General features: G+C 37.6%; 6 protein-coding genes across 6 annotated transcripts in view; 1 reads left to right on the forward strand and 5 right to left on the reverse strand.

Annotated features, from left to right (window-relative positions):
- Positions 1-3,306: 3,306 nt before the first annotated feature.
- LOC137713942 (heavy metal-associated isoprenylated plant protein 30-like) lies at positions 3,307-5,048 on the reverse strand. The gene is made up of 3 exons (XM_068453304.1): positions 4,680-5,048; positions 4,013-4,088; positions 3,307-3,904 (listed from the first exon to the last, which is right to left on the reverse strand). Exons 1-3 carry the CDS (start codon positions 4,845-4,847, stop codon positions 3,582-3,584), a joined length of 567 nt encoding a protein of 188 aa, XP_068309405.1. The 5' UTR covers positions 4,848-5,048; the 3' UTR covers positions 3,307-3,581.
- A 20,070-nt stretch (positions 5,049-25,118) lies between these two features.
- LOC137712805 (NAC domain-containing protein 14-like) lies at positions 25,119-29,186 on the reverse strand. Its single transcript, XM_068451971.1, has 8 exons — positions 28,875-29,186; positions 28,130-28,431; positions 27,676-27,981; positions 27,181-27,561; positions 26,529-26,990; positions 26,134-26,448; positions 25,735-26,049; positions 25,119-25,640 (listed from the first exon to the last, which is right to left on the reverse strand). The coding sequence occupies exons 1-8, from the start codon at positions 29,038-29,040 to the stop codon at positions 25,308-25,310; spliced, it is 2,580 nt and encodes an 859-aa protein (XP_068308072.1). The 5' UTR covers positions 29,041-29,186; the 3' UTR covers positions 25,119-25,307.
- A 3,586-nt stretch (positions 29,187-32,772) lies between these two features.
- Positions 32,773-34,797, reverse strand: LOC137713997 (uncharacterized). Its single transcript, XM_068453358.1, has 5 exons — positions 34,651-34,797; positions 34,206-34,514; positions 33,975-34,105; positions 33,843-33,885; positions 32,773-33,055 (listed from the first exon to the last, which is right to left on the reverse strand). Exons 2-4 carry the CDS (start codon positions 34,481-34,483, stop codon positions 33,878-33,880), a joined length of 417 nt encoding a protein of 138 aa, XP_068309459.1. The 5' UTR covers positions 34,484-34,514; positions 34,651-34,797; the 3' UTR covers positions 32,773-33,055; positions 33,843-33,877.
- Positions 32,916-33,485, reverse strand: LOC137712304 (uncharacterized). The gene is made up of 4 exons (XM_068451406.1): positions 33,456-33,485; positions 33,345-33,401; positions 33,132-33,246; positions 32,916-33,055 (listed from the first exon to the last, which is right to left on the reverse strand). The coding sequence occupies exons 1-4, from the start codon at positions 33,483-33,485 to the stop codon at positions 32,916-32,918; spliced, it is 342 nt and encodes a 113-aa protein (XP_068307507.1).
- A 35,307-nt stretch (positions 34,798-70,104) lies between the features above and the next one.
- LOC137712305 (uncharacterized) lies at positions 70,105-70,632 on the forward strand. The gene has a single exon (XM_068451408.1). It carries the CDS (start codon positions 70,105-70,107, stop codon positions 70,630-70,632), a length of 528 nt encoding a protein of 175 aa, XP_068307509.1.
- Positions 70,633-72,013: 1,381 nt separating this feature from the next.
- LOC137714006 (WAT1-related protein At3g30340-like) overlaps positions 72,014-72,089 on the reverse strand; it is a 2,018-nt gene continuing 1,942 nt past the window's right edge. Inside the window, exon 6 of the mRNA XM_068453364.1 lies at positions 72,014-72,089. This exon is cut by the window's right edge and continues 325 nt beyond it. The gene's annotated coding sequence lies outside the window, so the exon portion shown is untranslated.

Below are 72,089 nucleotides of genomic sequence, written 5' to 3' on the forward strand. Positions count from 1 at the left end.
GGGCTGAAATCATCAGATATATTGGTTAAAATAACTAGTGGCTCAGATTTTGCCAATAGTAATGGACCTATACCCTCACTAGAAGGAGCTTTACCAGCCTTCATTTCCTATATCATTGGGACTTTCATCACGGTGAATCCCTTTGCCTTCACCAGAGAGCAGGTGATGAAGATCCACATAATCGTTCACAGAACAATTGCCTTTAAAATCCACATTCCTTGACAATACGGGATTCAAGGGAGAAACTGGAAAAGCATTATGTTTAGGTGAATGGAAAGCCAGAGATTTAGCTGTTTAAGGATCAAATTTTGTTAAGCCACTCTCGCAAAAAGCAAATTTGTAACTACAACCGCTCCAAGTCATTGCCAGTGCAGAATATGGTAGCTGAGTTTGAGAAATTTTTCAATCATTGGTGTAGATGAAGTACCTGAATTAACCCCTGAAAAAAAGAGAATAATTCAGCATCTGCTTGATTTTCTCTTCCTACTGTCAAATCGCCACACTTTCCTCTAACAATTTCAGAATTGTCAACATAGAGAGCTTCGATCCCTTAACAGCCGCATTTCCTGTGCAGAAGCATGTTATGTATGAGGCTCTTACAGTATTGATTTCACAACAACAGTGGCCTCAAAAAGAAACTTTCATTCGTTAATACACTCTATTGATCATTTTTTTTCTTCCATACGAGATGCAGAGGACCACACACCTTAATTAACTCGCGTAGGAAACATTCATAGTAATAGCTAAAAATTTCTGAGTTATTCGAGCCCAAAAAACAAAAGATGTCACCAAAAGCCATTGTTATCCTTGGTCAATCATAAACATTAAACAAGAACATTGCCGCCACAGGCACATACTAACCACGACTGTGTCCGGAAGGGTGTATTCGAGCGGTTCGACGAAAAGGGTTCAGCTAAAGGGGACAAACGGGATGGTTTTGCAGAAGATGAAGCTCCTCATCCATGATCACCCCCCTCCATTTATATGGAAATCAAGTTTTAGTCAAACCTGCTCAAAACCTCTTCCCAAACAAAAACCCAGAAATCCAATGGTCAGATCGAAGCAAGAATCCTTGGCCTACAATGGTGCTAATTGTTAAGCTAAAAGAAGTGATCTTTTGTGCTTTTTTTGTTCGTGGGAAGTGGAAATTTGAACACTTTTGAGCTACCCATTTGTTTGCACATTAATAAGCTAAAGAAATTTTAAGCTTGGAAAAGAGTGTAAATTCAGAACATAGCTACTTCAGAGAAGGCAGAGACTTGCAGAGCAGAGGAGGAGGAGGAGGAGGAGGAGGAAGGTCGGTCGATTTTTCTTTTTATCTTTGTATTTTGTACACTTTTGGCTCCTCAAAGACATGGACCTCAACTATGTCGAGAGTTCTTCGTGTTAATCGACTTTTTCTTTGGTCAAAGTGAAGTTCAATCCTACCACTGTACCGTACCACACGCATATTCCAAATGTATGTTCAATGAAACGTAATCTTTGAAAAAAAAAAAAAAAAAGGAATATTGGATGTCTTAGCGATTCTACAAAACTCAAGTGTTGAATAAACAATTTAAAAGGTGATGGGTAATATGAGGTGTCTACGTTTGATCGGTTTAAATCAAGGCTTAAATATCAAAATGATCCCTGTATTATAGGTACATGACTAATTTTGTCCTCGTGTTTTTAATTTGGCTAATTTAGTCATCGTGTTTTTCTCTATTAACTAATTAAGAACATTTCATCCAATCTCTTTTAAAAAAAATTCAAAAAAAAAAAAAAAGTCATATCAGATATAATTACTCTTTATCTTTACAGAAAAATGCAAATCAATGAGAAATAACACATAAGAGATAAAACTTCCAATCTGAAAAATAATTAAAGGTTGTGACATAGAAACATAGGGGGTAATGTTTGGGAGGAAGTCGGGGGGAGGGGGGGGGGCGCTGGGGTTTGGGAGGAGAATAATTTTTCTTTTAATTTTTAGTTTTATTTCATTTTTAATATTTTAAATCAAATCAATTATAATTTTATAGATAAGTTTATAATAATTTATAAAAAAAATTACAAAAATTAGATGGAAATGTTCTTAAATGGCTAAATGGAGATAAACACAAAGACCAAATTAGCCTAATTGAAGACACATATAATAAATTGACTCAATGACTAAAACACATGGACTATTATAACATTTAAGCCTTGAATCAAATTTAGGTTTCATTAATTTAGCCATCGTAATTTTTCAAGCACTCATTTTTTTTCTTCTTGTATTTTTTTTTTCCTGAACGGTTATATTGGAAAAAAAAAATTAAAGAACACTTGACAAAGAAAATCAATGCACGACTGCACAGTAAAAATATATAAGTTTAACTAATGAGCAATAAAAAAAAATTCTATTTGGTAGAAATTCATACAACATTTGATATTATTTTAATGGGTTCGATTTCTCTTCTCTCCTGATCTTTATTCTCTTTATTCACTTAATTTTTTAAATCTCATATTGGCATGTGTCAAATCATGCGGCTCCAAACGATTTTGAGTCCTTTTTTACTTCTTTACAATAAACGGGTTCACTTTTTAATAACATAACTAGTATATATAAATCATTGATAAACTAGTATGTATAGATGCGAATTAATCTAATTTTCTAAAGAATTAATCATAAAAAAAAAACATGAATTCAAAGATTTTATTATAGTAAAAATCTTGTAACTCAATTAATAAAAAGTATTCACCTATGTACACAAAGTCTTCTGTTCGGTTCCTCTATGTCAATAATTCAAAGATATTTCAAGAATAGCAAACATTGGAAAAGTTGTTTATTGTTGTCTTCCGTATTCCGTGAATAAAGTGGACATCTCTAATATTCTTTGCAGACCGAAAGAGTTCAGACCATTTCGACTCGACTTCACTTTGCCTTCTCAACTAAGGAACAACGACCTTGTAGGGTTGTTGGACGGTGACAAAAGTGGAAAATTCCTAGCAAGTGTATGTCTTTTTATGAGGGATCAATTTATGGGGTAGTGCATGAGATGCTGAGAAGCACCTTTATATAACGGGTATGTCATTGTGGTTGTATATTAAAATTATTTATATCTAAATAAATAGAAAAATTGTAGATTGGGAATTATACTAGCGGCTTACCTAATTTTATTATAGCATATACACATTATTTTGACTTTCAACATAACAATGACATATATACTCGTTGCATAAAAGTTCTTCTCATTGTCCCATCCCATAAACCATTGTATTTGTTCGATGGAAAATGCCATAATAATCTGCTGTCATAATCTAATCCAAATCATGAAATATGGAGGGAGAAAAGACATAAAAACAAAACAAAACATGATCATGGAACAAAAGCTGCATACAATCAAGTCCTGGAATTGTTCCATTGATAGTTTCCCCACCTACAAATATTCAGCATGAAACCAAACCTGCATATTGTACAACACTACGATGGAGATTGACAAATTCTTTATTTATTTTCTCTCTCCATCTAAACCATGCATATCTACTACATATGAATTACATATATATTTCTCTTAGTCACATATATTTCCGTCGCATAAGCTTTGTTTACTTGCGTAGCAGAGTTACATAAGGCAACAAGCATTGACATTATCATCATTGAACATGTTGCTAACTTTGTCATCTCCCCTCTGAGTCACTGGAATATTTCCATGTTTGTCCCCAACATTGTAGCCATGCTTATAGTAGTTGTAGCTCTCTTTGAATTCATTGGTTGTGTCCTTAAAATAGTCACTTGAAGATGTGAAGTACAATGGAGGGTTGGGGTAGGGCCAGAACTCAGCCCTTTTTCCAGCCCTCCTCACTGCCTTGAGGACTTTGTTGCGATCAACGTACCCGATTACAGTCACCTTTTCCATTGGTAGATCCACATCCACAGAATCAATCCCTGAATACACAACATATACAATTTGTACGCTGTAATTCCCCTATTCCCAGAGGAAAAATCAATAATAATTTCAAAAACAGAAAATGAATGATTATTTTGAGAGTGTACCTCTGAGCTTGAAAATGGCATTTTTCACAACTCTTTCACAGCCAGTGCAGCACATCCTGACTTTGAGCTCCACAGTCTGTAAAGCAAACACGATTTCAGAACCTGTTCTCATCTTGCAAAAAGCATGTTTTGGTTTTTCCTTCCTTTCTTTTTATTCCTTCATTCTTTTTGTTGTTTTCAAGAAGCTTTATACTTTAAGCAGTTATTAATTAGAAGCTAAAAAGGAATTAAGAAAAGCCATGTTGGGATGCAGATTAAACCTATATACCTCATGAATCATGATTATTCTTGTGTTACAATAAACGTGATCAATAAAGAGATTAGTACATACATGATTAACAAAACTGGATGGTTGGAGGTCTCCATCAGGGTTGGGAACTTAGTTTGCTCAAAACATGATGTTCATTACTCTTTGAACCACTTTGGAACGAGGTTTCTCAAATCGATTTCTCTCCACAATTGACGAGAAAGATTTTTGTTCTTTGTTTCTCATATGAATAAAACAAATAGTACTTTAAGGGCTTGTACAAATACATGTGTGTGTGTGTGTGTGTGTGTGCATGTTTGTATATACATAGGAAGAGAAGCCATGCATGATGAACTTTCAAGCTACACACATGAGAAACCTTGAAAGAACGAAAGCAAAACAACGGAGATGAAACCGAACCTCTAGTGAAAGCGGCCGACCCCTTGGCATGGTGTGTTTGATTTTCCTGTTGATGATGCTTTCGTAGTGGTGGTGACGGTGGTGGTGATGATCTTGGTTGTTAAAGTACGAGTAGTATGCAATGGAAGATATGAAAGAGCCAAATGTTCTCTTTAGTAGGGTTGCCATAACCACAATCTAGTGGTGTATATATATACATAAGAAGGAAAGATATAGATAGGGAAACTCTAAGACAAACCCAGGCCTAGAAGATATTCCTGTTTGGACTTGGCAATTGGCAACCCTTTCCCCTAGGTTTGATCTCCCTTTGGTAATATATTCCAAAGCTGTCTAAAAACAATTCCAACTTAGCGGCTTTCTTGGGGTTTAATCTTGTGGTTTTAGGGAATGGGACCCCAATATTATTAGAACTTTTAGAGAGGGAATGGTATCCAAATCCTCACATTAATGCTTGAGATGTGGGTCAAGCTAACATGACTGCAGTCACTGAGAAGAGAATATATCCTTTCTTATAAGGATATGGATGAACTTACAAACGAATTGGAAGCTTGGGTTTTTGATGCAAAGGGAAAAATATATTCTAAATATATGTTTTTTAACCATCATTGTGGAAAAAAACTTCTGCACAGTAAGCACCATCTATCTAGAAAGTCTAATAACAAGGTATATTCCCACGGAAAGACATCCTCTCATGATCTTTTCCACCAAATCTCATCAATCAATTAATTCAGGTCTTTAAAATTTGATCAAACGGTTAAAATTATTATCTTTTTAAGGGACCCCCCATTTGTAGCTATTAGATCAAATTTCAAGAGCTCAGATTAATTGATTGGTGGGTTTTGGTGGGAGAGATCCAGAGAGGATCTCTTCCCTACTCCCACATTAAGCTATATATGCCTATAGGGGTTTTACATTTTCACAAGCCTATTGTTACATCCCACATTGCCAATGGAGTAGATCATGTAAGCCTTATATATATATTCCTATCTCTACCTAGCACGATGCCTCTCACGTGAACTTGCTTAACTTCGGAGTTCCGATTACATCCCATATCGCCCAAGGGAGTGGATCCTGTAAGCTTTATATGTATATTCCCATCTCTACCTAGCACAAGGCCTTTTGGGAGCCCACTGGCTTTGGATTCCATCAGAACTCCGAAGTTAAGCGAGTTCCCATGAGAGCAATCCCGGATGGGTGACTCAGGGTGACCGACTAGGAAGTTCTAGTGTGAGTTTCTCAAAAACAATACCGTGAGGGCGTAGTTGAGGCTCAAGGCGAATAATATCGTGTTACAGTGGAATTGAGCCCAAGATGTGATGGGGGTCTGGACGGGGATGTGACACCTATTATAAATGGATTTTTTCGGAGAATATATGAGTTAGTCAATTAGACAGAGAAGTGTGTCCTGTCTCTTACACTGATCGAATCAGGTAGTTTAAAATATTATAAAAAAATAGAATCTTTAGGTTTTATGTACTTTTTAATTTAAAATATCAGCTCGAAGTTCTATCAATAAACTAAATAGCTACAAAATTATAAACAGTCACCAAAGTGCTAAACAAAATAGCTACAAAATTATAAACATGTTTACACTAAAAAGTTAATCCTGATTTATAAAAAGAGTTTGAAAATTTTAAGTTTTAACGATAAGGATAAAATAAAGGATAAAGTGAATAGTATCATGATTGACTTTTTAGTGTAAAAATGTGGTTTTTCGTTAAAATGAATAGGATCCGGAGCTTTTCGTTAAAGTTCCCAAAATTAAATTGCCATCATTTTGTTTAGCACTTTGGGGACTGTTTATAATTTTGTAGCTATTTAGTTTATTGATAGAACTTCGAGCCGATATTTTAAATTAAAAAGTACATAAAACCTAAAGATTCTATTTTATCCTTTAATTCTTAGAATTTAGAAAATAAATGGAAGAATGCTATCCACGTAATCCTGCGTATGCGTTCTTACCTCTTATTACAGGAATTTCGGAATAATTCTGGTTTAATGGTAAGGTTTTGATGCTTCAATATTGTTCTTCTGCCTTTCCTGAATATTTCTGCATTATTGTTTAAATTTTGGACAAACTATTCGTTGTGCATGGCAAATAAAACTTTAGGGGACAAACAGTAGGAAAAAAAAAAAAAACTCATCTGAATAAATAATTTACGATGCCATGCATCATCAAGTTTTCTTTTAATTTATTTTTTTTCCTAGTTATACAACGATATTCTCCTCTAACAAGAGGGAGTTTGTGTTGAGCACATAATTGGCCAAGTCATAATTAGATATTGAGCTCAACACAAATACAAAAAGTTTTTACGTTCATATAAATCAAACTTGAGACATTTCTACTAAACTGTAATATACTAGTTCTTCGAAATCAAACACTTTGTATTGTTTTCCTAGTACTGTTGGTGTTGAAAATGCACTGAGACAGCTGGAAAGGCAGGGCGCAATTCACACGTAAAATCTTAGAGGCATTTTAACAATTAATCCCAACATCCCAATAATATATATTATGCAGCAAGGAGATGAGACATTCTGTCCTAGCTAGAGAATATGGCGATGTAGTTTCAGTGATCACTTTCCGCCATACAATGTGCTCACAGATGCCTGGTTTTCTACATATAACTTTAATAAAACTTTGAGTGAGATTAAAGAATTAGCTGGAGACTTACAGCTGCAACCAGAATTTTTTCTGCTTCAAATCAGAAAATTTCGAAGTTGAGGCGTAGTCGACATGAAGAGCATCGTGTGCTTCTTCAAGATTTAGACCCCCTTTGGTAATTATTTAAATTTTTAATTTTTAAATTTTTGTGTTTAAGATATGAAGAAAATATATGGAAGAAATGAGGGACGTAAAAGACAATGAGAGAGAGAGAGAGAGAGAGAGAGAAGAATTACCGAAGAATAAGTGAAAAGAAAATCTAGAAAGTTAAAATAACTATAGTTTTAGTTGTTGGTTTTTAGTTTTGATTTGTGTCTCCATCCTTGAATGTTTATTCTATATATACCCAAAATTCTTCCTCCATTCTATTTTCTTCATTTCTCTCATGTATTTTTCCTCTATTTTAAACACAAATAATGTAGATAAAAAAAATTAAAAACTAAATAGTTATCAAATAAGAACCTCAATTTTAGTAAGAGCCTAATTCTATTTCTAACTCATTTTTCAATATTTTTCATGAAAACCTGAATGTTACCCATTGTTCTAAAATTTCCCACTTAGCATCGCATAGGCGCTAGGCAGCTAGCCACCTCCCCTATTAATTCCTAAGCCTTTAAAAATTAAGAAAGAGCATATGGACCTACTTAGGGGCCCGCTTAAGTCACAACTCTCATTTGCACAGAAAATAGATAACTTTTATTTTGCATTTTATTTTTTCAGTAAATTATATGAGACTTATTGAATACTTGGATAAACACTCATTATATGTTTGTTTCCCATGTTTTCAATATGTCTAATACTTTATACTCTATAGAATTGTTTCACATGTTTTCAGTATGTTCTAATACTTTATCTACATATATAAAGTGAGAAGCCCAAATAGATGAAACTTTCAATATTCCAATCATGTCCTTACTTTGATACAGAAAATAATTAAAAACCGCCCAACAAAATAGTAATATTGTACAATTTAGAAATCAAACGTGGAAGAGACAAATTCCACCACGTTTGCAAATCAGTTTTTCTCAAATTGTTAGATATCTTTGCCGAGGAGGATAGGCGGAGGCCATTCCATCAATTTATCTCAAACTGCAGATATCCCAGCGGAGGCCATTGGTAAATGTTATGGTACTGAAGAAGCAGAAAAAAGACGTATGTATAGTGCAACAAGTCATAGCAGTTTCATTATATTTAAAGATTGGAGGTTACGGGCACTAAGTACCACAAAGAGTTTGCTCTCTCATCCAAACGTTAGTGACGTTGGTGATTAATTTTAGCAACAAAAATACATTGAAGCCATCGCCATGGATCTGGGGATTGGTGGTGATCGGAGATTGAAAACCCTAGAAACTGGATGTTGACTTGTAGGGTTGAGTTGAGGAAAAGTAACGCGAAACCTAAACGGGCAAACAAAAACATTTGGTACTTCAAGTGTAGGTTGGTTTTCTTCTCTCTCATTTTTTTCTTCTTCTGTTCTTCTTCCTTTTCCAGCAAATTTTCTTATAACTATAAGCCACGATTGCTTATAAAGTATTAAAATCATAGGGTTTTGCACAAAAAGAGAGGAGAGGCTGACATTTGATGGGTTTCTCTTATTAATTGTTCATTCATTTATCCTTTTTTCTTTGTTTATTAATTTTATTGGCACAAGTTTTTACATTAGGGATAGAAATTTGGGCAATAATATGCTACTGTGATGTATCTTTCAAGGCTAAAGACGCTTCTATGCATGTTTGAAGGAACAATCTGAGTTTGTCAAACACTAGCATGGTCATACAGGTTCGAGTTTTCCCAATTGTAATCTTAATTATTCATGTTCTTCACTATCTTGGTTAATTTGCTACCTTTTTATCTTATCGCTTTATTGTGTTCACTTCCAATATCATACTTGGAATCTCAACGCAACATTCCAAATTGAGGAAGAGTAAACATTTAGAATATTTGCATTTAGCTTCTTCTCTATTCTTTAAGTTTGATATATATTTAAAAAAGTGGGTTGAAAAACATAAGTAAAATCATGTGTCATAGTTCCCTTCTAAGAGTGTTAATATTAGCATGGATGTTGGCAATGACCACAGCTCAAGTCGTGGCTTGAACAAAGAGATGAAGAAAATGAGGGAGGAATGGATGAATAAAGAAGAAGAACACATGAAGGCTGTGGAGTTGGTTTGATAAGATTATGCTGACAAGCTTGATGATTTGGAGGCTCAAATTAGATCAGTTTTAATATCAAATTAGCCTTCAAAAAAAAAAACAAAATAAATAAAGAAGAAGAAATAATGAATATATGTTGCTAGGTTTATTTTATAGTTTCCATTTTTTTCCTTGCAAGACTGATTTGGAACATCATGTTTAGCTTCACTCTGTTTATGTGTTTTTCTCTTCCAGGTACGGAGGTTTAAACAATATTAGTTCAAGAATAATAATATTGACCTCTCCATTATCCCATGGAAATAAAATTTGGGAGGATCAAGAAATGAATATAGATTGAATTGTTAGGTCATTTTGTCTTATTTATTTGTTAATTTTATACTCATAACAACATTTGAACGAGTTTAAGTTTTTTCCTTAATCAAGGTAGAAATTGCTATTTTTTTTGTAGCTAACAATGATCTCCATGCTTATTGTTCTATGTGGGCTAGTACAAAACACTCCAGAGAGTGAACCAATTTTATTCGACCTTGGATTGGTTAAAAGAAGAAGAGCATGTGTTTTTCGCAATAATCAATTTTCATTGAACTTGGAGAAATACTATTTGACCAAATTGGATTTTAGTTTGTTTGTAACTTAAGTTAAAACTATAGTGAAAGTATTAATGTCTATACCTAGTGAACACGAATGGTAAACAGCTAATACAGTATATCTTTAGGGGCGTGTAGCGCCCATGATTAGAAAAAATGTCTCTCGCATGTGTGTGAGCGCGTGCGGAGCGGCTAGTAATCTATAAAGTGATGATACTCTTACTATCTATTTGTATCATCTCTCTAATCGAGGTAGAGTGCACAATCACATATGAGTCTCATCCCTATTAGAGAGATGGTCAAAAGATGGTACAAATAAATGGTAAGAGTAACATTTTTGTAATATATATGTCCTGTTTTGCAATTTATGTATCTCAATATAATTATGTATTTTTTAAAGTATAAGTAAGCATTTATTTATATGTTATTATATGTTATATATTGAATTTAATTAAAATTATAAAAAAAAAAAAAAAAAAGTGCCTTCCTGCCCGCCTAGACACCTAGACGCTATACTCAGCCCGCTACCCAACTAGCGCATTTTAGAACCTTGACATTACCAGAGAGGTTTTATTGAAAAAAAAAAAGAAAAAAAAAAGAAGTTATACCTAGTGAGGGGACATAAGAGCAATTTCACCCCTAAAAAATGAGTTGGCCTAAAGTCCATTTAATCCACCCAAATGAATAGTAATTGACTGCAACAAACATTATTTGGTCAAGTGAATCTCCACCCCTAAAAAATGAGATGCCCCATAGTCTAGTCAATTCTTATTAAAATATTATTAAATTTTTAATAAAATAATTTTATTTTAAGTTTCGGATAGAATTTTTAACCAATCTTGTCACGTTACGTATTATTTTCCGAAAGTGTAGAAGATGGTTAGGTATTTATATAAAAAAAAATGCATTTAATTTTTTTCTGTATTTTTAAACAATTTTTATAATTTTTTATTAAGTCAATTAATCTGGACCATTGGACTTCGAAAAGGTTGAAATCCAACAGCCCTTAAAGTGGACACATGGCCCACAGTGAGATTCTAACAATTTTTTTTAAGGCTGGAACGCGTGCCCACGCCCCTGTGATCCCACCTGTCAACCACAAAAAAGGACTCAACCTGCAGCTAACGTTAGCATGATGTCATATAGGTTGGTTCTTCACTCAATCCATTTTGGGCCGGCCTAGAAGTTGGGGTGGACTTTGGGCTAGCCTATTTTGTGGGGTGGAGTGGGTTTTTGGGAGGCCAACCTATTTTAGGGGACTTTGGGCCAACCTATAAAGGAGGGTTCAAGTTTCTCTAACCTTACGCCTCATAAAAGAACGAAAAACTAACAAGCAAAGAGTAGGGGCATAAACGTAACCACACTTGAAAAAAAAAAACCAACAATAAAAATACAAAGAAAAGAGGGGGAATAAGAGACCTAACCCCTCTTAAAAAAGCCTAAGAGCATCTCCAATGGAAATCCCTATTTAGGAACTCCCACCACCACTTTTGAGTACTCATTTAAGGACTTAAAGGCAATTTTTGTGCCCCTAAAGGAATATTGCCCCCGATATGAGAGTTCTTATAGTAGAATCCCTAAATTTGAAGTTTTTATGATTTTATGTGATAATTTGATTAGGTGCATATTTTTTGTTTATGTTAACCTTTTTTTTTTAACTAATTAAAAGCATTAAAATCTTCAATCAAGATTGTGGGCCCGTTTTCCACTCAAGGTGCACATTTTTTTATGTATGTTAACATTTTTTTAATCAATTAAAAGCATTAAAAGCTTCAATCAAGATTGCAGGCCCCATTTTCCACTCAAGGTTGTTTCTATATAGTTCTTATATGTGAGGACATGCACTATGCATCCGATGAGTCCTTATACTTTAAGGACTCACTTTCTGATTATTTGTTTTATACACATTTTATAAGGTGGTTGCCCTTATTTAGGGATTCCACTGGTGATGCTCTAACTTATAGGTAAGAATCTACAAAACAAGTTGCAAAATACCAAAAACAAATGATTAAGAAAAAGCCATACATTAAGAAGATGAAACAAACGTGTAAGCTGAGAATCCCAAAAATCTAATTGCAGAAGTGACAGAGTTGGCAAGGGCGGTTTACCAAGATAAAATTTACTTTCAGAGTAATTAGGCTAGATAATTTAGCCTTATGTATATTTCACATTAGGGTAATGTTAGGAAAACTAAATTTGTAAACTAAATGACACGGAAGTTGATTATTGGATTATTACTTAAGCGTTGATAAACATGCTCATTTCCTATTAGTGACAAATTTTGCCTACAAATTTAGTGTCTCTAACATTACCCTTCACTTTATATTGAGTTTAAAAGTGACAGTTTGAAATAGAATCAAACTCTTCTAAAACAAACTAATAAATGAAAGTGAAAAATACAAAATTTAAATTCAAATTTAGTTTCCAGTAGTAGAACCATTTAAATTTTGACATTTGACATTTGTGTCGTGTTTTTATAACAACCCGTCCCTAATTTTACGATTTTATTAATTTTAAAAGAGTGAATTTACGAAAATGCCCTTAGAGCGAGAATGTTCACTTTTATTGACCGTCATTTTGTGACATGTATGAACTATTATTTTCTCGTATTCTCGTAGTACTCATCGCTATAAACGCGTGGGTGCAAGCAGAATCGAATTTGGAACCACGATGAAGATTTTACGGAACTGCAAAGCAGAAACGTATTTTAGTAAATTCAATATTCTAGATATTCATCCTTATTATTTTATTATTTTTTCTGGGATATTTGTGTCCGTGGGGCCCGCCCACATGGGTCTCCTCTCCCTTTTGTCCTTGTGTCCTCTTCCTTCTCACTCTCTATCTTTGTGTCCTCTTCCTTCTCACTCTTTATCTTTAACTCTCATCTCACTCAACTCTCTACTTTCTTTCCCTCACCTCTCCCATATCTCTCCTCGACAACAACGACCACACCATCGCCGTTCTTCCTCTGGTGAACAACCCAGACCACCATCCTTCCTCATCGTCAACCCACCATGAGGGTAAACCCCTGCAAACACCTTGTATGGGCAACCATCCCGAGAACCTAGCTACTGCCGTCGAGCCAAGGAGCTCCGGCTAGGAGCGATGGTTTCCCGATGAAGATCTCATCGATTCCAATGAAGGTAACATTTGAAAACCCTTTATAACCTAGTAGACGTGTTTTGGTGTACCTTTGGAGTAGTTTTGAGAAGAATGATAATGTTTGAATGCAAAAACAACGAGGGAGATGTTTTTCCTAAGTTTTCCAACAAGGAACCTAAGTTTTGCAGGTTTTTCTGGCGTGGCAGGACCTAGTTATGGTATATTTCCCTTCCTCTCCTCCTAAGCTTCGTTTTGGTAGGTAGAATGTGAAGAATAGTTGAGAAACCAAGCTAATCGGACCTCATTTTGTTATCCGCCCAAATTTTCCAAAAACCGGCAATCAAGTTGGCCTGACCCGAAAAAAAAAAAAAAAAAAAAAAAAAAAAAAGATCCAACCCAAATCCATTTAGAATTTAGAGGGATTATTCCTTGAAATATTTCGTTAACTCCTAGTTAACTATTAGTTGACTTTTGTTGACTTTTTCGAAATTTTCTCGAAAACCTTCCAAGGCTAATTTCGACGTCCTGAGTCCATTTTTGGCATCCATTTAGTGAAATTCTAAAGTTTTAACATACTTGACCATAAGGGCGGCTCAATTGACTTTTCGAGGTTGACCAACTATTGACTTTTTACGAAAATTGTCTGGGACCATTCTTAGCGTATTTTGATGCCCTTATTCCAAATCCACACTTCGTTTTTTTTCAAATTGAATCGTTCTAGTTGAGTTTTACAAACGAGTCTCAGTATTATGCTTAGGTGCGATTATTATCGTAGACTCCGTCTTTCTTAATTCGAGCGACTGCGACCTCACAAGTATCTATGAGTGAGTCTTTTCTTTTATATAGTATATATATTTGTTTATTTTTCACATATATTTAATAATAATTTTTCTACGTGATTGCCATAATTAAATTAACGTTTATAAGAAAGATCGTAAGGTTGAGAATTATGAAATTATTCTGAATCCTGCAAGATGCACATGCATGCGTACTACTGTGGGATGCCTTAATTATATTTGGGGACGTGAATAGTGATATGTTGACTAGAATTATCAATTTACTGTTGCATGATCATAGTTACATTATCTACTCATCGTGTGTTGCACTGGTGTTAGTACTCGCTTGGGGCCAAGGCCAGTCTTTCATGTGTATGTTCACATCGCACCATACACTTACTTTGGATCCATTATAGGTGACAATCATATCCTAGATTGCTATAGGCAATTAGGACTCGTATGTGATGCACACAGCGCCAGTCTTCACGTGATTGTAGTACTATAGCGTATATCATTGTTACACCTCGTCTTGTTTATGTCAGAATATCTCTACATGAACTCATGTGTTAACATATGTCAATAAGCATTTGATATGATATGTTTGTTTATGCGAAATCATGCGATTACCACGTGTTTATTTACGAAATGTCGTGACATATTGCATTATTGAGATATTGCTGGTTACGGTAAGTATTTTCATACCACACGTAGTATGTTATATGTGGAAACTATACTTGTTTTATGGTGTGGGGTTATTATGTTTTCGAAAAGGTTTTTACAAAACTTTATTTTTAGGCCCACTCACCTTTGTTTTTCACCCCTCCAAGTTTTAGTAACAGAGCTTTCGTGCCGACGAAGATTCTTGGCAAATCTTGGTATAGGTGATTACCTTCGATGGTATAATTCTTATCCTACCTTTACTATCACGCACCCCGATCCCGAGATACACCCCGAAATCGTCACGTGACGGAGGACTGTAGTGGTACAATATAAAATATATATAGTCACTTACTCATACATATAATATACATCAGAGCATCAACAGAATAACTCACAACAAAGGGTGGCAATACCTACTCTCTAGTGCGATACCCACACAACTACATAACATGCAATCTTCTTCTTTAACCACTACCCATTACCCTGCAAAATAACCGTACGCCAATGGAATGGCGCACCGGGCAAAGCAAAACTCGAATAATTTGCAAAGCTTGTGTGAGTGACAATAATATAACATATGTGAATATAAATAATAGCAAATGATTATATGTCAAAGTAGTGATACGCCCACACATGACACTTCTTTTGTATACCGTATCAACATTCAATATGATCACTGTCAATATTATTCTGTCATTCTCTTCGGATTGTGACACATCACTCGCCTTTCATCATTTTCCGATAATGACAAGGGTCCAATTTCCATATATATTATAATTTAACCACCATACGCCTCATTACTACGTATAGGAATGGTTATTCAATTTCGAATCTCACCACACGTCTATCGAGATAACATTCAGTCATCATACAACTCGAAGTTGTGTAGGAACGACACACCATCAATAATATAATCATGTGTAGGAATGCGATTGGTATCTTTTTCCTCATTGCATCTCTTTGTTACGAGTAGGAATGAGTCACAACCAAAATCATTCACTTTTAGGCAATATCTTCATGTAAACTATTTGATTTAATCACCATTTTCTAGATTGAGCTACACAGGGCTTCAATCTCATCTTTCATATATGTAATAAACAATAATCTAGGGCTATAGAGAGACACAATTCAGCCGAAGCCTACACTAAGCAACCGATCAGGATATGGCCCCCCATTGCAGATTAACCAAGCAGAACCAGTCCTGAGAATATCATGTAGGTAGTGACCCCCACAACAGATTAACCAAGCAAAGTCACTCCTATGAATACTATAGGTAATGATCACTCAACGTAGATTAACCAAGCATGATCACCCCCAAGTACATATGGCCATACCAAATAATAAGGATCACCCATAGCTGATTAACCAAGCACGATCCCAAAGTAGTATGGTCCCCAATTGCGAATTAACCAAGCAAGACCATCTATGTACCACTGCTTCATGGTGCAGATTAACCAAGCACATCATAAATATATTTTTGAGGCATCATCTAGTAAACATAGCATAGTAGCACACATTCCTATAAAATTATTTGTAAATCCATGTTATATCCACATATTATATAACAAGAAATTTAATGGGTAATAATCATATTACAAAATATTCATGTCACTCACCTAGGTTATTCGTCACACCCTGGTCCAGGCCCCGACCACATCCTGGGCTCAACTCCACCGTAGCACGATATTGTCCTCTTTGGGCCCCGAGCACGCCCTCACGGTTTTGTTTCTGGGAACTCTCACAAGAACTTCCTAGTAGGTCACCCATCATGGGAGTGCTCTCGCGCGCTACTCGCTTAACTTCCGAGTTCCCATGGAACCCGAAGCGAGTGATCTCCCAAAAGGCCTCGTGCTAGGTAGGGATGGGAATATATATATATATATATATATATATATATATATATAAGGATCACTCCCCTGGGCGATGTGGGATCTAACATTATTTATGCTTCTAGATTCACCAACTCCACTTCCAAGGAACCTAATATGACACATAATACCCCACTTAGGCAACTTAACAAAACCAGCACACAAACCAAAGCCAAGTGCCATTTGTACATAAATCAAGGCTTACATCAATCGAGAACGACACGTCATCATGATGAGTCAACTAAGCTCCATCAAGCCCAACAAAAATCTACAAATTGACAACGATATAACAGCTAGATGTCTACCAATCATACAAACGAGTGGCGGTCCAATTTGATTACAACACCAAACAATTGAATTTCGAGAAACCGAGCTAGACATAGGTTCACAAGGTCATTAAAAGGTATTTGGTACTTAGATAACACTTGTGGACGGGTCCTATGCATCGCCACACACGATGGTAGCCAAGGTGGAGGGTTTGTAAACCCGAATTTTCAACCTTAACCAAAAAGGCTCAAATTTACGGGGTAGCTAGAGCTTAACAAGGGAAACACTTTTCACAACTAAGCTGATGACAAATTGAAGCCATAAACTATCCAATTTCACCAGAGAAAACTAGATTTCTAGGGTTCTAAACATCTAACACTAAAACGACTACAAAAGCAAGAACCAAGCATACTAACTTGAAGATTATAAAGAGTAAATGAAGTTTCATACCTCACTCAAAGGAAATGGTTGCTAGAATCACGAAACCCATGGGACTTTGCTACCTCTAATGGGAAAATGGAAAAGAAAATGGGAAATCTAACACTACATAGATGTAGGGCTCGTCAAGAGCTTTCCATGGACACTAAGATCACCTAAAACGGAGGTTAGACGGAAGAGAAACAAGTCAAGTTGGCGGGTCAGCAACTTGATCGCACCCAAAAGCAATCAGGCGCTCAATTTTTGGAAACCTTGTAGAACATTCTAGGAGCTGCCCCTCCATTTATAGCATTTTGGCCAAATTACCAAAATGCCCTCAAACTTCAAACGTCTCTAACTTCTTCGTTCTAACTTGAAATCTGTTTGCGCCTATGCACTCGTGGAATTAAGCTCTACCTAAACAACTTAAGAGTTGATCGAAAAGGTCAAGATTCAAAATGACAAAAATACCCTTCACTTCATTTTCTCGAAACCAGAGAATTTAACGAACTAGTTTCAATTAAATCTTCAAAATACGCCAAAAATAAAATAAATTACTAATTTTGGGGACGAGATATCAAATTTATTGTACTTTACTTATGCTCTAACATCACGTGTGAATTGGGTTCAATCCCGTTCACATGCGTACTCTTCCATTTAGTCACTTTTAGGTTTAAATTTATTCACATTTTCCACCTCACTACACTTTATAGCTTCGTTACCTTTCAGGTGTCGTCCATCACAACTCAATTCAGAGTCCAGATGGACATTCTCGGTCGGGGTGTGTCATTTTTCGTGTTCATTATCATACCCGATATCTTAACGGGTCGTGTCGTGTAACACCTGTTAAAATAAACCGACAATATGACCCGACCCGAAATCAACCCATTAAAATTATCAGGTAATATGACCCGACCCATTACCCGTTAAAGAAAATATATTTTAAATCAATAAATAATGAAAATGAAAAACATAATTGACATAAAAAAAACAAAAAAAACATAATACTAAATTAGTATATGCATACCACATTGTCACATAAATATTACTTCAAAACATAAAAATAAAAATAAATAAATAAAAAATAAAATAAAAAACATTTGTCTTTCAAATATTACATACTCCAAAATAAGAGCTTAATGAAAAAGTATTAGTACATTACTATAAAATACCAAATATTCAGGGATATGCAAAATGAAGGGAGTTGCATTTCAAGGTTGATGAACCTTGGACATTTATATATGCTTTCACATTTTTTAGACTTGTACATTAATGATTATGAATTTTATTTATTTTGAACTCCCTTAAAAATACTATTCATGACGTATTGTATGGTTTTAAAAATTCAAACGATAATATACCCATACTCAAAGCTTAGAGGATGCGATCACAAGCCTTTGCATTTTTTTTTTCACATTTTTCGCACTTGTAAATTAATTACTATAATTTTTCTTAATGTGTTTGGTATTTTTAAATTACTTGATACTTTTATTTTTAATGTGTTTTATAATTTTTTAATCTCTCTTTGCCTATAGTAAACTATAAAAATAAATAAATAAATAAAACTTAAATTTTCAAAATTTATATAGATACAATATATACATATACAAAATGGGTATTGTATTTTATAGTAAGTTTTTTTAGCAGTTTAAAAAATTAAAATCATCAAAATAATTTTTTTCTTAACGTGTTAAAACAAATTACCCGCGTGTCACCTTTGTGTGAATCTGTTAAGGACCCGTTATTAACGGGTTCTTATCGTGTGATCCAATAACGACCTAATTAGTTATCGTGTTGATCCAAAACCCGTTATTTTCATGTCGTGTTAACAAGTCGTATAAGAAATTACCAGATTTATTTATCATGTCATGCCAAACATCTGTATAGGAGAGCAGCCCTAAGATGGTCATTTCCCCACCCAATCTTACCAATTGAGCTGATTCCGAAGGCCAATTCAATGATGTCTTTAAGCCTATGCGAGAGAAAGACTTGCATACACTATGATGTCCATCTGAAGCAGTACTCGGAAGTAATAATGCACAATCATAGAGATACTGTTACACTAACATACCGGATTAGTTTTTGCTCCTCGATGTCTATTAACAAATTGATTCTAGCTACTTGCTGAAGTGAATCCACCACCTGCTTCTTGGTTAGCTTCACCAGAAAGATATTTTCCCTTAGATGATAATGTAACAATTTTAAATCGCTAAAGAGAAAGCCCTTGAAGTTCCAATACGTGGTCGATTGCTGTTTAAATTTCGCATAAAATCATACAAAGACTAGATTTGTCCCTGACAATCTAGTGGGAAATTCAAACAAATCATGCAACTTTTGTGCTTCGCTGGGCCATATTGTACTTCCAAACACATGGGAACTCAGAAAGCTTGCCCGGGCTTGCATGGTCCATAAAATAAAAGTTGGAACATATTCTGCAGCAACCACTTAAGTTCCTCCTGCCCACAGAAAATTTTGTTCACTCCATGTTTTCCTTTTGTGGTTTCAACATGCTTTTCCTTCCATTCTCCAATATGGGAATTAATCTGTGCCATTTGTAAGACCATCAATCCCTCAGTCTCTTCTTTTTCTTTTCTATCATATTGTAATTTATTGGTAAAACAGCATCGGATTCATCCAGAGAATAAACTTTCCCAAACCCCTAGATGAAGTCGTAATATCACCATATTTATAAAATTAATTAATTTAAAGGTGATAGGACCAACTAACCACAATGTGGTAAGTGGCTCTCTACCACAGTAGTGGAGAAGAATGTTGCTCTTGCATCATGTGGTGCCTTCATATCCCGTCGGCTCCCTAATCTAATATATAATCTAACAAATTTATTGTTTGACCCAACAAAAAAAAAAAAAAAAAAAAAAAAAAAACCTAACCACAATGTGAAACAATATCTTGAGTTTTATGTATGAGCAAACAATATGTAGACTAGGTTAACTAGGATTTGGATCCTCTCCTAAGCAAGGGAGACGGATCCTTCTGATCCAAACACACGGACCGTTGGATTTTGATCCGACGACTATAAACAAAAGGCTTCTCTAAAAGTTATAATAATTGTAGCCGTTAGATCAAAATCCAACGGCCTATGTATTTGGGTTAGGAGGCTCCGTCTCCTTTGCTTAGGTGAGGATCCAAATCCAATTAACTATACCAAGATCTTCTGTGCCGACTGTTAAGAATCAATTTAATTAGTCAACAATTATGCATACATATGTCAAGTCTTCATTGGCACCTTAATCTTTGTTGTGTATTATTTCCAAACACATTTTTTTTATTGACTTCCTATCACATTTAAACCTTGAACTCTTGTATGGAGAAAGACTGATGTTTTCAAAACATATTCGTCTATGAGACGATGTTTGTTCGTTGAGGTATGCTGATGTAGACCGAGCTTGATCTATTATTGACAGGCAATTTACATTGGAATATTTTGGATTTGTTGAAGGAAACTATGTTACTTTAAGAAGTAAGATCATGATGATGTTTGTTACATCAAAAGTTGAGTATCAATGCGTTTTACGATAAAACCTCAAACGATCATCTATTGAATTAGACATGTACTTATGGCTTAGTAGTATTTCTTTTTACTTGTAAATGAGATGATTTATGTTCAATTCTCGCCAAAGACGAAGTTAGACCATATTATTATGAGCTCATTGTGAGGCTTAACCAACACCACCACCCTCTCAGTATAGATAACACTACCAGAGAGCACACACTTTGTGTGTGTGAACAACCGCCTATCTCCTCCCACATTCTCCTCAAGCGCAACCGCTTCAGTTCATTCAAACTATCCAAAAAACATCGTGATTTCACTTACCTATATGAAAAAATGATGGTGGGACAATTTTTCTTAATAAGTGCATATTTTTATCTTATTAAATATTTTGATACAAAATTACTATTTTTCCTTCTTATGTAAATATTATGTATCAAAAGTGAGGACAAAATAGAAAAAAAAGGTACAAAATTAATATTTTGCCATCCTCATCTCAACATTGTGTATTCAAAAGTAAGGGGCTAAAGAAAAAGTGGGCAAAAAGGTTGACAATGTGTGTTTTCTTAATAATATATATAATATAGAAGATTGTTTGGTTAAAAAACAAATTTAGAGAGAGTGTCAATTTTGATTAGTGCCATTGCACCGACTCAAAGTTTAACAACATAAGATGATTTATAATTGTAGTCTAAAAAAATAGTATCTCTAACATTGCCGAGAATATTTAACATCTAATTTGACAAGATCTATCGTTTAACAAAAAAAAAAAACATTTGCCCAAAATATAGGACATTGTACCTTCCGAAATTCACTAAATGGGAAGGAAATGTTTTGTTTTGACACTAACTACTGTTTTGCTACTTAGTACTACAATCTAGTGGTATTCGTCTTCACTTGTAAGTGAGAGGTCTTAAGTTCGATTCTCACTAAAGACGAATTTGAACCACATTATTACTACCCCATTGTGAAGTTAAGCCCACCCTCTCTCCTTAATATCCTTTGTTCAAGAAAAAAAAAACACTAACTACTGTTTTCCAAACTATTAATACAGAAAAGAGAAAACCGCTCCCTAGCAAAATTATGCATGCTCTGAGGTCAACTGTTAATACAGAAAAGTGAAAACCTCACTAGATACACAAGGGTTCAAACCTAACTTGGTGCCCAAGTCGTGTGCAGCTGGACTAGGGTTACTGGACTCTAAACTATTTTCGTGGCCCAAGTTGAAAGGTAGTTTACCTTGTGGTTGCTTGGTCAAAGGGCTGTGTCCCAGTTAGTCGTGGACTTGAGTTGAATACTTGAACTCTTTTGAAGGATAACTTAATGGGCTTGTAATTTTTTATGATGATTATCCATGAATTCCCTAAAACAAAATATGGTAGGATACGTACAAGGGTTATCATGATGATGTGATGTGACTAGGTTGACAATGATGATAATGGAAGAACCCCTAAAAATGAAACAAAAGTCTCTTCATAAATTCTCTTATTTCACAATTTAACATTAATTTTTATATTCATATTATAAATAATTTTACTGAAAAATCTAAGGTAATAAAGAATTCAACAAGAGCCCCATTTTTCGAGAAATTCTACTTCGCATTTCTCTAGCTAAAGATTAGGTGGCCTTCTACGCACTTCTTTTCCACACACCAGTCATCACTGATTAATTTAGTGGGTTAACCACAATTTTCTCAAAACCCAACAAGATTTTAACAGTTCAAATCCAATTGTTCAAATATCAGTGCATCTCATACGTTGGCATACCTTACAGAACAATCCGAAGTTATGAACTTCAAAGAATACAGAACAAAGTACAGTTGCCATTCATCCATCAACGAGCAATCAAATTTACGCCAACGTTGTTAAAATAACTCCAAATATTTACACAAAATCAGATTTCCGTAAAGAACATTAGAAAAAGCAAAAGAAAATTAACCAAGGAACCCTTACACGCTAAACAAAAAAGAAGCCTTGTTCTTGAATGGTTTAAGCAGCAGGGGCTCCAACCAGAGGTGGAGGAGGATGATGCGGGTAGGAAGAAGCAAAGGGAAGATTCCTGAGGATCAGAAACCGAACCCTCCTCGGAAAAGGCGCGGAATGAAACAAATGCTCCAAAACCCTCGCCAGCAACACCGTGTACTCCTCCATCAGCTCCGCCAGCACCGCCACCATAATCATCTTTTTGGAATTTTCTCGATTACCCAATTAATAACTCCAAAAACCCAATAACTATAGCATCAAATACAAATCAAAGACACAAGCTTTTGACAGTAGAAATTCCTCACCTTATCCCTTCTCTTTCTCTCTCTAGATTTTAGGGTTTTGTATATTTATAGAAATACATAACCACGTGAAAGCAGGTGGTGGGAAGTGGACTTATGTGGAAGGACATGCGATCTCATATGGTTCGGTTTTGGGGTTTTGGGATTGAGCATTAACAACGGCGCCCCTACGGTCCCCCCCCCCCCCCCCCCCCCCCCACTATATTGAGAGATTTTTCATTATGACGGAATTACGAATAGTACATTACGTATTTTTATATAAATGGTAAGAAATTTTACTTTTTAAGTTATTAATTTTTTAATACACATATCTCATTATTTAGATAATGACACGTAATGTACTATCTCATGTTCTGATCACACTGAAAAATCTTCCCATATCCAAAGAACCTTCTAGTTTTTTCAGTGTGCTTTGCTACTTGGCTGCCACGTGGACGTTGACACGAGGTGACTCGTTGGAGGTTCAGGGTTCGGATTTATCTGGACTATTTTTTAACCCAATTTTTACAGAAAAAGGACGAAAGCAGAGAACAAAACATGTAGGTCACTCACTGGTCCTTGCCTTTTCTCATTCTTTATCCTTTGTTAGAGTAACTCCACCGAAGGCTATAGCCCGATGGACAGGCAACCCAAAAAACCCAATAGCCACCTTCCCTTCTTCCAGCCCATGAGGGTGATAGGGCTCGGGGAAGGCTCGGTGGACAGGTTAGGCGGGGATCCACAGCCCGAGAGCTTGAAGGCTAGCTGATGCAAGTTGATGTCATGGTGACATCAACCACGTTATAAAATTAATAAAATATATAAAATATTATTAAAAAAAAGTAAAAAATTAATAAAAAAGGAAAAAATTAAATGTAAAAAATTAATAAAAAATCAGAAGAAAAAAAATTAAAAAAAAAAATTGATTTAATTTTTCTATAAATGTGTTATCATTATCTTCCAACTTACACCACAATTTTATATTTTCTCAAATACTTTGGGTTGTAATTTCTTATTTAATGATACGTGGTACAATGAGACCGATTAAAAATCCTATCCGAAATTACAAATATAATTATTTTTTATTATTTTATAAAATAAAAAATACTAATATATTATTGCCTATTGCCATGACTATTCAATTTAGAAGTGGAGATCCAAAAGGCAGTTACTGTTCACTGGGGGAATTCAATAGTAAGTTGCCTTAAGGGGCCTTTGATACGCTAGAGTTGCTCTTCCGTGTCCTCCTTGCCACGCCCTGCAATTTGCATACATGAATTCACTGTTATATTGTGCAAAGTTAATAATATAATGTTATGCAGATAGAATTTTATATCATTATATTACTAAACAAAAGGTCACAATAACTGAATGTTATGTCATTTACAGACATTGCTTTAATAAGTCACTTACATGTCACCTGTAAGCAATTATGAACTAATGTACGTTGAGACTAAGGTGGTATTAGAATCAACTGAAAGTTGAGAAATAAATGTGAAGGTTCTTCAGGAACATTTGAATGTTTGTTACAAATTTCTTTTGTGTCGATCAAGTGATTGATTAGTCTACTAGGTATATTTAGGCATCACTTGACAAAGGCTCTTGACATAACTTATCAAAGTGCTTCGGCAAATGTTGCTAATTGATGATATGTACGTAATATAGTTTGATTGACAACAAGAAGCTCATAATTATTCAACAAAATGTTTTTGTGAATAAGCTGAAATTATACGCTTCACGTTTATTTGTGTGTAAAAGAAGTTGACCTTCAACATTGGGTCCGTCACTGTAAACGACTCCTCATTTGTGATCAGGTGACTCAGCCATTTGCGAATGTGGCCTCACTGCATCAATGGTTGAGTCACTCGCGGCCATGTAGACGATTGTCCCAAGCACTTTACCGTGTTTGTGAAGTAAGCAACGAACAACACCGTACATCTTCACTAATATAAGTTAGGTCACAGCTTGGCACGTTTCTCGGAAACGAATAGTATTTTCTACTTTATTAAATCACAATTAGACATGTGCAAACATAACATATTAAAAACATGAAAAAATTTCTGCCACTGTCAAACTGATATTGGCGGGTAAGTAGGAGTGGCTACTTGCAAGAGGAGGAGCCTAATTTTCCCATACGTTATGTTTCCATTGAAAACAAAGACAACTAAACTCTAGAAAAACAGAGTTGTATGGAAACACAGACTAAATCAAACTACAAACTGTCATTATTTATCTCATCTAAGGTTACATCCGCACGCTCATATGAGAACGCAATTTACAAGCCTAACAACCCGTTTCAACTGAAACACATCGTGGAATGAAGCCCCTATGCCTATCATCTATGGCTTCCTCCGTGCAACGTCAAGATCTAAATGTCATCCAAATCCCACTAAATGCTATGAACAGGGTTACGGCTAAAGGAATACCAACCAAAATAACAAATGTAGGACTCGGGCCGTGGTGTTTGGGCAGTTCCTTCGAAGACACTGACAGCCCCATATGGCTGCTGGGTGATGCACCGTCCCTTCCCGTCCTTAACCTCAACTTTCTTGGGGCTTCTTCAGCAGCCCTCTTCTCATCAACCAGTTCTGTTGGTGAGCCATCGCTAATTTTCCTGCCCATGTCTGACTTCAAAAGACGGGACTCTGCTTCCTGCTCATCGAAATTAGAAATCTTCTTCGTGGCTTCTTTGACCTGTAAGGAGACAATATTGCTCGTTTAGAATTTTATGGGAACACCAAACAGATGTATATACAATGCTTATGTTGGCTTCGTTAATCATCCTTACCTCATAAATAGTTGACTGCACATTATCTTCTTCAGCAGGGGTTGTAGCTCTCACATTGCTATCAACAACTGACCGAGGTGAAGTACTCATCTGCAAACGGATTCTTCTAGAACCAGGGGCCTGAGTTGCAGAATCACCTGAACTTAATGGTTGTTGAGGCTTGGGGGCCTTCATCTTGATTCCTGATCTACCTACAACATTGGAATCATAGTTGACGGAATTCTTCATAGTGGCCAAGTCTTCCTTATCGTTGATTTCCGCATGCTCTCTCTCATGTTCATCAGAGGTCAGACTCTGCTGTATAGCTTCTCTAGCCTGTATGGAACAAATAGAGTTAAGTTTGAAAATGCATAAGAAGCAACAACAGAGATATTAAGGTAGTGTCCCAAGGACCCTTACCTCAGTATTAGCAGATTCTACTTCATCTTCTCCCCCGTAATCTGTCTCTCTCACGTTACTATTGGCAACGGGCCCGGATGAAATATTCATCTGCAAACGGATTCTTCTATGAGCAGTGTCCTGAGTTACAGAACTGTCTGAATTTGGTTGTTGTTGAGGCTGGTGAGGCCTAATCTTGATTCTACTTCTACCATCAGGATCAAAGCCATGGTTAATAGAATTATTCGTACTGGACCATTCTTCTTTGTTGCCGAATATCGCATGCTCTTCCTCCTGTTCATCAGAAGTAGGACTCTGCTGTATATCCTCTCTAGTCTGCATGAAACAGTCGGTGTAAAATTAGATAAATGCATTCGACAAGAATTATTAAGTTAGCTTCACAAGGACACCCTTACCTCTGTAATAATTGATTGGACTTCATCTTCTTCCCTGCTGTAGTTTTCCTCGCTCTCATTGCCATTGGTAATTGACCCAACTGAACGGTCAACTAATAAATGAAGTCTTCTTGCAGCAGAGCCCTGATCTACAAAGTTATCTATATTTGGTTGTAGATGAGGATGTCGATCCCTAATCTTGATTCCAGTTCCACCAACATCATCACCGCTGTGGTTATCAAGATTCTTCCAACTGGTAGATCCATCCAAACTATTGGACACATCATTGACTGAATTCACAGGAAACTGCTCAGCAAATGAGCATTGAGATAAATAAATGTCTGTCATATTTCCCATTCTAGGTTTTCGGTCATCAAATGATGCTTGAGCTTTAGCTTGCCAATAACCAAATGAGGTGTTCAGCAGAACCTCGGAGCCAAATTGCTCATTGTACAAGCCAGATGCTCTCCTTTGCAAATCATTCTGGTGCACAAGGACAAAGCAAAAGGTTACAGTTAGACCTCATTTCTAAATATACTACGAATTATTTTCAAAAGATTAATTCTAGAATTTCAATTTCATGAAGTACACTAAGCATGCTAGACAGGAAAACAACCAAGAAGTACCAAAATTGGGGTTACAAGAAGCAAGAAATTATTTATTTTACCCATACCTGGGCAATTTTGGCGTCTGTGTTACCCCATACACCATTGAAACATGAGTTTCCTGGTGGCGTGGTGCATGCATGACCAGATAGATAAGTCTCATTTCCAATGACCAAGTTCTTCTGACTAGTTGACTCCTCATAGGAGCTCTCATAATGGCTATTGCTGAACTCATCAAACAACTCCTTGAGGGATACATCCCGTTCACATGTGCCATCCTGAAAATGCAATACATTATCATAATTGCCAAAGTCACTGGTAAAAGGTGAACCCACATAATGTTCCAGCTCTGCATTAATCTGCGAATGCGACAGCGAGAAGACTTTGCAATCAACCGGGCCGCCCAAAGACTCATAGAACGCCGGATTTTCTTCCATTGTCAGATGGCCCTACAGTTGAGAACCATGTTTCGTCACTAGTTGTTAATATTTGTAAACTTTTGTATAAATTTAGGAGTACAATACTGAACGTGACAAAAACAAAACATATCACGGACATCTTACCTGGATTCCTGTTTCTACTGCTCCATGATCTTCCATATCAGAGGCCATAAAACTGTTAACAGGTAGCTGACAAAAAGCATCAGGGGTCACTTTGTCAGACTTATCAGTCAACCACCTCATGATACCTTCCAACTGCTTTTCACCTTGCATCTCTGATGTAGCTGTTTCCTGAACTATATCTGAGGACTCATCAGGAGAAGACTTAGTTGTGGTAGGAGATAGACCAGTTTGTTCAACTTCGTCATACTTTGGTTCATCAGCCTTCTCTTCTGGTTTATGGAACAAGCGACAGAGAACAAAGGCACCCTGTATCAGAGAGTCATTTAAACATTATTCAGAACAAGTACGGATTTATTTATCAGTTCCAGGACAGGTAAGTTTCAAAATGTGCATCATCTCGAAGTATATATATGAGAAGGGGTGAATAAGGCAAAGCATTAAGCAGAGGGAGTACCTGGCCGGGAGCAGTGCCATCGAGTTCCTTCTGAGTAGCACGATACTCGTGCATGATCCAGCTGGTACGCTCGCCCTTGGGGGCACGGCCTCTGTAGAAAACCAAGGTCTTCTTCATCCCAACTTGGCCATTGCTGTTAGTGGCAAACTTGCACTGGCGGGACTTGATGGTCCGGTCCTTCCCCGTAGCCTTCCAGTATCCAGCATCAGTTGCTCTATTGGACCGATGGCCATTTGGGTACTTCCTATCGCGGGGGCAGAAGAAGAACCACTCTTGATCATCTGACTTTATCACCGATAGTTCTGCGCAAGCACAACGCAATTGACACTATGGACAGCTACAGGCTACAAGCTTCAAGCTTTACTACTATATTCGAGTTGGTTAATCCAAATTTCGTAATATTGTTTAAAATTACCATTCATAGCTCAGCTCAGGCAGATTAAATATGCACTACTTACAGCTAAAAGCTTCAACCTTACAACAATATCCGAGGTGGGTAATTAAAAGATTGAATTATTATTTATAATTATCACAATTACAGTGGAATTACGCAAGGAATCCACATAAAAATAAGGAGGATTTATTCATTGGTGATGTATGGAATAAAGGAAAAATTCTCAATCCAGCCAACCAAATATTCTTATTCAGAAATAAACAAACAACGACTATAAATTCAAACCCCAAAAAATGGAGAGAGGGGAAGAGAGAGAGGGAGACAGAGGGAGACAGAGAAAAAAACAATTACTTGGCAAATCCCAGGGCTCCCATCTGCAGACATCGATTTCCGGGATGACTTGGACCTCGGAATCACGGCCGTTGATCTTCAGCCGGAGGAAGTGGTTGATGAGCTCCTCGTCCGTCGGCCTGAACCGAAACCCCAACGGCAGCGATTCCGTCGACAGCTCCGCCATATATCTCCTATCACTGATCTTCCTCAACTTTCCCAACTTTTCAAAACCCTAGCTCGCAGAAAAATTAAATTACTCCCGAACCCTGCTGTTTGTTTAGAGTAAAGTCGAATAAATTATGTTCGGAAATTTTGTGCTTTCTCCTCTGTCACTCACTCGCTTTTATGTCGATTTACTAAGCTCCGGATTGGTGGACTGAGTTGACCAGACGCCTCCGGGTTCTGACTGGGAGCGGTTTGTACGTGTATGCGTCGTAGAGGATCTTTGTTGTTTGACCCCGCTGATTAAGTGGCAGAGAAAGGAGGCGCCATGTGTCGGCTCGTCTCTTGCTATTCATATTATATTTTTGTACCATATTTTCATACTACCTTATGTGACATTTGATGTGGATAGCCACATCATTTGAATTAATCATATTTTTAAATTTAGTTCATTATTTAATAAACTAATAATTAAGAAAAACTAATTAATTAAATGATGATTGTGATATACATGGAGTCTTTCTGCTTCATTTCCTTGGGTTTTGCAAATTTTTCAAATGATATAATTGTCCACATCAGATACCACCTAAGGTGGTATAGAAATATAGTATAAAAACATGTTATGAATAGCATTACTCTACGAATTATTCTGTACTGTTTTTTTACTTTTGACTTTTGATTTTGTACCCTTTTTTTTAAATTGTACCTAAAATAGTAATATTTTTGAAATCAATTGTAAGTAAAAATGCAAATTAATCTTCAAAAAGCAATTAAAGTGCTTCCTTCAAGAATCACATAATTGATGTTTCTTGAAAGAAGCACTTCAAGTACTTTTAGAACCTAAAAATGTTTTTAGTTGTCAAAAAGTACTTTCTAAACGAATCCTTATGTAAACTGATTACTTTGACGTTGTACTATGAACATGTTTTGTGTACTTAAAAGCAAACTAAAAAAAGTACTTGAAGTGATCACCAAAAAACGCAAGCAAGCATGGCAAGTAAGACATATCACATGGCTTCCTTCTCCATTTTGTCTTACAGACTAGAGTTTTTAAAATTGTTCCAAGAAGTCGAATTATTACCATTTGAATTAGGGCTAGTTTGATATTGTTGTGCTTTAAAAAAAAAACTGTTTTTGCTGTGCTGCAAGAATAAACAGCTGTGAAATAAAGTAGTCTGTGTTTGGTAAACTTTTTTGTAAAAATGTTTTTAGCAAATAAAGCAATGTTAAAGTGTTTGGTAAATTTTTATGTAAAACCGCTGCGACTGTGTAAAATGATTAAAAACAGATATGATGTTGAATATTATATAATAATTTTTTTATCTTTTCTTTTATTATGACATTTATAAGATTTATATAAACTATTTATAAACAGTTGTGAGCTTCGAAGAATGTACTTTTACCTTTTTTTTATGAAGATATTTATAATTTTTTTAGGGAATTGTTATTAGCACTCCAAAAATCTCATTCTATACTCCAAACTTTCTATATTAGGAAACAAAAAAATACTTGTTAAGAGCGTAAAATGAGATTTTTGAAGTGCAATAACACTTCCCTTTTTTTCTTCTATTCATTTCTCGAAGAGTCGTTTCTTCTTTACCTTTTTCCTATTTTATTTTTGCAGAACCTTTGTATATTCTATCTTCCGTCGCTAACTCCCTCTCTCCCCCTTCTCTCTCTGTCACTCTCTGCCTAATCCTAAGGAAGGCTAGGTCGTGGGGAAAGGAAGGTTAGGTCGCATCAACCAATTCATGGAAGATAGATGAACTTCGATTTCAGGACTCATCGTTGGTGTTAGCGACGAAGGCGTCGAGGCTTTCCCCATTGAGATTTTGGGTGTCAAGCAAAAGGGTGCAAATCTAGCATTCTTTGTGCAACCCAAATTTTGACAAAGCCCAGAAATCCGACGAAAATGCCTTGAATTTCGACAAAACCCAGAAATTCGACGAACCTTCCGCCGTTCCTGTCCTAGAAATTCGAAGAAGCTCAAAATCAGAGGGGACGGAAGAGAGACGCGGTAGGGTCGGCGACGAAGTCAATGGGTATAATGTATAATTTATTTAATTGCTAAAGGCCATTTTGGGTATTGGAAATTTCATTAAATTCCTCAGCACCTCTTGCGAAATCGGTTTGCGCAAAGGTTAGGCAAGCAAAAAAAGCCGATTTTTCAAAATTGGGTTTTGCAGCTTTGTGTTTTTGGCTTTTTTCACCCAAAACTGTGGAAAAAAAAAAAACTGAAGTTGAATGTTTACCAAACATAAAAAAAGCTCTTTGATATCTATTTTTTTCAGAAGCATCTCAGTATCAAACCAGGGCTTAGAAGTCATAGATTATTGTTACTAGCACTACAATATGGTAACATTCTTCTTCGTTTGTAATCAAGAGGTCTCAAGTTTGGTTCTCATGAATGACAAGTTCGATAACTACTTATGACTAGTTATTGTGTAGCTTGTGGTATTCCCACCGTGAATATCATTGTTTAAAAATAAAACTCCCAGAGATTATTTTTCCATCTTACATTAGCGTGAACGTTATTCCCCTTGGACCTGAGCGGGAGAACCATCTTATGAACTCTAGTGCATCATTCTTCTAGCATTACAAGCTAAAATAGGCCAAACGTAGACGAAAAATACTTCCTTTCTAGGAGCTATTCTGTCAATTAACTGACTGTTACAATCAATTTCCGTTATATTAGCCTATATAAATTATTGATAGAAAAAACAGACTTCCGTTTGCCAATTATTTTACCGCAGTCTTCGGTAAAAAAATAAAAAATAAAAGAGATATGTTATCTACACATCCTATTTTATTTTTCACACACTCCTTTATAATTTCTATCCGTTGATATTCTTCAATTCATTCGACCAGACAGCTGAAAATTAAAAAGATGTATGAGAAGTAAAATGAAATGGGTGCTCCAAAATAAAATTACGAACTCTAACGCCAACGCTTGGGACATTTGCAGAAAAGCCCGAGAAAAAAAATCCTGGTCCCAAATAAAAATGCCGGCACTTGTTGCCGCCTTTAATGAAAAGCTATATTCTCCGCGCTGCGCCACATAATTATACCTTATGTGTTAGTAGGGTTTGTACAATAATTTTTTTATTCTGATCAGAATACGAATGATACATTATGTGTTTTTATAAAAAATTGTGGAAATTTTTATTTTTAAAGTTATTAATTTTTTAACACATATATCTCACTATTTGTATAATGACACATGGTGTACCACACCATGTACCAGTTACATTGAAAAATCTCTCGGGTTTGTACGACAATAGCAAAGAATCATTTGTACCCCAACGATATTCCCACAGCTTCCCACGTCCTGGGTCGGCCAGTACTCTTTCACCCCGTTAAGTAAACACACATTAGCAGTTGACGATTGCGAGTTGTTGATATAATCATTTGTGATTCTAAACCATTGATGTATTGAAGAATTCACGTACATTATCAGCTCACAATCATCCAAAAACGTGCAACAAATAATGGCATATCTCTAATGAAAACTTCAATTGAAGTTAGATAGAGTCATGATAGACAGTCGTCTTCCCATTCAAATGATGGGAGCCGTTGAAGTTTGTTTTATAAGATTCACATGTATTAGCGGCTCACAGTCATCAACTAAGTCTTAACATTTCTCCATTTTAAGATAATGTGAATGTGCAATTCTATACAACGTGCTCAAATAATAAAATAACAACTTAATAAAATAAAATAAAAAAGAAAGAAAGAAAAAAAAAAAGACAAGTAATAAAATAGTAAATGGTACATTTGGTTGAGGTAAACAGCAAGGGTGCCCTATAAAAACAAGACAAAGTGAACGTATACCCTCCTCCATCCGCGCAATAAAGTAAATTTCTACTGGTACATTATCTTGTTATTTGCAACTTTTACCTACAAAGCAGGATGGTAGCTAAGAGGCACATTTGTGTGACTTGCGTCGACCCTCTGCACAGCTCTCCGCAAACTCCACTCGTGTAAGAATTCCAAGGCAAGTCTCAGCGCAGTTCCGAGTCCAAGAACCACGATAATACCTATACAATAACAACAAGCATATACTAATTTCTCAAATAAATGAGATTTTTTACATATCAATAGGCACAAAAGTACTTATAATAATGTTAGAAGGCAGCGCAGATACACCGAGGGTGACGGACATTAGCACGTCCAACATCAGACCACCTATAAGGATTGAAAACGCCACATAAAGTGGGCTAACACAACCCTGCAACAAAGATCGGTGCATTTGAAATCACAGCATCAACAATGTTATTATTCATCGAGGTTACTAATATTCTAGTAGATTGATTAGTGTCTTCCTACCCTGTCGCGATTTTGTGATCGGTAGGATGAGTCAACTCTCCAAACCCAGTAGCTTGCCTGCTAATGCCAATACACTGATAGTTAAATTTTGACAGGCTAAGGAGATGCTACTATCTCAACACACGGTAATGGCAATCCCATTAGTCTATGCTCAGATATAATGATTCTCAATACAAAACAACAATCCCATTCTATGCCTGAGACAATTTGGCTCGGGAAATACTACGAAATTCAAAGTTCAAATCCGAGGACAGAATAAGCTACACACTAAGTTAGAAAAGAAAAAAGATGGAAAACAAGTCCGGTATCAAACATAAAAGCCGATTGGCTATCTAAAGTTCTTAGTCTCTATAGTATACTATTCTTTGAAGTTATAGATTATGACTTTTGGCTGGTAGAATATTGCATTGGGTATGCCAATTCCGCGCACACATATATTAAGTTATGGCTTAATTAACATAAGGCTATCCTTTACATCCAAAGGTTCAGAGTACATACAGTTGGCTGAGTCTCTGGAGGTGGCACATTTGCTGCTACCCCTCTGCATAAACAGATTAGATCTTTCTATAAAATCTGGCTTTGAAAGTGAGCTAATTTATAAATCACGAACAGAATTATTGAGTAAATTACTGGAATATCTCTCATTTGTTCCTCTGGTGCGAAACCAAGTGTCTGTACATGATCTGTGGGATTTCGCAAGCCTGCTTCGACATTGGCATCCGAGATCAATCAAAACTTGATCTTTCTCCTGCTGACACACTCTGAGGAACAAGCACAACAAACCCAGTACAAATAATTTCATTTACAACCCAGAATAGTATAAAATTCGAATAAAAAATCTAGCGATTTTTCTATACTTGCCTGCATTGTTCATGAGAGCTTGAAGTCCTTGACAAGTGGTCCCTTTTCGGAGCAGGAACCTCCTCCGAAAATTTGACCGCGGAGGTGGCTGTCGGCGGTTCATGAACTTCAGAGGACGCCCCACCCGAAACGACGACCTGTTCTACGGGCGGAACGACATCCACAGTTGTCAAATTGGGAAGTAAGCTAGTCTCATCTCCGCCGCCACCACCGCCACCAAGCCGCTGCTTCTCCAGGTCAGGTAACTCACCATTTTCACTCTCTTTCTCACTCCCCATTACTTCTGTGTTCCTGAATCTTACTCAGAACCTAGAAAATCCAAATTGCATCCAGTTTCCGATTTCCAAACAAGTCACATTATGTGGAAAAACTAAAAAAAAAAGTAACAAATTAAATGAAAAGCAAAGTGATAATCAAGGTTTTGAAAGGAGAGTGAATTGTTTACCTTTGGCTTCGAACTTCAAAGTAAAAAACGTTACACGGTCTGTGGCTTCGGCTTAACCAGAAGAAGAGGAGGAGGAGTAAGACGTTGAAGCGGTGGAGGAGAACGTGAATAATAGGGCTTTTAGAAGTTTGGTACAACTCTGGTGGTTTAGCAGCACAACGTCTTTAAGGAAAGACTTACGTGGGCAGGAATAACCTGGGCCATTTTAAACTTTATCGTTTATTTTTTCTTTTTCTTGTTCTTCTTTCGGTATGGGCCTAGCTAAAATTAAAAGGAAGGGACGAATATAAGTGTTGTAGGTCTATTTAACTGAACTATTTTAACGAAATAGAGAGGGAGAGGCCGACAACAATAAGAGAGATTTAATTGTAAGATGTGTGTTATATCACCCCATTATGCTTTTATTTATAGTAGTAGGATAGGTTAAATCCTTACCACTTTAGGATTACAACTCTAATAGGATATTAACTACTAAAGGGAATGTTCAAAGATATCCCTAGACACACTAGGATTTACACAATCACATCTCTATTCTAAATATGATTGCAACACTCCCCCTTGAGTGTGTAAATACTTAACAAAACATCGCATTAGATCTTCAGCAGATAAGGTAGAACATTTGTTGAAGTCGGCGGCACAAACGAATATAAGTGTTGTAGGTCTATTTAACTGAACTATTTTAACGAAATAGAGAGGGAGAGGCCGACAACAATAAGAGAGATTTAATTGTAAGATGTGTGTTATATCACCCCATTATGCTTTTATTTATAGTAGTAGGATAGGTTAAATCCTTACCACTTTAGGATTACAACTCTAATAGGATATTAACTACTAAAGGGAATGTTCAAAGATATCCCTAGACACACTAGGATTTACACAATCACATCTCTATTCTAAATATGATTGCAACACTCCCCCTTGAGTGTGTAAATACTTAACAAAACATCGCATTAGATCTTCAGCAGATAAGGTAGAACATTTGTTGAAGTCGGCGGCACAATGAGTGAATGCAAGTCTCAAATTTAAAGAAAGTATGCATTGGTAGTAAAAACTCACAAATTAAACCTTGCTATGGTAAAACTCAAGGTAAGGGAAAAACTCATAAACTAAAGAGAAAAGTGAGAAGTATGCATAATATCTAAAACAAACGCTAAACAGGATGAAAGTAATGAACTCAACAGAGTATGATCATCCCAGGATGGGTGCCTCATTAAAACCTCGTTAGGTAGCAAAAGCGCAATGGGAAAATTGCTCCTAATCGTGAGGAAAACGACTACATTAAGATCAAGTGAGTATGCTACAGGATACTCCTCCTAAGTTAGACATAACTTCCAAATAAGAGAACTACAAGTGATTCAACTTAGATAATTTACACATACCGATTCCTTGGACGAGCTTCTGAAAAGTAGACTTAGACAATGACTTGGTGAAGAGATCGGCTAGGTTGTCTTGGGAACAGATTTGCTTAACTTCAATGTTCTGATGTTGTTGTTGTCGATGAGAATAAAAGAACTTCGGCACTTTGTGCTTGGTGTTATCTCCCTTGATGTATCCCTCATTTAATTGCTCGATACATGTTGCATTGTCTTCAAAGATTGTTGTAGGAAGGTCAATGACGGAAGTAAAGACCACTAGTGTTTCAAATATGTTCTATGACTACTCTCAACCAAAAGCACTCATATGATACTTCATGCAGGGCGAAAATCTCAGCATGGTTCGAAGAAGTTGCAACTGGTAGACCTCCAAGATATAGCGGTGTCTCTAACAGTAAAGACATAGCCCTTTTGAGAACGTGCCCTATGTGGGTCAGATAAGTATCCAGCATTTGCATAACCAACAAGGTGAGAATCAACCCGAGAACCGAGGAGGGGCGGTAACTCTCGAGGATTTATGGATATAGAACAAGCCCAAATCCGTCGTACCCTTGAGGTAACGAAAAATGTCTTTAACATCATTCACGTGTCTGTGTGTGGGTGCATTGCTGTATCTAGCCAAAAGATTAACAGCGAAGGAGATGTCGAGTTTAGTGCATTGAGCCAAGTACAATAAAGCCCCAATTGCACTTAGGTATGGAACTTCGGGTTCCAAAATCTCATCCTCATCCTCTTTTGGATGGAAGGGATCTCGTTTAGCATCTAGAGTCTGAACGACCATAAGTGTACTTAAAGGCTTCGCTGTATTTTCATTAAAATGTCGTAACACCTTCTGGGTGTTGTTCCATTGATGTACTAGGATTCCATCCGAATAATGCTCGATTTCCAGGCCAAGGCAATATCGAGTTTTCCTAAGATCTTTCATCTCAAATTCTGATTTCAGGTGAACAGCAATTTTCTCAAGCTCTGCAAAAGTTCCGATGAGGTTCATGTCATCGACATAAACTGCAACGATCGCAAATCCAAAATGTGACTTCTTTATGAACACACATGGGCATAATTCGTTGTTCACATAACCCTGACTTGTCAAATATTCACTCAGACGGTTATACCACATCTGCCCAGATTGTTTCAATCCGTAGAGTGATATTCTCAATCTAATTAAGATAGTGTTATGTGGTCTAGAACTATTTGAACTAGTCAATGAAGTCCTTTTGGAACTTTCATTTATATTTCCATATCTAGATCCTCATAGAGATATATGGTTACCACGTCCATAAGCTGCATATTCAGTTTTTCAGAAACTACCAATCTGATTAGGTAGCGGAACGTTATAATGTCCATTACAAAAGAATACATCTCCTTGTAATCAATCCTAGGGTGCTGAGAGAAGCCTTGCGCTACGAGGCGTGCTTTGTATCACATTATTTTATTCTTCTCATTACGTTTCATCACGAAAACCCACTTATAACCCACGAGCTTCACATGTGGTGGAGTAGGAGCTATAGGTCCAAACACCTTACGTTTCGCAAGAGAATCGAGTTTGACCTGGATTGTTTGTTTCCAGTTTGACCAATTCGTTCTACGTTGACATGCATCAACGGAATGTGGTTCAATGTCATCGCTAAGCATGATGTCAGTAGCTACTATGTATGCAAATGCATCTTAACGATCACCTCATTCCGATTCCAAACCTCATCCAATACTACGTAATGGATTGAAATCTCGTGATTCTCGGGAGGTCAAGTTATTTCTTGTAAAACATCAAAGTAATCTAAAATAACCTCATGCGTTGGAATAGATGAGTAAGCGATGGTCGGATTCAAACTAGGGTTACTAGTTGGTGCTGATTTCCTCTTCCGGGGTTGTGAATCCTTTGAACCAAGGGGTCTACCACGTTTTAGGGTTGGAGCAGATGATTGGCTACCCGCCAATGTACCGGGCCGCATGGAAGGTGCGATTTCCTCACCTTCGGGGACGATTCGGCCTTCCCAGGCACGATTATGACGTACGCGGGGTACATCTATCATTGCAGGTGCGTTTACAGCAGGTCTATGTGATCTTGTCACTTTAGCTAGATCAGTAAAAGCATCTGGCATGCTCTGAGCAATGCTTTGAAGATTAATAATTTGTCGCACCTCAGTTTCAGACTGGGCAGTGCGAGGATCTAGATGAGACATAATGAGAGCATACCACGACAATTCACGGTGTTCTCCAGGAATGTTAGCATGTTTATCTCTCCCTAACGATGGGAAAACTGTCTCATCAAAGTGACAATCTATAAAACATGCGGTAAATAGATCTCTTGTCAAGGGCTCTAAATAACAAATAATTAATCATAACCAACATAGATTCCTATTTTTCTTTGAGGACCCATTTTGGTACATAATGGCGGTGTTATTGGCACATAAATTGTGCACCTAAACACATGTAAATGTGAGACGTCATGCTCATAACTAGTAACCAACTGTAACGACGGATGAGGTTGGGTAGCAGTAGGCCTTTGGTGGACCAGCATAGTTGCGTGCAATATTACATAGACTTAGGCAGATACTAGTAATTTGGTTCGCATAACCAAAGTCCGAGCTATCAATTGTAGGCACTTTAATCTCTACTACCATGCCGTTTTGGGTGTGAACATGGGGTACATGGATGTTCCACTTTAATCTCTACTAACATGTAATAATTGTCAAAAATCTGTGACGTAAACTCTCCAGCGTTATCCAATCGAATCGACTTAATCGGATAATCAATGGTGAGACATTAGCTTAATAATTTATGCTAGGAGTTTCACAAATGTAGGATTGCATGTGGACAACTGGCAAACATGTGACCATCGTGTCAATGCATCAACCAACACCATAAAGTATCAAAATAGTCCGCTTGTTGGTTGGATAAGTCCACAAATATCCCCTTGAATCCTCTGAAGAAACTTAGGGGGATTGTGAATAATATTTGTAATCGAGGGTTGAGTATTCAACTTCCCTAAAGAACACGCTTTGCATGGTGGGAATTCTACGTAGGGAGATAAATTATGCTCATGTGATGATTTGAGGATACGACGCATTATATCACATCTAGGATGTCCCATATGGTCATGCCAAAGCAACAAAATGCTCTGGAACTCAGGCATAGGGCCGACCACATGGTGGGCTTCTATGCCGCGAATGATTGTTATGTACAACCTACTCGGGAGACGTTCCAACTTCTCGTGAATACACTTCTAGCCATATTTATACGAAATAATACAAAGAAATTCAGATCCATTATCTTCAGTGGTTTCAATATGATATTGATTATCTCGAATATCTCTAAAACTCAGCAATGTTCTTCCAAAACGAGGAGAATAGAGGGCCTCTTTAATGGTTAAGATGCTACCATTGGACAACATGATACGGGCTTTTCTGTATCCTTCAATCAGGCTGGATGAGCCTAAGAGAGTTGTCAGATGTGCTTTCTTTGGTACAAAGTTAGTAAAATAGTGTCACTCATGCAATATGGTGTGCGTGGTAGCACTAATAGCCAAACAACTAACTTCCCCACTAGGCATATACCTAGAAATAAATTGATTGAATTGGTTATATGCACAAATATAATTCCATTCATTCAATTAATCAATTTGAGAAATAATATCCATAAAATAACAATCCATAATTCAAAACAAACCAAAACCAAAAACATTGTTCCAAATACTTAGAAATAATTTTTCCAAAATTAAACCATAAACCTAGAAAATATTTGGGGGGGGGGGGGGGACAGTCTATCCACTCCTAGTGAGTTTGGCCACAAGGGATAAAACACCTTAAAAACATGTCTAAAATTTATTCGTCCATAAGAGCTGATGCTTCCTGAAAATCTGATATCTCCATGGATGTAGTAGTATCTTCGGGATGATCCACCTGCACAAAGTTAGACTCATGACGGGAATGATACTTGGCAATGGCCTCAAGGGTAGCTCTACATACACATGACCAATGATCCTTTGATCCACAGTGGTAGCACAGTCCATTTCAGTGCAAGCCGATTGAACGGTAGTTTTTCCCTTGTTCTTGAAGTTTGTGGCCTTAGAAGTAAGAGGTTGGCGCTTCTGGGTCAAATTTTCTTTCTTAGGTGTGCCTTGACTCTGCAAACCTTGGGCCTATGGTGGGGCTTGCCACCTAAAGCCACAATCACAACAATTTTTGAGTCGTTTGTGGCTGCTAGAATTGGTTGCATGCTCTTCAGGCGCGTCGTTTAAGCTAGTGGGTAGAGCTTGACAATTCTTCATCAAAAGCTGTTTTTGCTTTTCAACGAGAAGTAAAATAGAGATTAAATTCAAAAATTTGGTGAACTTTTGTGCCCTATATTGTTGTTGTAGGACAATATTGGTGGCATGGAAGGTTGAATAAGCCTTATCCATAAAATCTGATTCGGTTAATTCCACTTTACAGAACTTTAGCAATGATCAGATTCTACAAACTTCAGAGTTGTATTTATTCACGGACTTAAAGTCTTGGAAGCGAAGATGCTGCCAGTCGTGTCTTGCTTCAGGCAAGTATATGTCTTTCTAGTGATCGAAACGGTCGGCCAGAACAAGCTAGAGGATGCATGGGTCCTCCTCAGTAAGGTATTCGATCTGCAGAGCATCATGGATATGTCTTTGAATAAAGATCATTGCAATAGCTTTCTGAGCTTCGTCGATAGGTTTGTCGTTAATGGGTGCCTCGATGATGGCTCTAAAGTAATAAGATGGAGCTTCACGTCTTGAACCCACTTTAGGTAGTTTCTTTCAGATACTTCCAGAACAGTGAAGGCGAGCTTGTTCAAGTTCGACATGTCCCTAAAACGAAGGGTACAACAAAAATGTGGCTAGTCATATGTTAATCCATAGACCTACATTCGGGTTCTATTGACATGTATTGGTTTAATTTATGCATGAAAGCTATAAGTTTCATGTGGTAAGTTTTGAATGAAAACTTCGAGTTCCAAAGGCACTAAATGTGAAGTTTCAAAACACAAAAATTGTTGGAAATAAAATATAGGTAGAGAATAAGAGAGAATAGAGAGAAACGAAAGAGTGATTGGGAGGAAAAAAATCTAAGTATTTTTCATTCTTATTAGAATGTCTATTTATAGGCTTAGGATTTACGTAGAAAAGGTCTCAACTATTTACATATTACAGATAGAACCAGAATGTGAACAACCACATAATAAATATCATTTATAACACTCCCCCTTGGATGTTTGGATGTTCACCAATTAATTATAGTTACCACAATAAAATCTTGTAGAAAACCCAATGAGAAAAAACATAAGGCAAGGAGAAAAATTAGTCACCACGATTATGAAAGATTTATATGGTGTTGGACGCGCATAATGTTGCCTCGCTAGACCTTGACAGGAAAAACCCAATGGGATAAAAACATGGTCGAAGGGAAAAGGGCACAAAGTGCTTATATGTCCATTATGGCATATTATCAAACACACCCCTAATAAATAACTCTGCATGTCTCCCCTTGATGACATGAAGCCTATGTTCGGCTGGTCATCATTAACAAGTTCTAAATAATGTGACTTTGACCTTCTGTTTGGTAGAACTTAACTAGGAAATGCCAAAGTTTATTGGGAGTTGACAATTGACGTTTGTGTTCCTGCAAAGAACAAACAAATACAAAATAAAATTTAGGATTTAAAATAAACTAGAAGCATTATAAATTCCATGGTAATTAATATAAACCATATATACAAATAGCCGTGTACACTCTTCAAGAGTCATACTAAAACTCTTAACTCTTTAAGGACATGTTGCAACAATTTAGTTCAAACTAACAAGATTAATTATTGAGGCAATATATACCAAAATTATCTAAAATACGTATTGAGTACATATATACTTTGAGTCTATGCTCTTCAATTGAAATATTTGAATAAGAATTTCTTCGAGAGATTTAAAAACTTAAAATCTCAAGTGGTATGCAGTTTTCACATTCTATAAGTCTCACGTTTAAAATAATACTGTAATTATAGAAATGTGGTTGCACTTATAATAGTAGACTATGTCTATACCAAGAAGCGTATGCCATACAATAATATTATTTCACTTTAATACTAACACCCAAGAATAAGTTTTTGGGTTTAAACTATAAGTTCACTTGTTTTACGTTTTTCAACGGCTCTCAAAAATAGAATTTGCCTCTTTCCAATTTGGCCTACCCTTTTACAATTTGTCAACATTTAATGGGAGAACGTGATTGAATAGCCCTTGTTGATATGAGTAGCTACTATAATCAAAACTATCGATTATCATCAATTAGTGATCCAACAATTCTTATTCACATGCGTATGCTTTATTTATAAGTATTTCATTGCTTGGGTATAATGCCTCGCCAGGGCTTCTATTGTCAAATCTAGAACAAACATCTTAAAATGAATTAGGTAGAAAATTGGATTATAACCTTTTATGGAGCGCCACTTTCAATAGGGTTTGAACTTTATTAATCTTCACTTATTAGGAGTTCACAGCTTGGTACCTATATATTTGTCATGTATTCATGCATGCAACTAATTAACACAAGCCACTTACGAGACAAGAGCAGATGTGTCAATGCAGATTCACAACGTTCTTGAAACTATCATTTCTCCCCCAAATGTCGGGATTATTGTCCCACCAAAGTGATAAATCTACAAAATGCTGTAACTATGAGCACAACTTCAAACACATTGACTTGAATCCCAATTTTAATGAACAAAAAAAACCATCTTTGTGTACACAATTACTTATTGGTTGGAAACTTAACCTCAACCAAACTGATCGTATGTAATTAATGATGCATGTGATCAAAATGTATCTTCCAACATAAATAAGCAATGAATAAAATGCTTAAAGCTTGAGGTAAGCCATGATAAGTGTTTAAATTAACCCCAAGTGGCATGAAATAGCCTACCAAATTTGTGAATTTTGCTTATAATTGCGAGTAAGTAATATAATAACCATGTTATAGGTACATTTAGGTCATTGGTCAAATAATCCACAATTAGATATTGATTAAGGTTAGAAATACGGTTTTAAATTCTCGAGAAGAAAATGGGGATCCAAGGTCAATTTTGACTTAGATGGTATGAGGACCAATTTTTCATGTGAGCAAACCTTGTAAGGACGTGCACAATGCACTATGTTGGGGCATTAAAATATGTACATACCGATTTGTTAAAAAAAAAATCCTACATATCATTGTGGATCATGAATGGCCATGATAATCATGTCATGATTCAGTTACTGAACTTCTTATTCATGACAAGCATACACTACTTCCATGATTGTGTGATAAAATTCACAAAAAAAGTAAGAGCTTCTGTTGAAAAAATTAATTCAACGATATACAATTCAATATAATAATAAATTTAATTAACGAATTCATAGTAACCTAAGAAAAACTAAAATTGAAATAAGAAAATTGAAAAAACACCATAAAAAAATGCTGACAAGTAAATAAATGAAGAGACAAGCTGTTGGGAGATAACTCAATCATTAATTGCTTACTAAACTCAATGTGGGAGATGAAACTTGACCACTTATAGTTGGATCAAATTATTTTCTATTTGAATCATAGATAAATCTCAAAAAGTTGGAGCATTTGGTAGTATGGACTGTTAGAATTCGAATGAGCTATGCAACTGTTAGCTATGACTACACAGATTTCCTAAGAGAATAGAAGGAATTACAGTACGAAAATGGAAGAGAAGATGGTCGAGAGAGAGAGAGAGGGAGTGAGAGAATATGACTCTGAATATTCTTCATACATTCAGCTTTCATTCATCTGAGAGAGGAAAGGAAATCCACTCTCTTCTAACCGCTGCACACTTTTGGCAGTATTCAAATTACATCAAAAGAATCTCATCCTTCCATCTTACACCCTATGAGATAAAGATACATATCTACTTACTTACTTAAGACCTATGAGACTTAAACAAATAAGCATACAACCAATTTAGCTAAACATCCTAGCAATATGAGCTGGAAATACAACTACCACATCAGATCACAATTTACACACTAACATGGACTATGGAAGACAAGATCCATTTATCCGCTTACATATATTTTCTTAATACAGGTTGGTGTGTCATCTTCATCAGACGACATATAAGTCAAGGAGAAATAGAAAGAAAAAGACTAGTCCACGTTTGGTTTTTTAAATCATAATTTCCGAAGTAAGTTCACTGCAGGTGCATAGCATTGGCGATGGTTTCACACGCATACGGGTGAAACTTGAAAGGTAGCAGTCGGAAACTTCCTGGGAAATATTTCTTCTAGCGCAAAGGTCGGTCGCCTAATTTATAAACACGTACGAGAAAGTCTTTTGACATAATCGCTGCCACCTCTTCGAATTTCTTGTCTTGATCCCGGACAGCTAGCTAGGAGACCATGCAACCTCACAATACAAATTCGACCAACGAGCTTTGGAAATATGATGCATATCTCAGCTTCAGACGAGCAGATACAGGCAACAACTTTACGGACCATCTGCGCAGCAATTTGCATCAAAGGGGATTTCGAGTCTTCAGATACGACGATGAGTTTCCAAGACGAAGAGAAGACTACTTACCACCATGGCTTTCCAAAGGAATCGAGGAGTCAAAGATTTTGCAAATCTTATTCTCTGAAAATTATGCATCCTCAGCATGGTGCTTGGATGAACTCGTCAAGATCCTTGAATCTAGAGACTCACAGGCAGGACAACAAATTATTGTGCCAATTTTCTACAAAGTGCGGCCCTCGGATATACGACATCAAAAAGGCAGTTATGCTCAGGTATTTGCTTATCATGAAGAACTATATAAGGATACAAATCTGGAGAAGGTGTCGAGATGAATGGAAGCTCTTAGAGAAGCAGCAAACGTGCATGAGTGGGTGGCTTTTGGATAACAGGTATGCATATTTCTAACCACTTGCATAATTACATTTGAGTATTGCATTCTTTTATCCAATTTTTCTTCAGTAGAGTAGTCTGGGAAATAGATGGTGAATATTGACTCTAAGAAACCGAGCGATTGGATCTAAAAAATCGAACAGTGAAAATTGTTTTGAAAAGTGAGGTCTTTTGATTTAGCCCAACCAACCATGCTCATTCTAGTGAAACCCTCTTATCTACAATAACACTCGAGAGTAACCTGAAGAAGAAAAAAAACACGATAAATTAGTAGTACCTGTATCGAAGGTCTATTAACCTCTACGTTTGATTCTTCTAATGCATGTTTGGTTTAGGTAAGAACTATGAAGATTGGTTTTTCCAATTCACCTTTTATCCAGTTAAACGGAACCAACTTGGTTTTATGTCGGAGTAAAATTTATATGCTAATTGCTAATGGACCCCTCGCATGGGAAGAAATATCACAAATTCCACCAAAATAATAATCATTATTTATTCAATATAATTCAGTGAATTCATGGAAAAGTGAGTACGAGAAGACGAGAAAGCCGCCGGTAATGCATGAAGATGCAGAGGTTGTCAGAGATAAAACAGGAAGAGTCTCAATCTCTTTTCCGAGTTAGTCTCGACCCTTTTTAACTTTGTCTGTTTTTGGTGAACGGATTCTCGATAAAACCAAAGTCATTAAAGCTGCCAATAAATAATGAATACGTCTATAAGAGGCGAAATTTTTCATCGTGATCGGAATACGGATGGTGCATCACATGTTTTCATATAAGTAGTAAAAAATTTATTTTTTAAGTTATTAACTTTTTAACACACATATCTCACTTTTTATATAGTAACATATGATGTACTATCTCGTATTCTGGTCACAATGAAAATTTCTCCTATAAGAGAATTCTCTTTGTTAGAGAAATTTTTTTGGATTTCGGGAGCACTAGTTGAGCTGGTATTCCTCACAAATAAAAACTTGACACATGTTCACCACTAATTAACATCTCACATAGGCTAAAAACTCTGCTTAGTTAAGATGCAATTCGGTTTTGATAAAATATAATCAATGGATTTATGATGAACTTCCTTTCCTATACCTAACATTCATTATTTAATTTCTCAAAAAAAAGAATTTATTTGATTAAAGAAAAAAAAAAACCCCCCAAATTTCTTCCCCACAAGCCACCACATCCGCCACCGTACACCTCACCCCAACCCAATGATGTGATATATTCTAACACACATATTAAACCCTATAATTGTAGTATATGTAAGTAGGGATCGTTCTAGGCCGGTGATTAAAAGGGATGCTAATCTACACAATTTAAACTCTAAAACACTAAACTAGACTCTAAAACAAAAAACTAGACTCTAATAACTCAAAACTGACTAGAATGACTCAAAACACACAAATTAAGTTAAATTGACTCAAAACATGTACTAGAAAGTGATTTGAACGAAAATTGAACTAAAAAGACTCAAAATACTAAATTAGACAGATTTGAACACGTTTCTAACTAATCTAACACACTTAATTAAAAAGGGGGGGGATTGATTTGGACGAAATTAATTAAACTAAACAGATTGCATAAACTAAACAGGTTAGACACGAAATTGGGTGTTTTAAGGGTGAAAGGCAAGCTAGAGGGTCCTTCTCCACACATGAACCATATGCAACACAAATCGATTTCCAATTATTATTCCTTTAAACCATGAATGACAATGCCCCAAATTAATCGTGAGAAGCACAAATTAACTTTCAAATTTTCCTAAATTCATTGAATTGGATGGAATACACATCAACAACCAAATTATTCTGATCAAGTTCCCTACATGAACAACATAATAGAGATACAATCAAAGATTATTAAGCTTTGTGAAAATCATAAGCATTGACAAGGCATTCGTAACTATGAACTGTATGATACTCCCGCCATGGATTTACTTAACACGATTGTGACTAGCAACCTCCACTACTTATAAATATAAGTTCATAACTATTAGGTGAAATTTCCTTATATTTTAGCATCAAATTCATGCATGCAACCTAAGTGTGCACCCTTAATCAACATACAAGAATAAGTTATCAATCAAACAAATAAGTAAATCGCATTCATGTTTTACGAAACAATAATTGGATGTAATCAATTCATATAAAACATATGTCCATGGTTTTGAATTCACCTCTAGCTAAAAAGAATTTAGTTCAACATGTTCATCATAATTGACAAGCAATCTAAAATAAACATTAAAACTAAAACTAAGGATAGAAAGCACCCTAGACACTCCAGCGATCCCAAAGGCTTTGGATTGTAGGTCATGGCTCAAAATCCCTTCTTCTCCTTCCTTCCTTGCTGTGGCACAAATTGAATTTTCTGATTTTCTCTCTTGTGTGTGGTCTTCCCTTTTCTGCGGTAGATTTATGTATTTATATGCTAGGGTTTCATGGCACAAAGCCTTGGAGGACAAGGATAGACACGGCAGAGTTGTAGGGGGAAAAGTTAGGGTTAAGTGCATGGAAGAAACCAAAGAGAATAGGGAGAGGGTGCGACATCAATGTAGGAAAAGGATAGAGCTTCTAGAACCTGATATTTAGGTGATTCAATATGAAATTAAGTCCTCTTTGCAGTTGGAATTAAGGTGGAATAAGATTAGGCTAGGATAAGATAAGATAAGGTTGGATAAGGTTTGGATAAGATAATGTAATTTGGATAATGTTTCCTTCTTCTTAGCTGATTCTTTATCTTCCAAGTCTTTGATTTAATTCTTCCAGATGTTAAGCATATTCTTAGCCTCTCTTCGTCCATCCATCTTGATTCCAACCCAAAATGCACTTTCTTGCCTCTTTTGCCCTTTAAACCTACAAACACACGAAAATAGCTTAAATCACTATAATAAATAGAAACTAACTTACTAAATGAAAAGAAACAAGCTAACTAAGTCGCATAAATATGCTCCTATCACCCAACCCTCGCTTCCTTCTTCCTCACCACTCTCTCTCTCTCACCTTCTCCCAGTACCTAAAAAAATTTCTCTTGTCATCCAATGAGGATGAAAAAATAAACATAGCCGTATTTATTTTATTTTAAATACTATTATTGATATTCCTTGTCATCCAAAGAGGATGAAACTACAAACATACCATTATTTATTTTATTTTAATTAAATGAAAATAAATTTCTTAAGAGAATCTTTCTTGTCATCCACAACCATAACCACTACTTTTTTCTAGGGGTGGTCCAGATTGGCATCCCGATCCAAAAATGATAACCTAAATCCTGAATCAATCATTTTCAGGACATGATTCTGAAAACTAAAACCTAACTGAAATTTTGGTATTCTCAAATTTTGGGATTCGATACGGTTTGGGTATAATTTCCAATATATGTGTTTGGACCCAAATTTACACCATCGGCTAGTGCGATCAGGGCTATTGAGTGAGCATAGCTTCACACCGTCAGATGAAAAAGTGAAGATAATTTTGATAATGAATTATCTTAATATTTTCTTATACAAAATAAATGGGATGGAAACAAGCAGAATGGTTCAAACTGATTTGTGATGTTTGGCGTGTGGACGTGTGGTTTGAATCAGTCTGGCCTGGTTGCCAGATATGCATGTATGCGATAAAGATGAAATTGAAATGGTGATGTGGTTAGAATGGCTTTTGGGATTAGTCAAAGACTAACAAACTTGCTATGCACGTGGATTGTCACTAGCAATGGATGATTAGGTGGTGGCTTTTAATTTTGCATGCGGCAGATAAAGATGAGTTCTATTAAGATTTTACGTGTGGAGGTGATGATAATGATTATCCATGGTTCTATGCAATTTAGGATTCTATCATGATGCATGTGATGATTTCCAGTTGGCCGACGAGAGATGAAAGGACAATTATCCTACGCGCATAGGATAATAAGCAAGATTAAGTGACGATCATTCTACCTAGAGTAATATTCCAAGAATCGTGTGCAGTGGCTACAACTTGAGGGTGAGGCAGTTCATTCCTATAAATACAAAGCCGTGGACAACATTCAAGGCCCCTTTCAAATCAACACACAAATTTCCATGCGCAAAGCTTCTCAACAACTTTGAGATTTTTCCCTTCTTTTTCTTCCCGTCATCATATCTTCAGTTTGGATAAACAACACTGTGAAGGCAACCGGCAACATCTTCAGTTTGGATAAATAACACTGAAACCGTAGAATCAGCCGACCGAGGAGCACCTTCAGTTTGGATAAATAACACTGCTTCAAGACCGACTGGTTATTATCTAAGTCTCGGTTGACAAGGATATATAAGTCCTTGTTGGAAGAGGTCATCTCATCAGCCTTCTCGATGAAGTAAGGTGTCATCAGGTTACTACATTTGGCACACTGAAAACGAATTTGATATTGAACTTCGCAGAACTAGCAGCCTTGTCTTCAGGCTCTAAAACCCGAAGGCCGAGACGTGTTCCTTCCTCGGTCGCAGTGGCGAGATCAAGAAGTCAGCAGTGTGCCTAACGCCACATCAACATATTTTACACCCCGACCAAACTCGGTCGACGAGTTGGTACGCCCCACGATGGCAGGTTAGGTCCGATGCAAACATTAAAACATGGGAAGACAAATGGATTCCCTTGCCGACATCATTTCGTATTTTCTCCCTTAAACCCCCTTACTGCAGTCTCTCCCTGGTTAGCGACCTCATTGACAATGATAGGAAATGTTGGAGATCTCCCATCATCATGAGCTTATTCTCGGACCTGGAAGTAGACATTATCCTTGTTATCCAGATTAACCATCGTATTCCTAAGGATAGACTTATGTGGCCCTTCGACAATAAGGGTCTCTTCTCGATGAAAAATGTTTATCATGTGGCATTTAACCTTGTCTTGAGTTCTTCGAGTAGAGCTTCTGTTTATGATCCATCTGACGCATTTGCCACTATTTGAAAGAGGATTTGGGCTGCTAAGGTCCCACCTAAAGTACGCATGATGGCTTGGAGGCTCTGTAAGGATATCGTCCTGTCTAGGATAAACCTTACTAACCGTTATATTACAACCGATATCTTGTGTTTGCTCTGTGGTGCAGACAGGAATCGAGGGGTCCTATTTTTCGCAACTGCCCTTATGTTGCCTGTGTGTGGATTTTTCCTCTATTGGAAGTCTGCCCCGCGGGCCACCATTTCTCTCGGTTCGTGATTGGGTGGCATCCTTTCTTCCCACTCTTGACAAGCATAAATTCGACTTGATTTTGATGCTCTCATGGGCTATCTGGAATTCTCGGAATGCCATACTTTGGTCAGGCAGTGCGTTCCCCTCAATGCTTTTGTTCCCTACACTATCTCAAAGTGGTATAATTTCTTGCTTGTCTCAAGCGTTCCGTCTGTTGGGATTCAATTAACGCTTTCATCTCCGGCAAAGTGGTCCAAGCCTGGGGTGGGGTTCTTTAAGCTTAATGAGGATGAGGCCTGGGACGCGAATCGTCTTATGGGTGGAGTTGGTGCAGTTCTTCGCAACTCGAATGGTAAGTTTGTGATGGAACTTCAAGGGGTTTTTATAATGTAAGAGAGGGTCATATTCCTTCTCCTCTTTTCGTTAAGGCTCTAGCAATAAGAGAGGATCTAGCTTTGGTGTCTTCAAGGGATCTTCATAGTGTTCTAGCTAAGAGTGATTTGCTCCAGATCTCCCAAGTTCTTCGTTCTTCCTCGATGGACCTATCCTCAATTGGCCTCATCGTTGAAGACTCTAGAGCGAGGATTACTGGAGTTTGTTTTACCCATATCAAACGTCAAGCTAACGAGGCTGCACACCGTTTTGCTCATTTCAATCTTTCCTCTACCTTCCCCTGTTTGTGGTTTAAATAACCACTGAACTTGGTTGTAGATGTTTTGTTGGAAAACATGTCTTTGAAGCAGTAATTTCTCTTTCTTTCTATTTATTTCCCTATCAATGAAATCTATCACCTTGTTTTAAATTAAATTAAATTATAAAAAAAAAAAAAACCATGATAAAATCAGGTAGAGTCAACCCAGATATACATTACTCGAATCCACTCCTCAACTCATCTCAATCTAAAGACACGTTTGAGACGACATCTAAAACGATTAAAAATACATTTTGACAACTACAAGCTATTAATTACGTTTGACATAAGAAATTTGAAAGTGTTTTGGGTCACATAGGCGGATTTTGGATAAGTTTGTTTCTTCAAGAAACACTTCCAAGTGCTTTTCCCATGAAGATTTATAGTTTTAATGAAAATTTTGACATTTCCACTTCTAGCAAAGTGCTTCCTTAAAAAGTCAGTTGCACTTGCAGTTCTGGTGAAAAAACTTACACAAAATTGCTGCACTTCCAGTTTGGTGCAGATTTTGGAGGGAGATTTTTGCTTCAACTTGAAGTAATGTGAGTATAATGATGTTGCTTTCACTATGATCTCTTCCTCTAACACCCTGCTAACCTCATGCATTATTATAGCAGGCGGTTGGAGGACGAGATCAGATGAAGGTACCTAAGATCGAACTTGATTAGACTATTATACTGCACCAAAATACGATCAAGTTATATGGTTCCCTCGGTTCAAAATTGGTCTAAATCAGTTAGAACTTGTAAATAAAAGATAAATGTAACTCGAAAGGTTTACATATCAATTGCGTGCAAAAACGGGTGAAGGTGAATATAAGTTGTAATTTATGCATCTCATTTCGTAACAAGAAGATAGGCAAGGCCTTTCAGATACTCTACAATTTTAGATCTTCCAAGCTTTGAAATTCCATATACTCTTGTCAACAAAACTGATTGGAACCTGGGACAAGATGCAAAAAGTCTTACGATCAGACAATAATGCAGTTATTTAAACCCAAAATGAAGAGAATGGTGAGACTGATTATTTTAGAATCCTAAATACACCAATTACTCTGTACTTTAGAAGGGGATTTACATTTGTTGCATTTCTCATATAGAATGCAGTCAAAATTTCACAATTTCACAAGCCCTATTCCGTTTGTTATTAAAAGATAGAAACATAGGATGGAAGGGTGTATGTACCAATCAAGATAGAAACAAAAACAAGGCATGGGCACCAATATATAAGAAAATTGATACTTTCGATGATGTCAACAAAAGCAAAAGTCACAGATGCAAAACTTGTTTCATGATTGTGGATGCAAATTTCTGCCTTCTTTTACTTGGACGAAAATGCACTTGCAAAACAATTAATACCTTAGGTCAAGGCCAAGAGCCTCATGCGCCCAAGATGAATGGGCGGGGGGCTTTGGCTGAAGAACTTCTGATGCCAAAGTTAGAGTTTGAGGGAGAAGTGTTTATAGAAATTTGGAAAATTTTGCAAGAGAGTTGGAATAAGGTTTTTGGAGAAATGAGGTGGTATTTATAGGGGTGTGGCCGGCCCCTTTTGGAGAGATGGGAACCGGCGACATATGGTTGTTTTTGGGTGTAATTGCAAGATATTATGCCAAAATAATATCTTGCAATCAATTAATTAATTAGGAAATTAATCAATTAATTTAAGTAATTAATTGTATTTTGAATGAATAATTGAAGGTTACCTTGTGGGGAAGATTTGATGAGGATGGATGAAATAGGTTTTGAATAAATACCTATTTGGATCACTTTTGACCTTGATTGTGCCATGATTGTCCACTACTTGCCTGTATTATTTTTGGTGTGCCTCGAGGGTAATATTATCCCTTTTCACCCAAAAGTACAGTTGTCGCCTCACTCGCAGGAAAGGGCAGCAGGTGTAGAGATCTCCAGCTTTGATGCAGATTCTCACTTGGACTTGGAATTAGATTCTTCTAAGAAAGGGAAATAAATCGCCTCTAAAGCCTATTTAAGCCTACCTTAAGTAAGGGATTAAGTTGAGGGCAATTATTTGTCCTTACATAAAAAAAAAGAGAAAACTAGAGAATATTTGTTCCCCCTCTCCTATCACTCTTCTTTGCTTGCCCGTGCAAATAACCATCTTCAGTCGATTTCTTTGTCTTCTCTGCGCCGTACCAATGTAAGAAAAACTTAATTCTCATTGTCTTCTTCTTGGGTGGTGCTGCCGCGGGGCAGCTGTCGGGGTGGTGCGACACGTCAGCTAGCAAGGGCTAGGAGTCGGCTTGGCATGGACCAATAAGGCGGTATGGCAGAGGCCATTGCTTGTGCTACTCGGCTTAACTGAAGCCAAGGACTGGCTTGGCGTGGACCGAGGAAGTGGCATGGCATGGCCACAGTTTGGGCAACTTGCCAAAAATGAAGAAATTGCTTGAGTTTGATTTCTAAGCTACCGTAGATGGAGAAGTCAAGGATAGAGCTGCCAATATGGATGCAAATTTCCGCCTTCTTTCTCCTCGATAAAATTGCAGCTACAAAACAATTAACACCTTAGGTCAAGGCCAAGAGTCTTAAGCGTCCACAATGAATTTTTTTTTTGGGGGGGAATGGAAAAACTCCACGAAAGAAAAATTAATGATTCATATAAATCACTTAATGGTAAATGCCTCAAATACATCCAACGAGTAACTAATAATCCTGTTATGCAGAAAAAAGTAGCTATCATCCCCTTTTCTGACGAATCATCTAGTCCTACGATTTCATCGACTAATAAAATTATCAAATGAATTGTAATTACAATTGAAACGATCGAAAAGGATATATGAGTTAATATATGCTCTAAAGTTGAAAATATCATAAAAATTATTAAATTAATAAGGGCGTCCCTCAATTATAGGAATTGAAATCGGGAATTGAATTCATTATAGGACTTACTCTTTTAGAAGATGCCATGCCGCCACTCGGACTCGAACCGAGATGCTCTAGCACTGCTTCCTAAGAGCAGCGTGTCTACCGATTTCACCATAGCGGCTTATTCGAAATCATAATAACCTATTTTTATTCAATCGTCGAGCTTGAAGGAGTTAATTCAATCCAATATTTTTTTTTAGGAAACCATTCAAATTGATGAATAAAAACTTGTTTAAAAATTAGGGATTAAAACGTTTTCGTTAACGTTAATAATATTGATTTTTCTTATTATTATCTTTTTATTTAGTTATTTAGTATTTTAGGATGTCAATTTTATTTAACTGAACTAACAATGTATTTTTTCGTAGGCTATTACTTTATGCTCTCCTAAAACTAAAATGTAACAGTTGTAACTAGATAATTTTTACTTCAATCCCTGGATATAAGTAAAAAAAATGTTCTGCCTCGTTTGCATTTTTTAATGATTAATTTCTTTTATCATTTATTTTATTAATCTAAAATAAATTTTATTAATCTAAAATAAAAAATTCATTTTATCGATTAATAAAAAAATAGAATTTTTATATAACACAATTTCAGCGATACACTCAAAAGATTTATGTAAATATTTGCATAGTTAGGTTGCGTTAGGATTTTTTGTTGTGTAGAGAATTTGCGTTAAGATTTAGCAAACCCATTAAGTTAGGTATTTGGGATGGTCGTATCAATCATATAAAAAAATTTCTATACGAAATTTGCGTTGGCTGAAGAACCTCTAATGCCAACGTTAAAATTTTGAGGGAAAAGTGTTTGGAGAATTTAGAGAATTTTGCATGGGTGTTGCACTTAGATTTTTGGAGAAAATGGGGTGGTATTTATAAGGGTGTGGCCGGCCTCTTTGGGAAAGATGGGAATCGGCCACTTTAATGGTTTTTTGGGTGTTAATCACCATCAATTAGCTAATTAATGAATTAATTGAGTAATAAATCAATTAATTAGCTAATCAATATAATTGAAAGAAAAAATTTTGGAGTTACCTTGTGCGGAAGCTTTGATGAAGGTTGATGAAATAGGTTTTGAATTAATACCTATTTTGATCACTCTTGACCTTAATTGAGGGATGAATGTCTGTTGCTTGTGTGTAGAAATCTCGGTGTGCCTTTAGGGTAATCTTGTCTTGTTAACCCAAGAGTCCATGTGTCGCCTCCATATTTTTCTTGATTATTTTTGGCTCCACAAATGCCCCCACACTTGTTAGGCTGCTCGTAGGAAAATGCAGAAGATGTAGAGTCTTCTTGCTTTAGGAAACATATGATTGTTTCCTATTTTGATGTAGATTCCATTTTTAATTGGAAATTAGATCATTCTAGGAAATGGAAATAAGTCACTTCTAAAGTCTATTTAATTTAAGCTTACCTTAAGTAGATGATTAAATCAACTTTAGAGAGCAATTTATTTTACCCTATAAGAGAAAGAAAGTTAGAGAATATTTGTTCCCCCTCCCCTAGCAATCTTCTACACTTGCTCGTGCAAAGGACCGTCTTTCATTGTTTTCTTTGTCTTTTTCACGCCACACTGAGGTAAGAAAAATTTAGTTTTCCTTATCTTCTTCTTGGATAGTGTTGTCGTTGGGCAGCCATCGGGGTGATGCAGCACGTCGGCTCGGCATGGGCCAAAAAGGTGTTGTGGCAGGGACCACTGCTTGGGCTGCTCGGCTTAGCTAGAGCAAAGCGTAGCTTGTGAAGCTGGGGCAGCGGATTGAGGCGCTGGAGCGCAATGCCAGGTAAGCTACATGGCTCATGTTCTTTGGGCTTTTAGACCTGATGCGGGCCAGGCCAGTGATTGAGAGAAATGTGGAGGTCACGGGCCTCATGGGCTGTTGAAATGCTGGGCATGCATGCCTTTTGCTTGCTGGTCTGAGAGAAAAAAATGAGGGAAAAACTAGTATGGGTTGAACTCCTCTACTGAGTACAGTGAATGGCATTGGCTACTTAGTCATCTTTGTCGAGAGAAAAGTAGGCTGCTTCCAAGAGAAAAGGTAAAAAGGATCAAGACGGATGCATTGGCTCGTCTGATCGCTGTTATGTAGCCTACTATGAATAAAGGTGGAAAGAAGAGATCTTCCTTGCCTGCTCAAAAGATGCCGATTGAGAAAAAACTAAAGACTTCCTCTGCTGCTCGTGAGGGTCCGCCTGCTGCCAAAAGGTATGTGATTAATATAACTGCTTCCAATGGGAAGAAAAATGAGGCTACTGGATCTGAGCCTGTGGCGTCTGCCATGTCGAGAATGGCTAGGACGATTGCTGATAGGATTGCTCAAGAGTCCTGTCTTTCCCCCAATGCTGAAGTATATACCAAGACGTCCGTTAGGAGCTAAGTCCAGTTCATCTTTGGAGAGACTTGCTATTATGAAGAGCGATAAGGTGGACTCTGCTACTAAAGTGGCGCCAAGGCCCACTCCCCTTACTGTTGAGATTGGTTCACATGATGGGAAGGATGAGACTGCTCGCGTGGGCAGCTTTGAGAAATCCACTAAGCCTGCTTCTGGGGAGGATACTGAGATCTGGGCACTTTTTAAACCAGATCTGCTTGAAGACATGGATGTTTGTGCCAAGTTTGTCGATGGCGTTAGAGGGGTTGTTTGCATAAGTTCCTTTGTGAAGCATGCAACTAAGTATAAGAAGACTGCCTTGTTGTGATGCAAAAGATGGTTATTCTGGTAGCCGAGTCTATGCTCCTTGACTAAAAGGATACCAAGGCTACCAAGGAGGCGGTAAAGGTTGTGGTAGCCAAAGATTATTCTTCTCAGATTCAAGATCTTGAGCGTGCCGTTTCTGAGCTTCATTCCGCTGCTTATGCAAAAGATGAAGAGTTGATTACTGCTTATAACCAAGTGATCCACTTCAAAAAGGTCGTTGATAGGCTTGAACCCTAAGCATTGGAACTCCAAGGTACGTTGAAGATCAACGAAAGTTTGAAGAACTAAGTGGATGAGCTGTAGTGCATTCATGTTGGTCTGCTCGAGGAGGACGATCAGCTGAAGAGTGAAAAGGCTAGGCTCGAGGCTTCGCTTGTTCAGAGTTATGTCGATTTTTACAAGTTGGGTTATGTAGATCATCTCTTTGGTAGGCCGTCTGACTTTGAGTTTGCTGGGAAAGACTTCGAAACCTTCTCTATTTCTTTGGAAGACTTGCTTGCCTTTACTTTTGAGGTTTCCATTAGTGAAGTAGTTGAAGAAGTTGGTGCCCAAGTTGGGGTAGTCGAGGATGAAACACTAGATGGTGTCGTTGCTGCTGAAGGTGTGGTGACCGAGCAGTCGTGGAGCGTCTGAGTTGCTGAAGACTAGCTTTCTATGTAGTCTTTAGGATTTTCTTTGTTTTCCTTTTTACTTTTGCTTTGCTTGAACTCATTCGGTCTTTGCTAGTTGTTTATCAATTTTGCTAGAAAATTTAATAAACTTGCTTCATTCACTTTTCTCTCTCTTCGCTCATTTTGTTCATGCCCTAAACTTTAGACTTTATAGACCAGTGGTAGCCGTGTTACTTTTCTATAAGCAGACAGACCGTTTAGCCCATACAGCCGTATGTGTTGGTGTAGAACTTTGTAAAGTTGTTAGCCATATGGTCAGTAGCCGGACTTCTTACTTACAGAAGTAGACAAGTCTGCATGACCACTAAATTGTTAACCTTGGCTTTCTCCAATTCCGTAGGTTGCGTAACAAGTATCACAACAGTTTAGGACTTGGTGTAGGTTGTTCCGCACTTGGCAGAGGTGAAGTTTATCAACTACGTAGCATGTCGACAGTGGATAAAGCTTCATATACACACTCTAGCTTGTTTAACCTTTCACAAGAATGTGTGGTTGTATAAGTCTAGCACGACTTTATTGCTCAAAAGGTAAGTTGTAGGCAGTCTTCCGAAAATTGTAAGCTACCTTAATGCACTCGGTAGCAGCTTTAGGGTTCCAAGGCAGCCATTTATAGGGCGTACTACGTAATGTGCCTATTTTGTTTCTGAGGCTTGGTTCCCCACAGATTAAGCCAAGAGACCAAAAATCCTTCAGTTAGCTAAGCCTTGAAAAAGACCATTGTGGCTACTTCTAGGAATCCCGACGCAAGTCATCGTGCACTTAGTTATACCAGGGCAACCAGGCTCATCCACGTCTGGATATTCGGAGTGTAAGTTCATCTTCCCTCCTTAGAGAACAGATCCATATGGGTGTCAATTACCCTATATCACTAGAGAGTATGGTTGGTTTCTCCCGGGGAGGGGGCAATTCCTGCGATAAGCCCCTAAGAAAGGCGCGGTTTTCTTTTGAAGTGCATAAGTGATCAGTTGTTATAAGTATGCAACTGAGCCAAGTTGTAGATTACTTCTGAATTCCTAATTAAAAAACGAGTAAAACGAACGAGAACTTAGTTGTAAGGTAGGAACTGCATAACAACTGGATAGTGCTCACCTTGCGAGATAGTGCCCGCCAAACTACTTGAGTTTTCGGGATTTGATATGGTAGAAGGTCACACATGGTACTTCTTCATATTGTAGGCCTTCCACTGCTTTTTGATCTCTTTGTCGTTCATGGTGGCAAGGGTGTAACTACCATTGCCACCTATTTTGCTGATCTTGTACAGACCTTTCCATATGGGATCCATCTTTTTAGAGCCTTTTCTGTAGACAGTGATGAAAGCTTTTCTTAGGACTAAATATTTAGGTTGGAAATGCAGGATCTTGGCCTTTTTGTTCTAGCTGGAGATGAGCTGCTACTGGTAGGCAGCAATGCGAGTGATGGCCTGCTCACGTTTCTCCTCTACAAAATCTAAGTTTGTGACCATCTCCTTACTGTTATGCTCAATGCTTGGCAGTAGAGTGCTAATACTTGGAACGATGACATTTAGGAGGAATGATTGTTTCTAAACCAATTGCCAAAGAGAAATGAGTGTCACTGGTGGCTTGTCATTTGGTCGCATGATATGCCTATAGATATTCGGCGAGTTAGTCTGGCCACTTTCCCTTCTTGTCGGATAAGGATGTTTTGAGGCAGTCGAGAATCGTCTTGTTCAGCCTGCCCATTGCCTTGAGAATATCTCGGTGTGGGCATGTGCTGCTTGATGCCATACTTTTGGACGAACTTCGCCAAATCTTTGGCTAAGAATTACAGGCTGTTGTCGATGATGATGGATTGGGGATGCCAAATCGAAAAGGCCTGAGTCGTGATTGTCATGGGCTCTGCTTCTACCTATTTGGTGAAGTAATTGGTTGTCACGATCATTATGCCTCTACCCCCAGTAGTAGCGACATTGGCCCTACCAAGTCAATTACCCACTGCATGAATGACTAATGACTCATTTGTGGGTGTAGCTCGCTGGCAAGCAGTACTGGTACCGGCTTGTAACGTTGGTAGCGGTTGAACTTTTGCACTAACTCCTTAGTGTATTAATGCATGGTAGGCCAGTAGTAACCTGCATTAAAAGCCCTATACGCTAAGGATCGACCTTCAGAGTGATTTCCATAAACGCCTTCGTGGATTGAGCTTAGAACCTTTAGGTCATTAGGAGATGCTAGGCATCGGAGATGTGGTCTAGTGTAAGATCTTCGGGCGAGAATGCCGTTCCACATATAGTAGCGTGCTGCCTTTATTTGGAGCTTTCTAGACTCCAACCTTTCCGTGGGGAGTGTGTCATTGACTAGGTAGTCTGTAATAGAACTTTGCCAGTATAGAGTTATACTAATTTGTAACACTTCGATTCCTGACTTCGCCTCTATGCTTGGCTTGTCTAGATATTTCACCGGGATAAAGCGTTTGAGTTGGTGGTCAAGGGCGGAGCCTAGGTTGGCTAGTGTGTCCGTGTGGGTGTTGTTTGCCCACGAAACTTGAGTGAGGGTGTAATTCTAAAATGCCTCAAGTTGCTTGCGTACTTTCTTTAAGTATTGCGCTAGGAATTGGAATGAATTGCAAGCTTTTTCACCACCAAGTCTTTTGCCATTCGGTGTCTTACTAGCAGATATTTGTACTTTGCTTCGTTGTTAGATGCCTTGACTTAGAGTAATCACCTACTCAAGCATCGAACCGTCTGGGGTGACAAGGACCAAGCCTGCTTTGGAGCCTTTGTAGTTGGATGCGCCGTCGACGTGTAAATACCAGAAGTCTCCATCAGGTGAAGCAGGCGTGGCTAGGGAATGCTCTGCTGCCTCTGGAGCGTCTTTGGGTCACTCTGTTGTGTCGCTTAGCTTAGGTGTGAAGGCACGGTAAGGAGCCGTAGAGCTGGGGCCATGTTACATGTAGCAGAAGATGCTCAACTGCTGGTATCGGGCCACTTTAAAGCTAAATTATGAAGCAAGGGGCCGCTGGGCCATGTGACGCACAGCAAGAGGTGGTGATCAACTTGTCGGTACATGTTGCTCCTATGTAGAATCTTCTGGGACGACGAGGACAAAACTTGCTTTCGAGTGTCCTTTTAGTGTTCGTCTGCCATTGGCGTGTCTTTTGAGCTGAGTTGTTGCATTCGTAAAAAACTTTGCACCACCATTGTCTGCACCTTTATTGTCGCACGTCTGGATTAGGCAGAATAGTGTGTCATGAGGATGACTGCGTACGTCTAAAGGTATAACTTGAGCTTCCGGGTTACAACAACTGTCGCCAAAGTTAGCTTTTGAATTTCTAGTAGTTGGTTTCCGTATCAATGAGAGCTTTTAAACTGTGGAATACAGGTAATTGGGCCCCCAGCTCTTCTCGTATGAGGGTAGAGCTTATTGTCTGCTTTAGCTATCAAGTCGTTGCATTTGACTATCTTTGCCTTCTCTGCTTTGAATCTCTTCACATAGTTGCAAAGCGACTTCTTTAGGTTCTTCTTGACGTTGAACAAGTGGTAAGACTTTTCCTTGATCGAGCGATAGGATGAATATTCTTTGGTGAAACTAATGAAAATTCGTCGAAACTCCAGATGGATTGAGGTGGCTAAGGATGGCAATGGGGTGAAATGGGTTCGGATATGCCATCCCCATAACCGAACCTATTTGTTTTCCCCATACCCAAAACCATAAAAAACCCGAACGGGTATCCCCTGTAACCAAACCTATTGGGTAACGGATTCTCCATTGGGTAACGATTTTTCCATTATGCATTTATAATTTTTCTTTCTTATGAAAAATTAAGCAAGTGGATTGATCAGATTGATCAGTTCTTCTGGGAAACTCTTGACATCAACTTGCTGCTGCAAATCAAAAATCCCAAAATTCAATAAAAATGCAAGCTTTATTAGTTAAGGCAGCTCATCAAATGCATAAGAAATGAGGTGATCTTACCTTAGACCAGGACCAATACTGGACAGAGCCAGATGAGGCAAACGACTTGCAGAGCTAAGAGGAGGCGATGAACCGTTCACCGACGCAAATAAAGCCAATTGAAGGCTTGATGTAATATTTGCTCCTGTTAATTTGTAAGAGAAAACAAATAGGTTTTTCTTCCCAAAATTCAAGTATTAAACCATCTTTTCTGACCTTTTAGTTCTTCCAAATTCCATGATTCATTGAAACTTGGAAGCATTAAAATTTTTGGAATAAAGATATAACCTTTGAAGTCTACAGACATTTGGAGTCTCCTAAGGAGTATTATGGTTGTTAGAGAAAAAAAAAATAGGGATTTCATTCTTCTATGAAAAAATATAAATAATAAATATATATACTTTTTATTAAAGAATGAAAAAAAGAGGGGTTCAGGTAAGGGTTTGGAGCGGATACCCTTATAACCATAACCGAACCCGAAATCGAACAATTTACCCAATGGTTACTCATAACCGTAAAAAACCTAATATTTAATCCCCGAAACCGAATTGTTTGGGCTTGTTACTTACGAGTATCGAGTTTGACGGATTAAATTGCCATCCCTAGTGGTGGCAGGGTGTAGAAACAATCTTGCACCTCGCCTTATAGGGTGATGGCAAATATCTTGCACATGAGATCGTCGTTATTTCGATAGAAGATCATTCCGCTTTGGTAATGTTTTAAATGTCTTTCCGGGTCTCCATCCACTTTGAAAGATGTCAAATGTGGCATGATGAACTTGCATGGAGGCTCTGCCTGCTCGATTTCTTCGATGAAGGGTGACCTGCTTATCTTGATCATGTCCTAACATAATGCCTCGTTAGTGACCTTTGATCGTTGGAAATCGCGCAATCACTCGGTCAGGAGCCTTTCCACTTTTTCCTGAATTTGCCTTTGTTGGAAGTAATGGAGCTCTTGACTGCCCTCGGTCATAACCTACTGGTCTAGGCTGCTCTTGTACGTGCTCGGCTTATCTATGCCGTGGTTGCAGTGCATGTGGTTCGTTACTAGCAAGCGAGGGAATTCTTTGCAGGCTGCTGGTTGAGCTTGAGCCAGACTGAGTGATTGTTTTTCTCAGTCCTTCATGCTGCCTGCTCTGATGTGAGGTAAAAAATGATCCTTGTAAGCCTTGCCGCGAATAAACACTTTTCCTGGAAGGTTGCCCATGTTGACTATCGGAGTGTGGCCCTAACCGTGAATGTATGCTTGTCCGTAGGCTTAGTTGAGAGTGCATCATCCTCTGCGCGCTAAGATAGGAGTATACGCTATCTCGAGGGCCCAACATTCGATTCGTGGCTGGTCGTGTGGCTGCTTGTCAGGATGTTGCCTGAAAGGTTCTTCGTATGCCTTTGTCCTACTTCGGGACACCTCGTTTGGGGCACGTTGCATCTCGATACGCTGTAAGAGCTGATTCACCAAGGTCGTCAGTTGTGTGAAGGCGTTTGTCAATTCTATGACTTGTCGAGACAAGTGTTATTTTCCATTTGGGTTGGAAGAGCTTGGAAATAATGCGTTTCCTTAAGCAGTGGAAGTGTGGTAAACTCCAGGCCGAGATTTGAGTTGGGAAATGTCAAATCCGTGGAGAAATATGGTGAAAATGCCCCTGGTTTAATCGTAGGCCTAGAAATTTGAAGCTGGGACGGTTGAACTAATATTGGACCGATTTGGGCTGCTTGGAAGGTCACGGGAGCAAGCTGGGCCGCAAGAATAGGCTGGGCCACAGAAATGGACTGATCGACGTGTGGCGCACGTGGGTATGAGGCTAGGGCTCGGCTTGGCAATGCATTGGGTTTGCTTCGGGCTTGAGTTCTTGCCTTGGGCTTGGGCCTATGTGGGCTTGAATAGCACGACTTGGGCCATGGTTGTGGCTTCGTGGGCCTTGCCATGGGTGGTTGCTGTGGTGGCCACCGTGGTGGTTACCACAGTGATGCTCCGTGGGGGTGGTGTCGTTCCACTCATCGTTGTGTTGAGCCTTGTAAATTGTCGCGATCTTAATCCTTGAATGTTGGAATTTTCGTTTGTCGAGGTTTCCGAATCTCTTGCCATTGTAATTTTCTTTTACGTTTTATCGAAGAATTTTTAAAAATAAAAATTCCAAGAATATGAACGTACAAAAAATCTACAAGTTAACAAGAAAATGAAAAACCTTGAATGCGAAAATCTTCTACGAGTGTTTGATCAAGACTCTCAATGAAAACACCAATTTGTGGATGCAAATTTCCGCATTCTTCTTCTTGGACAAAATTGCGCCTACAAAATAATTAACACCTTAGCTCAAGGCCTGCCCATGATGAATGGGGTGGCTTTGGCCGAAAAACCTCCGATGCCAAATTTAGAATTTTCAGGAAAAAGTGTTTGGAGAATTTAGAGAACTTTGCATGGGTGTTGAACTTAGGTTTTTGGAGAAAATGAAGTGGCATTTATAGGGGTGTGTCCAGCCCCTTTGGGAGAGATGGAAAACGGCCACTTTAGTGGTTTTTTAGGTGTTAATCACCATAAATTAGATAATTAATGAATTAGTTGAGTAATAAATTAATTAATTAGCTAATAAATATAACTTGAAAGAAATAATTTGGGAGTTACCTTATGGGGAAGCTTTGATGAGGGTTGATGAAATAGGTTTTGAATTAATACCTATTTTGATCACTATTAACCTTGATTAAGGGATGATTGTCCACTACTTACGCGTAGAAATCCTTGTGTGCCTTGAGGGTAGTCATGTGTTTTTTACCCAAGAATCCACATGTTGCCTTTATATTTTTCTTGATTATTTTTAGCTCTACAACCAAGATCGAAGCTACTGAAGATGAAGTGTCGGATGAGCAAACTTTTGAGTGCAAAGTGGATGCTGCCCCCTGACCATTTGCTGCCTAGTTGGTCTTCAAGCATTCGATCTTCTAAGCTATGTGGCCTTCTCGCACTGGAGAGTTTACCCAAATGGGTGTCAGGGAATTAATTTACCCTCTCACATTGGAGAGTACTTAGTTTACCCTATCGCACTGGAAAGCTTACCCATATGAATGTCGGAGAATTGGTTTACCATCTCGCACTAGAGAGCAATTAGTTTAACATCTCGCACTGGAAAGTAGACTCATATGGGTGTCAAGGAATTAGTTTACCCTATCGTACTGAAGAGCAATTAGTTTAACCTATCGCACTGCAAAGTAAACTTATATGGGTGTCGGGGAATTGGTTTACCTTATTACATTGGAGAGCAGACCCATTTGGGTGTCGGAGAATTGGTTTACCCTCCAGCACTATAGAGGAATTAGTTTATCCTCACACACTGGAGGGTAGACCCAAATGGGTGTCGGAGAATTCGTTTACCCTCTCGCACTGGAGAGCAATTAGTTTATCCTCTCGCACTGGAGAGCAAACCCATATGGGTGTCGAGGAATTGGTTTACCCTCTTGCACTGAAGAACTTATCCAAATGGATGTTGGGAAATTGGTTTACCTTTTCGCACTAAAAAACATGGAAGTCGTTGTCGTGAGTGCAGCTGAGGAAAGCTGGACTGCTGGACAATTGAAATAATCCTCAGCCTGTGAGGTCTTATTTGGCGAACTGCTTGTGGAACCTGCGTAAGGGTGTAAGCGCAGTAAACTGCTCCCAGAATTATTACACCATCATTAGATGTTTCGTCGTGTGCCATTTTAAGGCTTGGTTGGTAATCAGCTGAGAATCTGAATAGATTGCAAACTTCTTCGCCGCTAAGTCTTTCACTAGTAAGGGGCTGCTAATAAAGCCTTGTCTTCTACTCCATCGTTGAATGCTTTGAAGTTTTTAGTGTTATAGGTTTGGTCGGCACGAGCCACAGGGCAAGATCAGCAGGGCTAAGAGCCATGCAAGATTGGCACAATTATGAGCCATAATGATAGATCAATGGTTGTCGAGAACGGTGGAGTAGGTATGCACAACTATGAAAGCAAACCTAGGGCTGGCTTAGGGCTGGCTTGCGCTAGGTTGTGTGCAGCAGGAGGTCAGTTATTGGTGATATGCTGCTTCAATATTAAAACATCTAGAGTGTTGAGAACAAGACTTGCCCCTCAGTTCTTAGTAGTTGGGCTGGTGTGTCCTTATGGTACTCATTTCCCTTTGGTGTGCCATTATGTTGAGCTGCTGCTTTTGTCGGAACAGAGGTAATCTTTGTATTCGACAATTTATGTAGGATAGTCTTGTCTGCTCGATCTTGTCAATGAAAGGTGACCTGCTTATGTTAGTCAAGTTTCGTTAGAGCACATCGTTAGTAGCTTCGTTAGGCTGGAAATCGCGCAATCATTCAGTCATGAGCCTGTCAACTTCTTCTTTAATTTTCCTTTACTGGGGCAGCGAAGCTTCTGGCTGCCCTCGGTCATGACTTGTTGGTCTAGGCTTCTCTTTAATGTGCTCGGCTCGTCTATGTCGCGACTACGGTGCCTGTGGTACGTTCGTAGCAAACGAGTGAATTTCTCGCAGGCTACCAGTTGAACTTGAGCTAGATTGAATGATTACTCATTTCCGTCCATTGTGCTACCTACTCCGATGTGAGGTGGAGGATGCTCCTTGCGGGCCTAGCCGCGAATGAACACTTTGCCTGGAAAGTTGCTCATGTTGATTATTAGAGTGTGGTCCTAATCATGAATGTAGGCTCGTCTATGGGCCTAATCAAGAGTGCATGCTCCTCCGGGCACTAAGACAAGAGTATACGCTATCTCGAGGGCCCAATTAGGAGTGTACACTGCCGGAACGCTTGGTTCGTGGCTGGTCGAGTGGCTGTTTACTGGGACACTGCTGGAAAGGTTCTTTATCTGCCCTTGCCCTAATTTAGGACACCTCGTCCAGGGCAAGTTGCATCTCGATGCGCAGCATGAGCTCATTCACCAAGGTCGTTTACTGTGCGAGGGCGCTCGTCAACTTTATGATTTGTTAGGACAAGTGTTGTTCTTCATTTGGGTTGGAAAATCTTGGACGGAATGTGTCTCCTTGAGTAGTGGAGTTGAGACGATTAAATAGATCTTTGACCACTTTAAGCTACTTAGGACACCACGGAAGTGGGTTGGGCCACCGAAGTAGGCTGGAATATGTGCAACACACATGGGTGCGAGGCTTGGGATCGGCTCGGGTGCGCATTGGTCTCACGCCTGGTCATGTCTTGGGCCCGTGTGGTTCGATGTGGTGCGAGACGTTGGGCAGCCTTAGGCACAATTTAGGCTTACTCGCCTTGGGATTGTATGCTCTAGATCTTGTGCTAAGTGGAGGCGTGCATGGCTTGTGCATGCGCTGTTGGGGTAGGGGCTTGGGCTGGCTCGTGACGGGCTTGGCTTAACTGCCTTGCGGCGTGGGCTACCTCCTAGGCTGTTAACACAATTACTCCTTACTCACCGTGGGCTGGCTACCATGAAGCTGGCCCCACTCCCCACTGCCATTGTGGTGGTGCTTCGTGGTAGCAAAGGTGTTCCACTTGCCATTGCATTAAACCTCATGGATCTTCGTGGTGAGGCTACATCTCGTCCTCCATTATTTGATCTGGATCCTTGAACGTAGAAAGTTTCATTTGTTATGGTTTCCGAATTTCTAGTCATTGTACTTTTCTTTTACTGTATAAAAAAAATTGAGGAATAAGATTGTATGAAAAATCTACAAATCAACGAGAAATAAGAAACTTTGAATGCGAGAATTTTCTTCGAGCGTGTGAATCAAACTCTCAATGAAAGCACCAATTTATGGATGCAAACTTCTGTCTTCTTCTTCTTGGACGAAAATGCACCTACAAAACAATTAACACATTAGATCAAGGCCAAGAGCCTTACATGCCCATGATGATTGGAGGGCTTTAGCCGAAGAACCTCCAATGCCAAAGTTAGAATTTGAGGGAAAAGTGTTGAGAGAAATTTGGAAAATTTTGCAAGAGAGTTGGAATTAGGTTTTTGGATAAATGAGGTGATATTTAAAGGGGTGTGGCCGGCCCCCTTTGGAGAGATGGGAACCGGCCACGTATGGTGGTTTTTGGGTGTAATTGCAAGATATTATGTCAAAATAAATCTTGCAATCAATTAGGAAATTAATTAGAAAATTAATTAATTAATTAATTAGAAAATTAATCAATTAATTTAGGTAATTAATCCTATTTTGAATTAATAATTGAAGTTTACCTTATGGGGAGGATTTGATGAGGATGGATGAAATAAGTTTTGAATAAATACCTATTTTGATCACTTTTAACCTTGATTGTGCCATGATTGTCTGCTGCTTGCGCGTAAAAGTTCTCGTGTGTCTCGAGGGTAATATTGTCCTTTTCCACCCAAAAGTACACGTGTTGCCTCCAGAATTTTCTTGATTATTTTCTACTCCACAATGATCATTGAGCTATCAATTTATACCATAAGCTTAAGGCAAGCATGCATGATATAATTGGATCTACCCCTTCAATATTGTATCATTTTCTAAAAGCACGAACTATCATCTCCATCTGAAAGACGTAGCCCTTGCTGACACAAGAACTAAGGCCATCTCTAACTGAAGGGTCCAGAGGGCCGAAAATAGTTCGAAAATCGTCTCCAACTAAGGGCTAGGCCAGAGGGCTCGTGGGCCCCACGGAATTTGAAAGGGCTAAAGGGCCAACTGGCTGGCCCAATCCAGCCAGCTAGCCAGCCCTGAGTTGGGCTAAAAATTTGAGTATTCCTGTCGAATATAACCAACGACAATATAATATATTCCTGTTAGTGCTAGGCCAAATTTTCAATGCAACGGCGAACTGACGTCAGCTAGCCGTTATTTTTTAATTTTCTTTTCTTTTTACAATTTTTTTTTTTTTTTTTTTTTTTTTTGCAATATTTTTTTCCTATAACTTCTATTTTTTTTTTCTATAACTTCCTATAACTTCTATTTTACGAAATTTGTTTCATATTCTTTTAAATTCTATTTTTTTTCCCTATAATTTCTATTTTACAAAATTTGTTTCATATTTTTTTAAATTCTATTTTTTTTCCTATAACTTCTATTTTACAAAATTTGTTTTATATATTTTTTTTAAATTCTTTTTTTTTCCCTATAACTTCTATTTTATAAAATTTGTTTCATATTTTTTTTAAATTCCATTTTTTTCCTATAACTTCCTAAGCCATTTTACAACATTAAATTAAATTATGTTTGGCCCTCGGTTGGAGATAGTTTTTTGTGACAAGGTTAAAACGAGCCCTATGGCCCTCAGTTGGAGATGGAGGCAAATATGGTCATGTACTGTTCATTAAAATATTAATATGTTAAAGGGCAAGCGGGTTAAAACGAGTGATCTGGCCAGCCTTCAGTTGGAGATGGCCTAATGATATCTTTAAGCACTGTTTTCCTGTAAAGCCTACCAACGAAGAACAAAAATGTGCAATCCTATAATAATGTTAAGCATGATATACTACAGTTGACTAGTTGTTTTTTGTTTGCACCATCTCTTGTTTGGTGTTGTGCTACAAATTTATGGATTTTATTTAGTGTTGGTACATGATTGTTTAACTTGTTTTATAAGCATGGGTGGAAAAAAAAAGGGGCTCTATGTTTGGTAGCCACAACAAAACTTGCTTTTTTTCCAATCAGAGTCATTCAAAGCAGAAAAGCAAGAGTAGTTCAGAGCTGCTATGAAAAACCAACTTTTTTTTCACAAAATACAGGTGAACAATGTCTTTAATGAAAATTTCTATATGATAATTCTACCTTCTCTCTCTATCGTCCATTTATGCGCATCAAACATGAAGGAGTTGAACAAATCAGATGACCAGACGAGAAAAATAGGTTGGAGCACAGATTCCCTTAAATTTTAGGTGTTCATGGTGGCGGCAAGGAAGGTAGAGGAAATGAGGGGTGGGCTATTTGGTTTGGGGAATAGGGTTTTAGTGGTCGTGGGTTTTGGGCTGGGTTTAGAGAGAGAGGGGTGGGTAGAGAGAAAAAGTGAAGGTGAGTATGGCGGTGACAAGTGTAAAGGAGCTTCAATGATGACGAAGCTTTGATCGTAGAAGTCACAAATTACAGGTTGAGAAGCAGTGACAAGGATGATCGAAGTAAAGAGCGGAGGCAACGAAGAAATGAGGGTTTGAAGAGGCGAGTTTTGGAGTAGATGACATTTCACCACAATGGTGGAAAATAATCATGTTTATATATGTATTTTGGTGTAGGTTCAATATCCACCAATCCTCATTTTTCTTAATAGCTAACAATTTAACACACTATCGATATCGTTTGTTTAAAAAATAGAGGAGAGCTTTAGGATCAAGGTACTACCCACTTGTTTAACATTGATAAGTAGATAGTTAACTAATTATTAGCTGTTTTATGTTATTGATCACTACTTTTTTTTTATCAACTTCTATTAAATTATTTGATCGTTAAGTGAAGATGGAGAAGACAAAGATTATAAAAAAATTAAAAATTAAAAAAATTAAAAAAGATAAACATGATAATATTTCATGTACCAAAATACCTATTTTGGTCATTTTATGTTGTTGTAACAGTTTTACATAAAAGAATGGGAGCATTTTTGTTCACCACTATTTAGTGTGGTGTATGCTCACCGTCCTATTTATCACCGTTAGATGAGTTTGAATTTCGAGATTCGTATAGTGAATAAGCACAAATCTCAAAATTTAAACTTATCTAACGATGATAAATAGGGTGGTGAGCATACACCATACTAAATGATGGTGAACAAAAATGCACTCTTTTACAAATACCGAACAACTTTGTAGTCGCCTTTTATCTTACCATATATTACCAATAAAGTTCAAGAAATTTTATTCCTTTAAATTTTATATGCTCTAGGATTTGACATTTGTCGATCATTTCATATTATTCGTAACGGTATGTTGTTTTCAATTTCTTTCCGTTTTAAACTTCACAAATCTAGAGTGTGATCAGTAAGAATCACAAAAGCATAAAGTCTAGGAGTAGAATGAACCAAATGCCAAGTAATCCCCTCCCCTTCCTGTTGTTGTTGTTGTCATATGAAATGATTAATATCCTTGCATTGCAAAGTAAGCCATTCCTATATTCCAAATTTCCAACCCAAATCACAAGTACTCCTCTCTATATATCCACCTCAATCCTCACACCAAATGGCAAAACCTCGCCTACAAATCAAGCTCACAAACCCAGCAACAATGACAAACGAGTCAATCAAACCCAGCAGCCACTCCTCAGCCGATCACGGAGGCAGCAGGCACAACAAGCAACTGGACAAAGAAATCCGAGACATGGTCTCCGCCATCACCAACCCAGTCACGGACATCCAAAAGTCTGGCTCCATCCACCACGAGGACGAGGACGAAGACGGTGTCAGGATCATCACCCTTGCAGGATCCAACACCGGAGCTACATTGAGGGGTGAGCTGGATCATGAGAACGTTAACAAACTTGCAGGGCTTCATGGTGGTGGTCCGGCTTTGGGAGAGGCTGATGGGCTGAGCACTTACGTGAACAGCAACTTCCAGGCCGTGAACAACTCCCTCATGATGGGCGGCAGCTACACCACGAATGACCCCGGCGTTTGCATGGACATCACAGATGTTGTGGAGCTGCATGGCGGGCATCATGGGAAGCCGGAGAAGCGGGGATGGAAGGGGAAGAAGAAGGAGAAGGAGAAGGAGAGGGAGAGCTTACATAGCGACCAGCATCATGATACGGACTGATGAGCTTATTATGTTTCTTTATTTTTATGGAGTGGCTTAATTAATTACTAATGAATAAGAAGCCTTTGTATGGCTTTCTGGTTTGTTAAGTTATGATCAGTTACTTTCACTTCCCAATTTATGTCTTTATTCTCTGGACCTTATCTCTGGACTAAAGAATGCAAAAATCATGATGAGTTTTAATTTTCTTTGTGGTATTTATTTGTTGATTCTGTATATGTAGTTGGCACAACGCTAGTTTCTTATCATTATGCAGTTTATGAGGAATGTTTTTGGTAAAACTGTCACATCTCTACGTAGTGTTATAAAATATTATTTATCATTTACTCATATTAAAGCACGTAACGAGAGAGTAGCCATCAGGTCCATCATTCCTAAATTTTGTTCATAATTGTCACCTCAAAAGCCTATTTTGGAAGTGAATAATATTTGTTTTCTTACAAGTAAGAAATCATTTTTCCGTGCATGATCACATGTCATCATTTCACCATACGAAAATAGTAAAAAAACCGTGAAATATCTTTATAATCATCATCTTAAAATCATTTCTATAAAAAATTATTTAATTTTGATACTATTTTAGTAACATATCATCATAATTAACTATCAACTTACTTGATTCATATGGATGACTTTAGACATGGCCTTTAGATGATAAAGAAATGAGTAATGCCATACTTACCACATATTTATATTATTTTTCTAATAGAGGTAACCAATACATGTGGGTCTCATCTCTATAGAGATGATACAAATATATGGTAAAAGTATCATTTTTGTAAAGAAATGAAAAAGTTATGATGTTTGCAAGATGATATAAATGACTCCATACATGCAAGAAACTAAATAATGTTCTTTTGTGTTGCCTCTAATGACCATGCATGATACTCTTTGTTATCATCAAGCAATTTCAAATGCTAGAAGCTCGATTCCTGCAAAGCACACTTTTAAACGGTGTGTGTTAAAAGTTTCATGGAGTAATAGGCCAAATTTGTTAGGACTGTACCACAAAAATTAAAAATATAGTGTTTTTGTACGGAATTTTAAACAATTGAGTGTAAAATTTCTTGATACTTTGAAGTCTCTCATCCAAACTTAAATTAAAATAATTTGTTATATATCTAAGTTCAAAGATACATAGATTTTGAAAGTTTACCGTAAAACAAACACAATGTTACATATTTGAGTTGAGATTGAGTTCTTAGAATATATATTGAATATTTTAAGGTAGTATCAGAGTTGGTACGTCTTTCTTATCTTAACAAGAATTACACATAATTTTGATCATTTTAAGTACGCGATTATGATGATGACATCATCGTCTAATTTGTCAATTTTCCACACCAGAAACAACAACATCAAATGGTAAAGATCTCAGCTATTAAACTGGTAAGTTCTTCAACTATGTCTAACATATTTCATTACCAGAAGTCTCACGAGGAACCATGGAGGAAATT

Source organism: Pyrus communis, chromosome 13 (assembly GCF_963583255.1).
Source record: "Pyrus communis chromosome 13, drPyrComm1.1, whole genome shotgun sequence".
In the NCBI taxonomy this organism is placed as follows: domain Eukaryota; kingdom Viridiplantae; phylum Streptophyta; class Magnoliopsida; order Rosales; family Rosaceae; genus Pyrus; species Pyrus communis.

Coding starts and splice junctions, on each gene's coding strand:
- LOC137713942 (XM_068453304.1), bottom strand. CDS start 4,847: ATGGCAACCCTACTAAAGAGAACATTTGGCTCTTTCATATCTTCCATT. Junction 4,089..4,679: donor GTCGGCCGCTTTCACTAGAG/GTTCGGTTTCAT, acceptor TTTGCTTTACAG/ACTGTGGAGCTCAAAGTCAG. Junction 3,905..4,012: donor TGCCATTTTCAAGCTCAGAG/GTACACTCTCAA, acceptor TTGTGTATTCAG/GGATTGATTCTGTGGATGTG.
- LOC137712805 (XM_068451971.1), bottom strand. CDS start 29,040: ATGGCGGAGCTGTCGACGGAATCGCTGCCGTTGGGGTTTCGGTTCAGG. Junction 27,982..28,129: donor ATGGCACTGCTCCCGGCCAG/GTACTCCCTCTG, acceptor TCTCTGATACAG/GGTGCCTTTGTTCTCTGTCG. Junction 26,991..27,180: donor CAGACGCCAAAATTGCCCAG/GTATGGGTAAAA, acceptor CTTGTGCACCAG/AATGATTTGCAAAGGAGAGC.
- LOC137712304 (XM_068451406.1), bottom strand. CDS start 33,485: ATGGGATTGCCATTACCGTGTGTTGAGATA. Junction 33,402..33,455: donor CATTACCGTGTGTTGAGATA/GTAGCATCTCCT, acceptor TGGCATTAGCAG/GCAAGCTACTGGGTTTGGAG. Junction 33,247..33,344: donor GATCACAAAATCGCGACAGG/GTAGGAAGACAC, acceptor TCTTTGTTGCAG/GGTTGTGTTAGCCCACTTTA.
- LOC137713997 (XM_068453358.1), bottom strand. CDS start 34,483: ATGGGGAGTGAGAAAGAGAGTGAAAATGGTGAGTTACCTGACCTGGAG. Junction 34,106..34,205: donor AGCTCTCATGAACAATGCAG/GCAAGTATAGAA, acceptor CTTGTTCCTCAG/AGTGTGTCAGCAGGAGAAAG.
- LOC137712305 (XM_068451408.1), top strand. CDS start 70,105: ATGACAAACGAGTCAATCAAACCCAGCAGCCACTCCTCAGCCGATCAC.